Genomic DNA, 60948 nt, shown 5'->3' with positions numbered 1-60948 from the left:
GGTAAGAAAGTAATATGCAAAATTTATTTTGCCTATTTCGAAATAATTATCAAGTTATAAATTATTTAAAGCTTCAGTATTTACTTTAAGATCTGTTCGTTCCGCAAACGAACTGCTACGCTGGCTTTAATTTATGACTTTTTTACCTTTATCAGAAAACGTTAAAATTTGTTTTTTAAAAAAACTAAAACATAAGAATAAATTCAATAAGTAGAAGAAAAATTCTATCATTTGAATTCCAAAAGCTTCTGCATAACACTCTATTTTACAAATATTTTTGAGATAACATTTTAACAGTAGACTTAGAACCATAACGAGAAATCGTTTGAAATTTATATTCAAATATGCATTTTTATTATTGCGGCTTTAATTACCTTAAAAGAAATTCTTCCAACTGCCATTCGTTATCGCAATTTTGGTGAATTTTCTGCTTTTTGGGGAATTTTTTAAATTTTTTTGGTGAGTTTTTTACATTGTTTTTGACCAAACTTATAATTTCAAAACTTACTATTTCATAACCTAAAGGTCTGACTGTATTAGACCGCTTGATTTGCGAGTGACATTTCTGGTACTTTCCTTGTAAGTAAATGTTAGTTTCATATTTTATATATCTATTTTCTTTTCATGTACAATTTGTATTAATTATTATTTACTGTACAAAAATAAGTAAAGAATTAATAAAGCCGTATTGAGAAACACTACGAAATCAAGCTCAGAACTGAAAAGCATATACCGGGACAATTAAAAAGCTTGATTTAAGAACCAGGTAAGTGAAATTTTTAGGAGAATTAATAATTGAGAGAAAATAACAAAAAGTGGTTGAATCAATGTATGTGTATGTTTAATGAAACAGAATTGTTTTTGTCTTCATTTAATTTTAAAATAACTAATCTACATCAATTTTTAGTACGCTTATATGATTTTTATATCAAATTAGGCAATGATAAATAAAATAAAGAAAATAATGAATACGTTTTTAATTAAATAGTTCGGATTCAACTTTTTTTCATTCTGAAAATGTCTCTCACCTTGTTCTGGCTCTTCCGCTAAGTTTTTCAATTAATATAGCTAAAACATTTTCAATTTTTTTTAAATTTAATATTATTTGTTGCCCTTTTCGGTGGCTTTACGTTAATGAAGCAAGTAATATTAGTTTCTTGTAGTTTATTCTATTAGAAAAAAAACAAAATGTATTTAGCATCATTTGGCATGATGCTATTGTTTGCGGTCAACTTAGTGATAGTTTACCACTATAAAGTAATTTTCACCAAAATTTACCACTATAAAGTAATTTTCTCCAATACATATTCCTTTCGAGGAGCTTTAAAACACTTATTTCCAAAGTATTGATATTAAAACCGCTTAGTCTTGGTGCTGTTTTAATAATCACCAAATATATCAATATAATATTTTATACCTATATTAGTATATTTGGTGCTTATTACATAACCCTTCAACATTTGAGTTTTGGGAAAAATACATTTGCCAGCGAACTAAACCGAATTTTTTTATTTAAAAAAAAATAATAATTAAAATTGAATTTTTATTAGAACTTGATAAAGATTTTTGAGAGCGACCATTTCTCTATGTGACCTTTAATTTATTATTAAAATATTTATAAATAGCGGTGGAACAAAGTTCCTTTAATTATAATTTATTAAAATATTAATACGCTATCTTTGAAAGCACTGAAAAAATATTTTCTGAACTTACTGGAAACCCGTTGTAGAATTCTTATCAAAACTGCACCAATCACCAATCAGTATTATCGTGAGCCGCGATGGCTCAGGGGATAGAGCGTTCGCCTTCCAATGAGGCGAATCGGGTTCGAATCCCAGTCGATACGAATTCCGCATCCGGCTTGCACCGACCACAGTGCTGACTTGAAATATCCTCAGTGGTAGAAGGATCATGGGTTAGAGTCCCCTTGCCGTCAGGCAAACCGTGGGAGGTTCTCGTGGTCTTCCTCTCCATGTAACGCAAATGCGGGTTAGCTCCATCAAAAAGTCCTCCACGAAGGCAAATTTCTGCCAATACTCGATCCAAGAGTTCCCTTGTCTTCTCTATCGGGTTCAAAATTACAAGGGTATGGAGTTGAACAATAGTAGTCGTAAATCCATAAAATTGGGTCGGCTGTTCAACGACGGTTATAAAATAAAATAAAATACATATCGTCAGTTGTACACAATAATTAAGCGTCATTCGTGAATGGCGATTTTCTACAGTTTCCCAAAACGAATTTCCCGTTAACTTCTTCATTAATTTTAGTTTTTTGTGCATAAGTTACTATTTTTTTAAAATTTCAATTAATACATATTGCCAACATATATGAATATATAAATATTTTTTTATTCTTTTACCGTTGCTTTTAAATATGTAATTAATTTCTTAGAAACGCATTTAAAAAAGTTAATAAAAAAAAGTGCGTGGTATCAGACAACTTTAAAAATATAAATGTGGTGACGCGTCTGACATAGCGAATTTAAAATAATTTGTAGTTAAATACGTGCAATAAACTATTTTTTTAATCAAATGAAGTAATAAGCTAACAATTATCACTGATGTTATCTTAAAAATTTGTGAAAAATTAAATCGTTGAATTTAAAACAATGTCTAACGCTTTACCAATCAGAATCCATTTTGTTTTCCGCTCATCCCGCTCGAACAGTTCGTCGTGGAATGTTCTAATATCGACAGTGACCTTCCTTTTTTGAAAGCATTTTTAATTATGATAAGATTTTAAAAAACAGAACATTTAATTTTGGTTTAAATTAACTTCTGCTTTTTCATGCTAACGTGTTTTTATGCTTACATGACATTTTTATGTAACATTTTCAAGCTTTTTTATGTAAATGTTTTAGAAGTAAAGAATGCATAATGGAAAAATGTATTTTATTTTACAAGAAAACTTCATTGTTAATTTCTATACACATAAGTAACCTGTGCAATCTACACACTTGCTGAATTTGATTGTACAATTCATGATATGATGGTAAAAACTCTAAAACACTACTTCTACATTTCAGGCCTTTGGTCCTGTTTAGTTCTTTGAACAAGAATCTTTTTAATACAATGTGCGCTAAAAACGATTTTGATTCATTTTACAAGTCATGACTCCATGGATCAATGATATAATGAATTACATACAGTTTTCAGGAGAAAGATATTTTATACTTCAGAAACGAATTTGATTTTCATGCACACTTATTTTTCTGAAGTGTAAAAACAAATATTACTTTCTTAAAAACACTATAAAATTCTCTTACTTATTTATTTTTAAAAAAATTTCAAAGGAAATAAAATTTAAAATTCTTACAACAAATAAAATAATACAAGCAAACATATAATAATTTTAAAATAAGAGATCTTTGAAAATACTAATATTTTATAAGACAGGGATGCCAGAGAAAATAAAATGTTTAAAAATTTTTTTTTGCGAATCACTTGTCAAATCAATAGAAAATTTTTATTGAGGTTAAATTTTTTCAGCATAAAATATGCATGGTTTTATAATTTGAGAGTTATGAAGTCAAAAGATACGCTCACAAAATTTCCCTTATCAACACCCAATAATGAGATGGTAACAGCATTATAGAACAAAGGAATAATGAGTATATCACATAAACTAATCTGACATCCCTGCTGTCAAATTAATATCAATTTTGGAATGTTACAAGAAGACATGTGGAATGGTCTTAATGTTCTGGAATGTGGTAATAAGTTCTTTCAGGAGGGTATTTCACGTCCTCACTGAGGTCCTGGATATGGGACGTAAACTGGGTGTAGTTCACTTGGATCCGCTCTCTGGAGTTGGGATGGATGAATTTGTTGATGATGAGCAGGGAAAATTCGAAGTTGCTGTTGCACGATTTCTACAACTCGGGGTGGACGATTTTGAAGGGGCATCATAGCTTGGCGGTTGGCTTGACGAGCGAGCAATAAATCTCTAAGAAGTTTAATTCTTTGAAGAGGATTTACTACTGGGGTCGGGACCTGCCTGACTAGTTGAGGTGGCAACATTGGTGGCCTTTGAGTGACTTCCACCTCATCACTTGGAACAAGAATAAGAACTTCTTGATCGTCATCCTGTTCTTCTTGATCTGGTCTCAAGAATATGACGCGTTCTTCTTCTGGAGCTTGAAAGAATTGACGCTGTTGAGGCATAGGTTGGACATGTTGAGGTTGAGGTACAAATTGAATGTGTTGTGGCCTGTGGTAGACTGGAATTTGCTGCTGTTGTTGAGCAATTGGCACGTGCATGTTAGGAACTGGCATTGGCATCATAAGAATGACTGGATGCATAGGCGGCATTGGGGGTCTAACAACTCGTTGCATCGAACGAATATTTGCAGCAGCTTGAAGGGGACGTCGAACAATTGGATTTATGAATTGTGGTTGCATTTGAGGATGGGGTTGAGGTGGTGCAGACATTCGGCTCATTTGAGCAGGGAAGGGTATTCTGCGGGTCATTTGAGGGGGTTGAGCGTGAACAGGTAGTCTACGGGGAATTTGTCGCATAGCAGGGCGCTGCATGTTAGGAAGAAGATGTGTTAGTACAGGTACGTGAAGAGCAGATTGAGGTAAAAGAATGTTTGGCATAAATTGTTGTGCAGGTTGGTGAAAGAGAGGAATGTGTTGTGAGGGTTGAGGTATATGAATTATTTGCTGTTGTTGCATTGCGTGGTGAAAAGGAACAATTTGGTTTTGGGTTTGGATTGGAATGAAGTTTTGTGCTGGATGCATAGGTGCAATGGGAACTAAGGGAGGTTGAGATCTAGGATGTTGAGATCGAATATTCTGCATAATTTGTTGAGCTATGGGTAGGAAGAAAGCAACTGGTGTAAGAGGTGGTAAAGGTAGTCGTGGTCTGTTTTGTTGTGAATGTCGTGATACAGGGAAAGGTAAAGGTAGAGGCAATCTTCTAAAGAAAGGAGGTCGTTCGGGGTTCATTTCTTTGGAGTCTGGTATCGGAACGATCATAAGAGATTCTTCATCTTCTTCCTCGCCACTTTCTTCGGGTTCACTTTGGTTTGCATTTTCTTCTTCTTCTTTATCATCTTTGCTGATATCATTTTCATTGTTGTCATCAACTATTGCTCTGCGAATAAGACTAGAAGCTGCTTGTACAAGGTCTGGAATTCCAAAAGGCCTAAAGCTATCGTCTCTCTTCAGGGGGAGCATTGGGAAACCGAACGGTCTCATGCGATCTTCTCTTCTCAAATTGATTTGTACTCCACCTAATGGCGACTGCTCTATTTTTGGTTCAAATTTTGGTCTTGGCTTACTGAAAAGTCCTTGGAAAACTTTAGGTTTCTCCTGTGGAATAGGTTTGGCTTTGGAAGCAGGTCCTTCAGGGGGTGGGAAACCTAGAATTTTTCTAAGTTCTTCGATTTTTGGCCTTTTGAAGAATGGTCTTTGTGGCATAGGTGGTTTTTGAGCTTCTTCCTCAGTGTCCAATTGAGCTTGAAGAATGACCATTGGCTCAGGCTGTTCTGTCTGGTCTTCCTGTTTTTCTTCAGGGGCAGGTGTAGAAGATTCTTCTTCTTTCTTTTCCTCAACCTCGACAGGTTCATCGTCCTCATCATCACTGTCAGCTTCAGCTAGAGTTTCGGCTAGCATTTTGACAGCTGCTTGTGCACTTTCTTCAGCTATTTGGTCATCATCCATTGGGAATGCCATCATGTAACTGGATTCCTGGAGAGTAGTTAAAAATATCGAAAGAATAGTGGATAGTTTTGCATGATTTACCAACATGAATAGTATAAATAAAGACTATCAATTTTACAATAAAATATAATTAAATATACAATGAAATTTTATGAACTTAAATGTGACATGTGTGAGTATTCTTTATTTACGATAAATAAGTTGAAAATTATGTTTTACTTTTTACAGAAAAAAATTATCGTATGCATTTCGAACATAATGGTGTATGAATTGACAATAATTGATTGATAAAAAGTAAAATAATACTGTTCCTTATAAATTTCAATCATCTTTGCAGTAATTTTTTTAAAATAAAATGATTTATTTCAATTTTATTAATTGAATAAAGACTTGATTTAGTATTTCTTTAGTGTAAATATCAAAAAAATCTTTTCCTTGATTTATGCTTGCTTTCTAAAAACAGAGAAGAAACTTACATCGAATCTCTGATAGTTCAATGTTCAGCCTTTTATACAATGGTCTTATGAGGGAAGGACAATAAATGTTAAAAATTCAACAAGGTTTTAACCTTACTTGTTATGGTTTCACGACACAAAGCACGATTTTTATAATTTATGAGTTTTGAAAAAGTGTCAGTTTTGAATATTTTGAACTGTAGGTATGTTTTTGAACAAAAGAAAATAATGTATATATATTTTTTCTGCTTAATGAGCGTTATTTACGTGGTGTGACCCGAATAAAGATTTTGCAATCGTAGCAAAATTTTAACTAGACCAAGAAACAATGAAGTCCATAAATTTAAAAAGATATTATCTGTCGGATGAATAAATTTATGACATGGAATTGCTAGAAAAATGAGTTTAAAACATATATGAAAAAATGTGTGAAATAATTTATTCGCAGCTCAATATCAAACGTTTAGATCAATTTTACTTCTAAAATGCCATTTGATATTATAGAAAAGAGCCGAACATGACGAAGCATTTTTTGGTTTAGAGAAATTCGTACGACCATGTAAATAGTTTTTTTCATTAAATAAGTTGCTCTCTTTTTATTCCACCTGCAAAATTAATCTTAAAGTCAATTATAATTTAAATAGCTATTAGCATTTTATCACAAAGTATTGTACACTGTTTCGGTTGTACTTGTTAACTTTGTATTTGCACTTTCACTGCATTGAATAAGTATGCAGGATGTTCTGAAAGATCACCCTTAATATTCGTTTTTAGAAACCTAGTTGAAAATGAAAACAGAAGTGTCTGCACATTGGAGGTCGTAAACTAATGTTTACCTGAGGAAAAAGCAAAAATGTTATGGGTTCTATGTTAAGAAATCTTTTAAGGCCAGTTCATTGTCCAAAGCAGTTTCATTGTCGAATGGAAATTAGTGTTTCTAATATTTGCACTGCTTTACCCGTAAATCAAAAAGATTTTGATGTGTGGTACCTTCTTTATGAGTAATGGTTCGTAAAATTTTAATACGTATTTGTTAAGCTTTATTATTAGTTTTCATAGCGAAATGTGTTTACTTTTAGTTTTTTTTGTCAAGGTTTCTAAAAATATATATTAAAGGCGGTCATTACGGAACACTTTGCATAGCTTTAAATATCAATCATTATCGAAAACCAATGACAAAATTCGAGAGTTTTCGTTTTGCTGTCGATGCAGAACAGATAAATAAATATATAAATACAATATATTAATAAATTAAAACAATGTAAAGTTGTTCATTTTGTTTTTACTACAACCAAAACAATTGTAATATTTTAATTATCAGATGAGTTGTCTCATCCTATTTAAAAAAATTATGAAAATGTCTATGTAAAGAAATACGTTTCATTTAGTGTATTATATAATTTATAAAAACCCTTCTCGTTATAAAATTATTTTTCGACTTTCTATACAGATATTTTAAAAAAAAAAAATTACATGTCTGTCACGAAAACAAAACATGTTATTCGTGCAAACTGAATAATAGGATGAATCTTAAGAGAAAGCCAAAACTTTATATTCAACTACTAACCGTGCAATTGTTCCTATATCATATGGGGTCATCCATGAAATGAACTCGCATTTTTCTCGCCTTGTTGACATTGAATCATCCTCTTAACACTAAGTCTTTATTAACCGTTTTGTTCATTGTTAAATTCAGTGAGGTGGAATCCTTTTCTTTATAATTTCCATTTTGTATTTCCCTATATAAGTAATTTGGGCGATACTTGATTTTTTTGCCAAGGTCATTTACCTTTGAACTACCTTCTCCCACTATTATAAGGAACAATTAAGGATTATCCTGTTATTTATCATGGTCAATTTTAAGTATGATTCATCCTAGCACTATAACTTGGATCATTTTTAGACCAATATTCGGGAATCATGGCAGAACAAGTGCTAAAATGGCCGCTATCGGCAAATGTTTTTTCAAGATAGGTCCCATGGAAAATTATTCGATTCATCTGATATTTTATAGCCATTACTCAGCCTTTATCGAGCTTACACAGATTTGACCGCTTCCATCTGTCATGTATCGATGTTTGAATCTAAGCTTTTATGAAACTTAAAATTAAGTTGTAAAAAATTCGATTTGCATGAAAATTAATGTATCAAATGACTTTGGTTACGTTAAGACTGTGAACGTAATTCAAGAGAAAGGTAAGTCAGTCAAATTATGAACACAAATTTTGTTGTATCACAGTTTTTGAGTTTATTTACGTCTAATTTGAAAGCAGAATATTTACAAAAGTTTAATGTGATCGAGACATTTATGGCTACGCAAAGATATGTTGATATTACATGAAGTATAAGCATTTAGCGCTTTGAAATACTATTTCGCACACAATTGGTATAAACTCTTACACATTTTTCGCAAAACGGGGAAGTAATATTCAAAAAAAGCATTAGGTTATCCTGATTGTATCAAAGTATTGATGTTAACAATAGAAACAGGTAAGAACTTAATAAATTGAATGGGTTATGTTTATCGAAAGATACGTTTATATCCATCCAAAGATATGTTATTTTTCTGGTGGAGGGCAGGATCTTCTCTTTTTGTGTCGGCCCAGGTAAAGGTTGATTAGATACATGCATTTCTGCACCATCAAGTCGAGTACGTTCACCAATAAAGCATATATACTTACCGAGTTGGTTTCTCCGCCTATGGCTTTCTCTTCTCCAGGGGAAGCAGTTGATAGTTTTCCTGTAAATCATCAAAATTAAACATTGAATTATCATAAATTACAATTACATTGAATTGCAATAAATTAGGATTATGTTTAATAATAATTAATTGGTAATTGATTATATTACGCGGTTATACATACATTAAATGAGTTAGTGGTAAAAGCACTGAGCTGTCATTATTGGAGGACTGGGGTTCGATCCCCGAAGGCGACGTGAAACCCACCCTGCTTCAGATCGATTGGGATCAGTTTGTCTAAGGATTAAAGGTGGCTGTGTGCAATGCTGACCACATTGCCCCTATCATACCGCTAGTCATAAATTTGGGGAACCTTATTGGGGATTACAATGGGCTGTTGAGGAAATGTTCTTACATACATTATATTATTTAAATTAAAATACCATGTTGTATCCTATTAAATAAGGGGTGGCATAACTTAAACTATCGTATGCATTCTGAAAAGATATATCTGCTATAAGCACAATTTATATTTTATTTTGAATTTTCTTTTTATCTTTTCATAAGAAGTTATTGACACGGTTACTACAGAATATCCAAACATGGGGCAAAGATGGCGAAGGAAACAAACCTTTCACTTATGATCTAAATCCGAATCACTAATAACTGGTTAATTCGTTTACTGTTCTCAGTTTGTACTGACCAAATGATATTTAATATTTACAATAGTAGATGGATCATCGGGTTTAGTCTTATTAACATCGACCAAATGACGAGTTTATTTCCTCCCCCCTCTTATTTAATGCAAATGCATTGAGGAAAGTTGCCTCAAGAAGTGAAATCATAATCGTTGATTCGGGATTGCCCTAGTCTTCCGAGTAAGATTAAAAATAACTATTAGATTGTCTCACACTCAGATCTGAGAAGTGAACTGAAGTATAGAAGTACTGAAGAATATGTCTCGTTAAAATTGAGCTAATCAAGAGTTTATTTCTAGATATTTACTCACATTTAATGGAAATGCAGGTTGATATAACTAAAAGTTGGATACATGAAAGAAAATGTAGTACTAATATTTGACTCAGGATTTTCATATCATCTGAGTTGGATTTAAAATCACAATTTGGTTGTAACCTGGAATCTGTTAGCTTTTACGATGATTAAGAGTGTGGTTGGTAATTTGAAACGTATTAATTTATAATTGAACAACAGCTTTATTTAATCCCGATATTCGCTCACTTCGTCAATTTCTTTATTTGGAAATAGTTGACAAGGCTTGGTTAGACTGAAACGTAGTGGAGCGAAACGTTTAGTCATAATTAAATATGCATAATTTAGATATTGTTAAATTAAAAAAAAAATTCTTGAAAGCTGATTAAATCTGAAACTAAATACACTGGTGTAAGAAGTTAAGAGAATTTGCAGACTTGGTCGGTTATCTCTAAAAGTACTAGACCAATTTTAAGAAAATTTGAAATGAACATACATTGATACAGTACAAAATAAATAACCATTCAACAATTGTAATAAACACGCCTGATCTTGCGTAGCACTCGTTGGAGTCGGAAGGTATGAAATTGCCACTGGACAATACAGAACAATTGCCACAGGAAATGATAAAGTGCCCTATTTCAAGTATGAAATGAAACTGCAAGGCCTGTATATCTGTAAGAGGGGACCATAACCCCTATTAACCCATTTTTATTGTTTATTCTGCAACCGCTGTTTCATATCTTCCGACTCCAACGAGTTTTACGCGTGATCATGCTTGTTTATTACAATTGTTGAATTGTTATTTATTTTGTATTGTATCAATGTATGTCCATTTCAAATTTCCTTAAAATTGGTCTAGCTAGTACTTTTAGAGATGACCGACCAAGTCTGCTAATTCTCTTAACTTCTTACATTTGAAAAATATTAAATGAGTATACAATAAAATCTAAAAATCTCTGCTCTAAAAGTACTTAATCAGTTAATAGTCCAAGTCTGGGAATTTCATCTTTGGTCAACAAAGCGACGGGGAAAAAAATTGAGAACTTTCCTTTAACTACTGAAGCAGAGCATCGAATTCCCCAATTTAGCATCAAACTTAAAGATTAGTGATCGAATACAAAAGAAAAGAAAATTAGACCATAAGTACCTCTGTTTAGATCCATACTGTAGATTTCCAGAACAAGGCTTTGCTCTGATTAACAATCACTGGCATGGGAAAACTTAGATAATAGCTTCGTTTTATTTATTGTTAGCGCGTTTTCATGACTACTTATTTAAATATAACTCACTGAAACAAATTCAAAAATGCTTGAACTTGACTAAAGTCGAAAATATCTTATTGTTTATGAAAAGTATTTGATTTAATTCGAGTTAATGAACTCCACATTATGCTTTCGTTTAGTTATTTCCCTCCGATTCTTCATAGACACGAAGTTAGTTGGAAAAAGCAAAATATTTTTGGGCACAATTATTTATAGATGGTGCTTTTTGAAGAAAAAAACAAACAAACTTAAGAAGAATTTAAATGCTATTGATTAAAATAAAACTCGTAAATTTATTTTTAAAAAAAAGTTATGTGTCATTTTATTCAATTTGCTTTAGGATACTGCAGTCATGTTTCTAGTTTTCTTTTTTTCATAGATGTATTAGTTAGCATATATAACTATCAAAAAGTTGTGAATCTAGTTAAATAGGAACCTTGTAAGATGTGATTGAAAAGTATACTTTAAATGTGTTAAATTTAAATTTTGTTTCGGGTTTTTAAATGTGTGTGAAACCAGCTCTTTTTTTTTTTTTAAATGTTAAAAAACGGACATAAAATTTGAATTAGCTTTATTAAATACAAAAAATAAGGAATTCACAGCACTAGTTCAACATTAGCAATGTCCTTTCCTGAATAATGGGGAAAATATGCATTTAAACCATAGATTTTAGATTCCGTCTTAAGACTTTTAATTTCCCCTATTTTGTAAGGCAAAAAATTTTCAACACCTATTTTTAGACAAAAAGATTTTTCCTAAAAATTTTTTTCGTCTATTAAGTTCTTCTGTTTTTAGATATGACGCACTTTTAACCCATTCCCTACCACGAAGGAGTAAATACAACATTTTGTAGTGGCAAACAACAGCCCTTATAAGGGTGAACTATTTGTGCTTAAATAAAATGCATATTTTCTACTATTAGTTTTAAAATATCACAATCGAATGATTTCCAATCGCATCGCTATGAAGATATTTAATACTATATTAAGGCAAACACTCATGTCCTTATTTGGAAAAATAAATGACAAGGATGAAATAATCAAGCTACCGAACAGCATCTTTTTGAAACAAAAAAAAAAAAAAAAGAAAAAAAAAGAAAAATGTGCCTAATCTGTTATTTGTCGGTATAAAAACATTTATAACGAATTCTTACTCCTAATGCGGTTATATTGAAAACTTTTTTTTACAGAAATTTCTAAGAAATTTTTTTTTTTAGGAATTGGTTTTAAAATAAATTTGGTACCTTGCGAATTCAATGATGAATTAAATATTATTTTAAAAATTAAATTGCATATTTAAACAATCATGCTAACCTACAATCAATTATTAGTATTTTATAGTACATTTAGCAATGAAATAAATATATTTCTAAATTAACTCAGATATCTTCCGTAAATTAAAATTTACAAATTAACTCCCCCCCCCTAGAAGTCCTTGCTTACTTTGAATAACTCTGTATCTCTTAATATTTCTTTGAGAATAAAATGAAAAAAAGCCGAGAAAAACACTGAATTTGTTACACGCCATGCTTTTTTTAAAATTACTTAAGACCTCAATTATTATTCAGTTTAATTAAATGTTAAATGTCATCGAATTATCGATAGTTCCTCTTCTAATACGAACTGAAATATTTTTCTCGAAGGATTTTGCTCGATATAAATAATTTATTCATAACTTCCCTTAGCTAATGTACACATCTGAAGTAAACACATGAAAATAATTTTAAATGTAACAAAAATATCACTTTGTTCGAAAATTTATTATCTTTTGTTGAAATGTTAAATGTTGTTATACGAATTTTTAAAATTTTAAGGATGGCCTGTTTTCTTTTCTTTCCGAAATCGGAAACTGTTTTTTATTCACTGCTGACTGTTTTTTTTAAAAATTATTTTTAATTAATTTTTTTTTTATAGAAATCTAGCAATTTCACACTGAAATTATACTCAAAGAATATCCATACTTTTCAGCATTAAAATGCATGTTCCAACAATTGAAATAAATTTTTTTCATTATGAATTTAAATTTCCGATAAGAAAGTTTTGGGCCTTTCCTTATTCCCCTCTACGTCCTTAATTCCCCTCTACTTCCTTGATCCCCTTCTTCTTTATTCCACTCTCTCCTTCTCCCTGATTATGTATGTACAGCAACTATCTACACATTATTACGTAATCACCTCCCATAATAGCTGTTTTAGAGTTATTGTAATTATTATAATCAATGTTAAAAATTTATCTTTCATTTGATATGGTAAGCAAAATCTTTTGATTAACAACTTTTAACACTGTAAAAAATTTCGGATCAAATAACGGTATAAAGTACACTTTGAATGCATTGTTCGCAAAATCCATTCTGCCGTAAAATCCATTACTACCGTAAAATATTATACCGTAATTTTTACAGTAATATTTTCTTAATTAGAGTGATTCAATGATTTTGCAATAATTATTTCTGTAAAAATTACGGTAAATCAGGCTTTTTGCTTCGTAACATGTCCCGGTAAAAATAGCTCTTACCGTAATTTGAACCGAAATTTTTTTACAGTGTATCCTTTCTTGATTCTCATCACGTATATATACAATAATTATATGCATGGTATTACGGAATCATATTCCATAATATATATTTTTAGTGTCATTCTTATTATTTTAATTAATGATAAAAATGTATCATTGATTTGATGCAAAACAATGACTTTTGCATCATTTTCATAATTTCATTCATTTTGACAAATGATGCCTCAACCTAGATGTTAAAATAAAAATAAAAATCAACCTTAAAAATAAAAATAATTACCCGCTAGGAGCAAACAGAACATCCAAGCTAGCTTCATGGTTCTTAAAGTTGAGCTTTCAGTTTCTCATGGAATATCTATAAAGGAGAAAATAAAATATAAAGATTAAAAAAAATAATTGTCGGAAACTGAAGTCTGAATATTTGTGCTGTTTATTGTACAGCATGTACATAATTTGCGCTGTTAATTTTTTGTCGTTACAATTAAAATTATTCAACTTCGTTACAATTAAAATTATTCAACTGTTTATTTTATTACTAAGTAAAATAAAAATCTTAAAATAAGTAATTTAAATGTAGGGATCTCATAAGATTGGCAATATTAGCGTGAAAATAAACTTTAAAAATTTTTTTTTAAAAAAGCCCTAAATAATATAAATACTATTTTGAAGTTCCTGATAATTTGCAATCCCAATAAAGTTCCTAATAATTTGCAATTTACATTTCATAAAAATCGTCGTTAAATGATTATCAATTTTACGAAAATAAGGCTATTTTAAATAAATAGACATGTTATGATTTTATAGACATATTATGATTTTGTAGACATACTATTCCACACTTTACTTTGATAGTTTCCATAGTTCATAGTTCCTTAGTTTTCACTGCAGGAATGTTAGCGCTGGGTTCAGAACATTATAACCATTAAGATATGAAAAAGCCATGCAAGTCCGGGTAGTCCCGTTTTTTATTTAAGGGTTCTGGAAGGGAATAGGTTTCAAAAATTTCTTTAACGTAACCGGACGTCATTCAAAAGGGAGAATTTAAACAATTCGATTAGTTTTAACGGTCGACGTAAATCCAGGAAATTTTCTGGATTTCCTTAATATTTATATTAAATTAAATATTTCTTATTATATTATATTATTATGCATTAAATTATATAAATTATAATATGTTAACATTTCTTATTATATTATTAAATATTTTTAGCAATTATTACCCATCAATTTCAGAAAATAATATTTAAATTGGAATATTAAATTTTTTTTTGCTCTTTCAGAAAAAAAAATTTCTACGTCTTAAAATTAGCAAGCGAAATCTGTTCTAAGCTGTGAATTAATATAAAAAGATACATATGAGACATTCTATATTACATACATATTATATACATGTAGTTTACAGTATGCACAAACTGCATAAATACTTTATATGCTTTACATTATGCACTTGAAAAAAGTTGTTTTTTAATTCTGTTTGAAAATTGCAGACTTTCAATCTGAATAGAAAAATAATGTTTAAAAATACCTGGCATTTTCAAATACAAAAGTAAAAATAAATGCTTAATTTTCAAATTATGTAATTTAAATAAATGATTACGAAATGAATATTTCATAATTAATTTTTAAAAATGTCAAAGGTTTTAAATTTAATAAGTAATATTTCTAAAATGATATTACTAAAATTCTTTTTTTCTTAAATCAAATGCATCATTTGATAGTAAGGATTCGAAAGCTTTGATGCATCATAAAGCTTATCAAGCATTAAAATAGCACATAAAACTTATAATAAAGTAGAAAATTAAACGAATAAGAAAAAGAATATTAAAGAAATAAAAAATATACATAGTTTTTTTTATTGCTTTATACATTATTAAATTCTAGCTCTAAAATCACCTTCCTTCCAATTTTATATTCTCAATTAAGAGTTATTATTGGTAATCTCTGGAATAACATAATATGAGTTTTATTCCATTAATAAATTGAAACTTCTTGAAAGTGTGCTCATAATGTGAAATTTCAATGTCGCTTAGGGTTATGAAAAATAATGAGATAGTGAATAAATTAGAATCGTACGTAAATTGGTATTAAAGACATAATGTTGAAAAACTTATGTATTTAAATTTTATTCTTTAAATTAGAAAATACATTATGATAAGAAGAAATATCGAGATATAAAGATTAAGAGGATATATCGTGATTTTGACATTTCGATATCGCTCAGCGTTAAATAAAAAATAATGTGATAGTGAACAAATAGAAATAGCACATAAAACGGCAATAAAGTCGTTAGGTTAAACAATTAATCTAATTACATTTTAATTATTAGATTTACAACTTTAAGTACTTCCTTCGTAAGACAAAGAAAAAAAGAAACCTTACGCGAAATAAAGGACAAAAATTGAAATCATCATTAATTTGACTCGGTTTAGTAGTTTTAATTCGTATTTTATTTGAATAACTGAAGAACGTTGAAAATTAAATAAACTGTTTGGTGCTGATCCACATCCAATGCTCTAGATAATTACGTCTCTTTCTGCACTGCTTATTTAAAACATTTTCTTTCCCTTTACTATTAGCGTCAAGAAATAGTCCAAGTTTTTATTGTTGAAGCAAATTTATTCATTACCAGAGCAGGAATCATGACGAACATTTTAATTAAGAGTTTCGATTTTTATTAAGATTTATTCTATTTAAAAGCATTCAATGTTACTGAAACTAAGAAATATTATTAAATGTCTCTGTTTTATTAATATCGATTATTTTATCTTTTAATTATTCGTTTCTAATTGATTGTTTGTTGCCTCTAAAAATAGACACGTAAAATAAAAAGGAATAAATAAAAAGGAATTATTTTATGAATAAATAATTTTTAGACACATCTTAATTTTTTAAAAATCTGAAATAAATTGAAAATGCAACACAAAAATACACTAAAAAGGAAAAAGAAGTTTAAATTTCGTCTACCGCTATTTTTTAGCGGAGGACATGCTGTGCAAATGTTATAGTCTTGTAGAATTATCGCGGTAATAGTAAATGATAATTTAACCAAATTTTTTCCTAATGTTGAATTTCCGTTTATAAAGTTTTATTTTAGATAAATAGCCGGTCAGGTTCTGAGCGGTTAGCGTGTCTGACTGCGGAGCCAGTGACTGCGGGCTCGAATCCCGCTCTGGGCATGGATGTTTCTTTCTCTTCTGTTCTGTTTCTGTGTTCTATGTCCTTTCTCCTTTGTGTGTGAATGTGACCCGCCCTATAAACGGGTTTGTGGTTGTGTGACGTGGGCGACGCTGCTCCACCGACGTGGCTTCGCCACAGGTGCCCACTGGGTAACGAGAAGAGGGTAGCAGTTCTGGTACTTTCTGAGAACAATAGACAAGAGTTCCAAGTGCCCGCCATTAAAAAAAAATTAGATAAATTATCATTAAATATAATTATTATTAAATATAATTATTATTAAATATAATTATTATTAAATATAATTTTCATTAAATATAATTTTCATTAAATATAAATTTCATTGAATATAATTATTTTAAATAAACTACCATTATTTTACATAAATTATTGTTATTATATAGTAATAATTTCTTATAAATAATTTTTTCATATAAATTGTTTGATATGAGGATGTGAAATTATTCAACACTTAATTTTTCATAATTATTTTGATATAATTTATTTCTAATTGCGATGCACTTCTATTTTGTTTTATGTTTTGAAATAAAAACAATTCAAAGTAAAAAAAAATATTTAAAATATTTAATTAAATATTAAATACTGTAATAAAGTGGGTCAAAGTTAAAATATAATATTGGTATCCTTTGAACCATAATATGATAAACATTTATTACATTCTTAATAAGGTGTTAAGTTGATCAAATGTACCATGCTTTCCTGCAATTTGAACTGTAAAATCGTGTGTTTAAGTTTAAAAAGTACGATAACATGGTTAAATTTAGCGCCATATTAAGGTTGTAGTATATTAAGGTTGTTAAGGCCCATTTGTAACAATTAGCTCAAATGATTATTATGCATTTTAAAAGCTTTTATAAATCTCAAATAAAAGTGCGATTTATAAATAATTTGGGATAACATTTATTTATCCATTTCAATGATAACGTTATATGAGGTTTTAGGGACGCAAACTGCACTTTTCTTTGGTATAAAAAGGTTTTATTATGATTTTTATTTAAAATGATTTTATAATTTTTTTTATTGTTTAACATTGAATCTGTTTTTAACGTTGGTTTTCGGGAAAGAATTAATGAAAAAATAGCATTTTCACTGAATTTTTTAAATATCCGAAAACAAAAATTTTAGTTTTAAATAATAATATACTATTATATTTTGTTTTAAATAATATACATAATAATAATAATATACGCCTTGTGTTAGCTTTAAAATTAACATTCTTTAACAATGTTCCGTAAGGATCCGTTATTTGTTGCTATTTAATTGGTGGTCATGGATGATCAGTTGTGGAATTGAAAAAATCAAAATATATGTTTCACAATAAAGTTAGAGAAAAGTTTTGCTAGTCAGCTTTTTGATTGATAATGCAACGCTTAAAAATTTAAAAACTTACACAATTTATTTTTCAACAAAACAATATTACCAATAAGTATCTTATGACAAATAGATAAACATCTCACATTTGAATTTTTTGTTGCTTATATTCATTTTTCTAATGCACGGCAGTGCTCATATTTCGAATGTCCCCCGCCTCACAAATCAGTCACAAATTAAATTTAGAATTTATTGAAATCCAGTAATATAGAATTAATTGATAAAAAAAACATTAATAAACAAGAAAGGCAGGAGTTCATTTATGTTATAAGCAAGTATTATAATCAATGCTGATATAAAGATCAAGTAGGTAATGGTAATTAATGACATATATATATAACAGATCTAACTGCAATTCAGTACTTTTGCATTTTCTCTACAGAACTTTTGCATTTCTTGTCTCGATACTGAGGAGTGATGGTGTCACCGAAATCCGCCTTTCGAATTTGTTTATTTGTACAAATCAAAATGGCTAGCTTTCAAACACATTTGCATAATTCGCATTTTGGTTCTTAAAAAATTTAAATTAAAATTTTTGCAACCAAACCAGATATCTTTTTAATTTATTGTATAAATCGGGGTTAAAACTAAAAAAAAAAACAATATAACTAATGTTGTTTTATCTATCGCTGGCACTTCCTCTTCCGCAATGGAATAATTAAATTTGATCTGTTTTAATCTTTTTCGCATTCAAACAGGCGCCAAAATTAGAAATTTCCTCAAAGTAATCTAAATCGGGTCTATCTGTGATCGTAAAAATTTCAAAATAGAAAACACCAGGAAAAATATCAGTTTGTGATTTGTCTTCCGCCTATGAAATGGGGACACAAAAAATTCGAATCGAGAAATGGAATGAATTTGTTGTTTTTTCAAATGTGTTCTTTTTCACCTCGCAAGTGAATTTGAGGTGAAAATGACTCATCAACAAATATCCTTAAGCATAGCCTGAATCGAAAATGTTTGTTTGTTAAAAGGTTTATTTTTATAAACGGGGTTGTTGTTTTTCTATAAGTTCGAAAGCTGTTATTATGTTTTTAATAATTTATTTATTTCCTTTTTTTTACCATCATTGTGATGAACTATTTGTGAAGTAAATGCTGGTTACTTTAAGAGAAGGAAATGCATAAAAACATCATTTAAGTGGAGATATTTTTTTATTTTACTTTACATATTTCAACGAATCTGGCATCATGTTTCAATGGTTTGCTAAGAGCTTCAAAATATTCACTTGAGAAAAAAAATCGTTTTCTAATCTACTTTTTTAAAGCTAGCGGTTAACACAACGATCGCTAACAAATCCTAAATCTTTTGCGTCATTTAAAATATTGCCATGATTTTGTCAACCACTCTTTATGCTAGTCCATAGAAACGGTTACGGATTTCAAACCCTTTCAGAGCGATGCTAGAACATTTAGATTAGCTAAATATGAAAAAACTCATGCACAGTGCGAAAATAAATAAAATGGAAAACCCTTACTAACTTTTGATCTAATGTTTGGATTTTCAATCTTAATGGTTCGAAAGGGGTGACCTTAAATATCCTAATCAGTTAGTGTAGACGATAACTTAAGTTACGAGATCAAAAACGTGCCTTCTCTGAATAAACATACCCTTTTTTCGACGGATTCGAATTTCTGACCCACAAAATATAGGAGCAACCGCAATATGAGAAATATGGTTCCAATAGTTTGATCAGAAGGGTGGTCGAAAGTTTGAAGTCGGTACTTTTTCTGTATTCCGCAATATCTCAAAGAATTTTTAAACGAATAAAAAAAGAAATCAGACAGTTATAAGATTTGTTTATTCAAGTGCAATTTCATGGATTTTTTTTAAATTAGTTATTTATTATAATTTCATTTAATAATAGGTTGAAAAATTTTGGAGCTGTAAAGACTTCAAACTTTTACTACATTTTAACGAGTGTCAATTTATATGTCTAACTGCAAAATTGGAACGAAATTGGTCGAATTGTACGTGAGAAATCGTATTTTAAATATATGACTTTTTCAAAATTCGAAAGTCGTTTTATTCTCCTAGAGTTTATGTATTTAAAGTTTGCAGCCAATATCATGTAATATTAAGGCAGTATAATGTAGCATTTGGATTATTAACTGTTTTTCAGTATTTAATTTTTTTTCTCGTAAGGATTACATTTATTACATTGTTTAAATCAAACATTTTGTTCACTTTTGTTCACATCAATTACTACTTGAAAAATTTTGTTCACTTTACATTGTTATTTATGATTTATATAGGTGCACAGAACTCCAAAATTAGTGAAACTTTTTGATAAAAAATATGCACTTTTTTTTAAAATTAAAGGGATATAATTCTTCATGTAATTTTAACTTATTTACATGATCACGGAAAGTGAAAATGGAATGGCACTTGGAAACAACATAAGAATCTGAACAGTTTTTGATGGCAATCGTGATATTTGAGCGCTATTTTGCTATTTTACTTTAACATATTAATTTTAGAGTAAGGTTTTCAGTTTTTTACAAAAGCTCGTACTAGATTTTAAGCCAAATGAAATGCAACATATTTTGAGAAAAAAAAAATCTATTTATTCATTAATCACCTGAACGTTTTACATTTTTTAATTCTTTTTTCAAAAAAAAAAAGGAGATTTCATGTTTTTTTTTGTCAAAGTCAGCTATAAAAAGGGTTTATGATGATTTTTTTTTTAAAAAAAAGGGAAAAAAAATGGCTTTAAAGGTTTATGTGGAAAACATGACACATGGTGATCAAGATCGGTAAATTTGTGTGACAATGCTGAAATTTCACTCTTAATGCTTGAACTTTATAAAGTGTGTGTATAAGAACGTGCGGGGGCAGAGAAGATCAATTGGCTTTTAGTTATTTTAAAATTCACATATTATATCCACATTGTAAAAAATTCCAGATCAAATTACTGTAAAATCCATTTTTTAGCGGAACAAGTTACGGAACAAAAAAATCTTAGATACCGTAATTTTTACAGCAATAATTATCATAAAATCACTGAATAACTCTAATTAAATAAATATTATCGTAAAAATTACGGTAAAGTGGGTTTTGTTTTATGAATGATTCATCTAAAGTGACGGTTCATTATTCCGTAATTTGATCCGAATGAATTTGAATTTTTTACAGTGCATAATCTTTGTTTTCTAATTTTAACGTATATATTACTGAAAATATATATGCATAATTTTTCTTCACTTAAACATTGAGATAACTCTTATGCATTATCCTTTAATGAAAGCATTTTTTGAGAAACTTGCTGCTCGATTCTAAGATATTGCTGTAATTTAAACACAGTGCAACAATGTAGGAAAGTATAATTGATATTCTGAATAATTCACGATACACTTAAACTTTTATACGCTGGCATATTTACATATGCAGTCAATGAATCCATTTATAGACAATGATAATCTGATTTGTTTAAAAAGAAAATAAAAAATCATGAGTGAATAATTTAGATCAAGAAGATAAAAAAAAAAATCTCTTTTATTTTCTTTAAAGAATCATCAGATGAGGGAAAGTATAAATAGGGGCATTGACGTTAAACGGACGAATGAATAGAACTTTAGTTGTCGTATTTTTCCCTGTCGAAAATAGGATCGAGGGAAAAAAGTTTCTACTTGTTCTAATTTAGGATATAACTGTAACCATCATAGCGTAACTGACATTGTTATTATTATTATTTCTGTGCGATGTTACGATTGACTGCTCTCGAAAAAGAAAACTTTAAACGTATTAAAAGTAACTTCGCAAATGGTTTCTCTATTTTTCTGACTATTCTTTAGATTAGGAGAGTTTAAATAAATGCGACCTACATATGGCTATAATTTAATGAACTCAATTTAAATATTTAAATACTATAATCTTTAAATTATACGAGACTGCATCCTTTTATAGTTTATAGCTTAAATTTACTTTTTCGACTTAGATTAGATAACTGCTTCTTACAAGATCTTGTTACTGTAACTATTTCTTTATCAAACTTATTTAATAATTTTGAAAACTACATTACACATCCATATATGTATATTAATATTTAAACGTGATAATTTTTTTTCAGATGTAAATAAATTATGCTTCCTTTTTACACGACTTCGAATTCTGAATTTTTAAAATATATTGCATATTTTATAACCGTCGTTTAACAGCCGTATAAATTTGGTACAAATTATTTTTACGCATTAATTTCTTTTAAATATTTTCAATGGCGTCACGTATCAAGCCCTGGTTCGGTATTGTAGAGTTTTATTTTCACAGTCAAACTCAACAATAGTTTTCGCAATTTAAAGAAGAAAATGTTATATTTATTTTTCCATCTTAATGACTTCATATATTTGTACAGTTTGTACATAAAACAGCTCGAGGATGTTTAGAACTCTATAATGTTTACTGAGAAAAAAAATAAGGTTAAAACTACTAGAATATGCTGAAATTTACCGTGTTTCTGACTCTATTTGAACACTAAAAAGCTCGATAAATTATACCAGAACACACTGGTAATGAGTTTGATAAAATTAACAATAAAATATAATTTCATAACATGTGATAAAATTAGGTGTTTCTGACTCTATTTGAACACTAAAAAGCTCGATAAATTATACCAGAACACACTGGTAATGAGTTTGATAAAATTAACAATAAAATATAATTTCATAACATGTGATAAAATTAGGTGAATGTGGGGGAATTTGGTAATTTTATTATGATACTTTAGAGCATGGTATAAAAACTATTTATTCGGTTAAATTTACTTTTCAATTATGAATATTTTACTAAATGTGTGACAATATAGACTACAATTTTGAAAAACAAGCAAAATTTCCGATATGAATCAGAAAAACAATAGTTTAAATACCGTATAGTTTGACTTTAATAAACAAAATTACGTTTTTTTTTTAATTTAAAAAAAATGCCATTACTATACAGTACGGTAATTTTACCAGAAGATTTTTTCTCTGTGCGTGACATGCTGGACAGAATCTGAAAACTCTTCACTAAATGTATTGTACTCAGCAAAATATGCAGTTATATATATAAAATATGCGATTTCTTTGAAAAAATAGTACAAAAAGTCCCAGTTAGAGAAAATTTAGCACTAAAGGCATAACATACAATTACTTAAACATCAAAATATCCTGTATACTGAGTCAGTCACAGTTGTACAGATTATATTATAAAATTCTGTTTCTTATGAATTGTTGAAAAGATGTTACTTATTGTTGTTTCAGTTGACAAAATATATTTCTCTTTCACCCGTAATATGCTTGCAGAGCTAAATTTCACCATCAAGCAACTTTTGTTATCAAATTTTTTTAAATCTGAAAATGTTGAACTCGTTTATTCCATTTCCCCCCCATTTCGATCTGTACATTTTATGGGGCTCTAAACACCTCACATTATTTTGGGTGCAGCGCGAATTGAGCAATTATTTTAGCAAATATAAATGCAAAAAATAAAAAAAAAATTATTTTTTGGAATCTCACATATTTTATAGATTTTTTTTACGCATAGTTTATCCTATTACGTCCCTAAATGCTAGAAATTTTTCGAATGAATCAAAACACTATTTAGCAGAAGTTTACTTAAATATTTTTTTCACTTAATTTATTATATTATTTTTTTACTTAAATATTATTTGATTTCAGGGTTTGAAAAATTGAGAATTGACCGTGGAGATATTTAAGTTTTATTTTATCGCGTCCTATAGAATTTAAATATCAAAAAGGTTTAAATTGTATAACTATTAACAAAATGTTAAGTTTTAAATGAATATTATGTTCTTAATATTTTAAATTAAGTGACGAAAATGGGCATTTAATTAATAGTAATGAGTTTCGCTAAGTTTCTAAAAGTTTATTTTGTATAAAAAAAATTTTAAACAAAAATTATGTTTTTAGAGTTATTTTAATTTAATTCTAGCACAATGCTGTTTTATGTCCTAAAATCCTATATTAAAGTTAAAAGCATTTGGTTGTTTTAGTATCATATTAAATCCATTGATTTTATTTCGAGATTCAAATCATGATGAAAAAAGAATTCGAACATTTAAATTATTTAAAAAAAATTTTATTCTTAAAATGCAAGAAGAATACTTCTCAGCCTAACATATAACGCGGTGATGTGGTGAAATTATGTGGTGAAATTTTTTATTCAAATGTTATTCAGGAATGTCATACGACACAAAAATTTACATCGGGGCATTTTTTTCCTAATAAACAGACTGTCAAAGAGGAAATCATGATTTAAAAATTCATTTACGTGTAGTTGCATCTCTTTTATTTAAACTTATTGAACAAGAAAAAATAAGTCTCGTCTCTTATAATGCTCTGCTTAAAATGCATTTTAAATAAGCAAGCTTATATTCAAAGGAAAAATAAATTTTTATTGGTATTTTTTATTTTAAATTTTTAGTTCCCTATGTCTGGTAAATGAACCATAAGGTATCTTGAAAAAGATCTTTTTTTCTCAACCTAATATAATGCATAGTCAAAATTTATTGCCCCTTTAAACCCTTTCTAATAGAATAATAATGGAATGCTTTGTGTGTTCAGAAAATAGATTTCTCTTATTTTTATTTTTTCTAACTAATGTATTAAGTATTGGCTGTAGTATATTATCAAATATTTAGACATTCGTAAATGAAACTATAAGTATTATAAAGCGAGAATTAAATATTCATGGCATTAATCCAAATTAAGAAATGAATGTAAAATTTAGCCTCATGTTAAGTAGTTGTATAAATTACTTGAAATTTTACAGACTAATAATATTATTATTAACTGATAGTTTTAAGCACACTTTTAAGCTACTGATGAATTTTTTTGGTTTAACATTGAAAATAATATATGCTGATAATGGTGTTTTTTTCTCTTTTATCGAAATTTAATAATTATGCATTTAAAATGAGCTACTTTTACAAGACGAATGTTAATTAATGATGTTTTATTATTGTTGCAATAAATTAATGGAAGTTCTAGTTATAAATTTCCATGTGCTTTACTATTTAAGTACGGCTTTTTGAAAATATAAAACTATATTTCAAATTAAGTTAAGATACTTAAACATTTGTCCCAAAGCAAGGCCAGTGAATTCGAGACATTATTAAATTTAAACTTATCAAACGTTATTAAACTTTAAAATTTTACCAATTGTTTTTTCCCCCTGTAATTTACGGAAGTTATATTAATAAACTTCCATGTACTCCAGTATTTAAGCTTAACTTTGAAAACAAAACTATATTTTAAGGCTAGTGAATTCGAGGCGTTATTAAATTTAAACTTATCAAACGTTTTTTAAATTTTACCAATTTCCTATTTTTCCACTTTCTCATATTTTTTATATTTACCACTTTTTTGCAAAATCGAGATGGAATATTCCAACATAACATTCGACAATCGTCAGGATTGCAAACGTTAAAACTCACACCTCTTTTTTTTGCTTTACGAGATTTGTGAAATGAAGATCTTAATATAACAGTTTAACAACTACCCATATTTAAAACTGTAATTTTACCACTTTTTATTTTTATTTTTCCACAAAAAAGTATTAATACTTCTTTTAAAATACGCTAATTTGGTTGAAATAAAAAAAAAAGAAAAAAAAAATTAAAAAAAACCATGAAAATACATATGCTTTTAGTTCTTTGCCTATGAATCGAATATTTTGTTTAAAATAACATTGATTTTAGTCAAATTATCTATATCAAAATATCATGTTACATTCATATCAATATAGTCAGGTGAGAAATCAACGAATTTCACTTTTTATTGCTATTTCACTAAGCTTTTTTTTCTTCCCTTTTTGATAAAGTTTGCGAACTACAAATGCAAACATTAAAGAACTTCCTCAAAAACGGGTTGCGAGTTCCTTCGCTTAGCTCCATTACGAAACAGGGAAGTACCGTTATTGGATGAAAAAGAAAACGAAACCAAACTGAAAACCGGTCAGAGCGCATGTTGATGCAGGAAGAAATTGAAGGAGACTTCTAAATTTTCGCAAAGCTTGAAAAATGTTCCCTCAATTTTTGAACTAATTTTTCTTGGAAATAGTGCTTTTTTAATAAAATAAATTTTATAGTAAATCCCGCAGCTTAATATTATATAATCCATGTTAAAAAGCATTATTGTTTTTTTGTTAGATTATTAACTTTTCATCTGAAAAATGCCATTTGCTAATGGTCTGAAGCAATTTAGATTAAGATAAATATTTTAAAATTCAAATTTTGTAATTTATGTAGTCATTTAACCGTTTTAGACAGTTTCATTACAAAAGGAAAAAATCATGATTATCATAACATCATTGATAATACATGATACAAATAATATTTTTTACGTTATTTAAGCATGAAATATCTCCTTTTGCGAATTTTAAACTAAAAAACAACTTATTAAGGAGTATGTTTTTTTCCCTTTCAAACCTTGCTTGAATTGTTTCAGATTAAATTTCATAATGTACTTAATGAGATAACTTATAATGCATTAATATCAATATATTTTGATAGATATCAGAATACGATTATTTCTTTTACTAAAAGATTTTTCTATGAAGTGTGAATGAACTTTATTCATTAAAGCATTTTTTTTCTAAGGCAGATTGACTTTAAAACATAACACACAACAAGAAAAATAAAAAACTTAAATTTGGAAAAAATTAAGTGTTTTGGATAGCTTTAAAATAACATCAGACTAATTTATAAAATAAATATCTTTTAACTTTTATTAGATAGTTGGAAATCAATATTTTCTTCTATTTTATATTTTGTTACATAAAGCATGCATTTTTAAAGAAATTTAGTTAAAGAGTAACTTCAATATATCTGCCGTAATTACGAATTAGATGAAAATGTATGCAATTTGTGTAAAAAATACAAAATAAATAAACATGCTTATAAGTAAATAAATAAATTTTTTGAAGTTTTATTATTTTATGAAAATTTTTTTTTCTTATGATGACTGAACCATGAATTATGTTGTTAAATAAAATTTAACATAGCCTAATTTAAATTCTAGTATTCAAATTTCTAATTTGAATCTGTATATTAAATCCAATTAAAAAAAGGGCATTTCAATGTTCTTCAAAAGAAATATGAAGATCATTATTTTTTAAAATTACAAAGTTAAAAATTGATGGAATAGATTTTGTAAATCACGATATAGCAAGTTGATAAGTTATATTAGTTGGTTTTAAAAACAGTAAGAGTACTACAACAATTCAAATATTTCACTGATTTTTAAAAAATAAAATATTGAAGCACAGAAGTAAAGTCCAACAGAGTTTTCTCTATAACTTTCAGTTTCACTTTTTGGAAACCACCAGTGTTTTTGTGGGGAAAAGAAAAAAACTTTCGCATACTAACCTATAATAATTCCTTCTGGGCCGGCCTCTGGCTCAGCCTTGTGTTCAAAGATTCGAATTAATAGGAGCAAAAAAGATCCCAAAAGATGGTAGGATTCCAAAATAACAGTAAGTCCAAGGAGATCGAGAAATTCACAGTTCCAAACCAAACTACACAAGAACAGAACTGAAGCGCTAAACTAAAACTATCCCTGCTTTATATCGAAAGGGGGGAATGAAATCATACTGTGGAACCCCTTCCCGCCAACCAAAAATAGGCTTACCTGCTGACGTCATAGGAATAGCAACAGGTCGTTCACTTGAGAGCAGACGATAGTTGTGGAGAATAGGATGGTGGGAGTTGAAAGAGGAAAGGTGTGCGAAGTTAGATCTCACTAGCCTACTTCGAACTGGTCCTCATATTTTGTGTTTGAATGTTGGTTGGCCCCAAGCGCAAACGATTTCTTCTATGTACAGATCGTCCAAGCGAATCTTTCCTGCTTCTTTTCTTCTATACATTTCTGTATATTTACTCCCTTATCTTCTTTTTTCTTATTCTTCTTTTAACTTTTGCATCAAAGTTTCGAGGGAGAGACCTAATTCTTTTTTGTTTGTGTTTTAAAATTTCTTTCGCACTTTAATACTTCTTTTATTCTTCTTCCTTCTATTTTTCATCAGCTGAGTTAAGAGAAAGTGAACAACAGGTATAAATAACAAACAACTTTTTTTTTTTTTATTCAGTTGATGGACAGCTGAACATTGCTTATGAAGGAATATACGAACACGTGAGGTGTTAATCTCAAGAAAAAAATGCATTTTTTAATGGTTATGCTTATTTTATTTTTCAGTCAGCGTAGAAGAAAGTAAATTCTTAAAAAAAAAAAATAATAAAAAAAGAAAGAAAAAGAAAACGTTGAAAATGTAAATGTTTCTAATTCAAGGAAAATCATTTTTTCTAACTCATTAATTAAAAATATGTTATAATTAAATACAACAACATATTGTTTCTTATTCAATCCTCTTTCAATTTTTGTTAAAAACATGTTAAATTAAGCATTGTTCTTTATTCAATCCTCTTTCAATTTTTGTAAAAAAAGTGTTAAATTCAACATTTAAATTATACACAGCTTGCAAAATAATGATGCACAATTTGCAATTAAAAAAGGGTTATCTTATTCCTAATATTTGTATAAGAGTAATTGTTGTTATATCACATATTAAAAATAAAAATTTAAAATTAAAAACTGAAACACGATTTCGAAAATGTGGCATTTATGAAATTCTTTACTCAAAACATTTGGGGGTATTTTTCACGTTTTCCAGTATGTTATGACAAGCCATATTAAAATGAGACAGATCGAAATATTGTTCTAGAAACAAATGATTTCATACAAAGAATTTGAAAGCTAATATCGACAACTATACAGATAATAAATTGAAATAAAGTAGAACAACAACATAAAGGAACAGAACTGATGTACTTAGCAAACATAGACGATTGTTTTGATGCAAAAGCAGGAACCGTCATCTATGTGTAAAAATATTTCTTACTGATTATCTGAACACAGAGATTTTCCAGCATTTTCAGTTTTTGTTTACGGTACTTTTTTGCTGCGTTAAATCGGTAACGTATTAGGTGATTTATTTAATCTTACCAGTTTAAAATACTAGAAAGATACTTATAAGCTTTGCAAACAACTACTAGAAGAAGGGATGAGATACAGATACAGGCAAAAAGGTTATAGTAGAAAAGAACTCCAAAGTTAAAAATGGAAATACCAGTGCGAAGAATACTGTCAATACGATTTAAATAATTTTTTTTGTCTAAAAATAATAAATGAATCACGGGAAACGGAGGAAAAAATAAAAACAAATATGATTATCGTCTGAGAAAAATGAACTTAAAAGTAAAAATGCAGAGCTCAAAAGCAAATACATCTGCAGAAAGAAAAAAAAAGCGAATGAACAGCTCAGAAATTAACTATAATATTAAAAAATAAACAATATAGATTATTTATTCACTTTCAAAAACAAATCAATTAAAAAAAATTGTGGTTATCGATTCTCATATTGATTCACAGGTGCATCAGTTCATTGATTAGAATATTCACTGATTGAAATTGATTTGCTAATTAATTATAATGTCGATATGCAGATTTGCTGGTTTACCAAACGCGCTCTTTTCTGTCCTTAACCTTGTCTTTCTTCAGTAATTCGCTATATCAAGAATCACTCACAAAGAAATTAGTAATCATGGCAACGTGCTATTTACAAAACATTTTTAACCCATTAAGTAACAGCGTCTCTACGTACTTTTTTCCCAAAAAGATTAATGCTGGTGACTCAATTATTTAATTATTAAAATGTAATGAAGAGAAACGAGGCATGTTTACCATAATATATTAATAATATAAATACATATTTTTTTAAATCTGAAATTAGGTGACTGATACATTTTAAAACTGCACTTTAAACTTTACACTGATTCACTTTAAAAAAATCCGGTTCAAATTACAATATAAAGTATCAGGACTTTAGGTACATCATCCATAAAATCCATTTTACAGTAAAACCCATTTTTATCGTAAAATATTAAACCGTAATTTTTACAGTAATATTTATTTAATTAGACGGATTCATTGATTTCACTCTAATTATTATTACTGTAAAAATTAATGCATATCAGATTTCCTTGCTCCTTAACACGTTCCGGTACGAACGAATTTTACGGTAAAAAGTACCGGCACCCTGAGTGCCGGTACTTTTCTCTATGATTTCACCCGGAATTTTTTGCATTGTAAAGAGGTAGTCAACTCTGGAAAATATCAAATTAGTCTAAGCCTAAATGCCCAAACACTTTTTTTGTAAAGGTATTTTTGTATCACTGGAATGTTGCGTTTTCGCAACAGTTGCCAGTAAAAAAAATTTAAATGACTATCGACTTGAAGGGCGATGATTAAATGGCGCGTTCTGCTCAAAACAGGTCTGAAAACCTTATAAAAACTGGTTGGTGCTCAGTATTCATTTCGTGAGGGATTTTGTTTAAAATTTACTGGATGTTTTCAATAATATTACATGATGCAATTAAACTGGATAAAGTGTAAGAAAGTAACCTACAATTCTCCTGCAGCTAGCTCGTGAAATTTGCAAAGATGAGTTTGCAAAGCATATTAATCCGATTCCGCCTCAGTGCAAGGTATAAACCAGGTTATATGTACTTTAAGTTAAAATAGATTTCTAATATTTGATTGCATTAATTAATTCTAAGGATGAAAATAAATACTATAGAGTTTATTTAGATTAAAAGTGTTATTTATATAAGCTATAACTTTTCCAGCATTTAAAACAAGTTGCACTAATTCCTCTATTCAAATTATTTTGAAATGTATATAAATGTAAGTATCAAAAACTGTGTAATATAGAAATATTTTCAACTACACTGGTTATCATAAATTAAGGAAAAATCACAAAAATAGCGATAACTCTTTCAAAAGTAAGCCAAACCGTGCAAAATTTGCATATGTTGTCCACTAAGAGTAGCTGAGTAAAATTGCAATATGCAAATTAGTGGCGCTGCACTCGGCTTACGTCATCTGCCTGGAGCATAAAAGTCCAAGTTTGAGAGAAAGCACACAAATTTTACTGTGATTGCGACATTGAAAATCTGAGATAGCCAATTCGTAATAATGACCTCTAGGCATCATTTGCCTGAAGAACTACGATGGAGAGCCATCGGGAGACTAGAGGCAGGGCAGAGTCAATCAGAAGTGGCCAGATGGCTAAATGTGAGTCCATCTGTGGTTCATAGACTTTGGAGGCAATTTCAAACCACAGATTCGGCATCTAGGAGGTTCAGTCAAGGACGGCCAACTGTTACGACCAGTGCCGATGACCGATATTTGACATTAAGTGCACGCAGGAATAGAACCGCTACTCCGACACATCTTAGATCCTCTCTTGCTGTAGCCACCGGAAGGTTGGTGTCAACGTCAACTGTGCGCAGAAGGCTCCACGAAGGTGGTCTGTATGCGAGACGACCAGCCATTTGCGTGCCGCTCACATCACGCCATAGGAGAGACCGTTTGCAGTGGGCCCGACAACATGTCCACTGGACGTCAGATCAATGGAGGCCTGTTCTCTTTACGGATGAGTCCAGGTTTAGTCTAGAAAGTGACAGTAGACGTTATTTGATATGGAGAGAACCTGGGACCCGTTATCATCCATCAAACATCCGTGAAAGAGATGCATACGGAAGAGGCAGTGTCTGTGTTTGGGGAGGCATATCCTTAGGAGGGCGCACATACCTCCATGTCTTTCCAAGGGGAACCGTGAATGCTCAGGTTTATCGAGACAACATCCTTGATGCTTATGTGCGCCCATATGCCGGGGCAATTGGTGATTGCTTCCTGTTACAGGACGATAATGCAAGACCACACAGAGCTCGCATTGTTGATGATTATCTTCAACAGGAAACAATTACTCGCATGGAGTGGCCAGCTCGATCCCCGGACTTGAATCCTATCGAGCACGTTTGGGATGCTCTAGGGAGGCGTGTATCTGCCATCAATCCGCCCCCTCAGACCCTTGCCACGCTTGCAACTGCTTTACAAGAGCAATGGCTCTCACTTCCTATTGAACTGATAGACCGCATAATTGAAAGCATCACACATCGCTGTTTGTGCTGTATTGCTTCTAGAGGCAATCATATTCCATATTAAAGGTACTTTTTCTATTGCAAACCGATACTTCCAATTTGTTTATTTTATACATGTGCTAATTTCTATACTACTATTAATGTCTGATAATTTCTTTTTATGTTGTTTAATACCTTACTATGTGTTGTATATTGTGGGTAAGTTTCATAAAATTCCATGTGTAATTTCTTGAGTTATCGCGATTTTTGTGAATTTTCCTTAATTTATGATAACCAGTGTATTTACTCTTTTCTTGATCCACTTGCACTGGTAGGACATTTACAGATGCTCGCGGTAAAACAAACCTCATTGCAGAGTTGGCCGTCGATTACAGTAATCGATTACAACTGTAATTGATTACAGATAATTACAGCTCTGTAATCAATTACTTGTAATCACGATTACAAGTAATCAACATTTTTGATTACATCAGAGTAGAGTGAAAATGTAATCGATTACATTTTTCAATTACAGTAATCAATTACTTGTAATCATGATTACAAAGTTTGATTACAGATGTAATCATGATTACATAGTCGATTACAGTAATCAATTACTTGTAATCGTGATTACAAGTAATTACGATTACAAGTAATCACAACGAAAACGATTACGGGTAATTATAATTACAAGTAATCAAAATATATGATTACATGTAATTTGATTACATGTAATTTGATTACATCTAATTGTGATTACTTGTAATCAAACTATACGATTACAAGCTATTACACTTGTATACTATATGCAAATTTATTATGTAAGTATGTATGAGTTTATATATTTTTATGTACATAGAATGTACGCAAGCATGAACGTACAATTTGTGATTCCTATATATACAATGTATGCACAAACGTTGTTTGTATGTACAATATTCATAATTATATTGCATTATACTTAACACTAGATTGCCTAAGGAAGTCATTTTGACTGCTTTTAATTTCAATTAGAAAAACAATGATGTATAAAATGACACAATTTCTTAGAATTTTGTGACTTTTTGTACAACATATAATTTTTTTTATTGTTAATATTTACTAATAGCTTGTTATATAACTGTAAATAATATAAAAAATGTTAAAAATTAATTTTAAACAAATTTATTTAAGCATTCAAAATCCCGTCATTTTGACTGCTTTTGGGCAATATAGATATATACTAATTTTCCGTCCTTCTAGTGTTAATGCAATACGTATACGCTTAGTACATATAACTATGCATTTATGATACATGTACGCATGTATGTTAGTTTGTACGAAAAAGCAATGTTTTGTATCTTTGTATACATAGAAAATATATGTATGAACGTACATGAAAATAATTTTTATACGTTTGCATGATTTTATGTACTTAAGTACATACATTGTATAAATTTACGATAATAGCACGTAAACGTATGTATATAAAATTGTATGAATTTACGTACAATATGTGAGAATGTTATTTAAAGGTACAATATATGCACATAGTTGTGTAAATAAAATGCATACATGTGCATTCACATGTACATCGATATTTGTACATGCAAAGTATGTACTTATGTTCAAAGAACGTATGTACTTGTATAACTACATACTTTGTTAATACTTATTCGCATGTAATGCATGGATGTACAAAAAAATTTATACACACAATGTACGTATGTACATACAACGTATACATGTACATAATTACAAGTAATGTATAAATACATGCGTACATTTAAATATGTGTAATTACAATATACACATACATTGTGCATACATTAAAAAATTTATATAAGTAAAGCTATTAAAGTTTGTTTTAAAATTTATTCTAAGGCACATAAAACTCGACCTCATATTTTTTAGAAAGCAAACTATAATTTTATTTTAAATTTCTAAATATTAATTCCACACATAAAATTTACCGTTTTTTTTGCCATTTAAAAAATGTCTGTGAATCATGCATTATATTATAAAAAAAATAAATCTGCATTGTCAAACATTTCATGAAAATACCTGAAAATAGTTCTTTATTCAAAGAATTTCAAAATGACATAGAACAATTAAAGCTGAAAACTAAATTTAAATATCGTTTGATTTTGTCATTTAACTTGCTTGAGTCATTATAAGTTAACTTACATGCATTTTATTTATTGCATTGTACACATATTTAGACATAAATGTAATGTACATATGTATGTAATGTATGTATGCATGTACAATGTATGTACATACATTCATGCATTGTACATGCATATATAGTACATATGGATATGCATACATGGAACATACGTGCATTGTACATGTGTGGATACATTCATTGGACATATCTATATTGCACCATATGCATAGATAGGGATAGCATGCATGTACACATGTAAAGTTTGTACGAAAGAATTATGCCCAATATATTTATGCACATATGTACTGTATATGTACACACACATGTACATTATATGAACATTATATGTTCATTTCATCATATGTACATCATATGAATATGCATCTGTACGCTATATGTATATACATCTGTACAATATATACATCTGTACAATATATGCATCTCAAATGTGCGTATGTACATACGTTATGCATGTCGAATGTATGTATGAATATATGTAAAATGTAAATTGTCCAATGTATGTACAATCGTACACAAATGTATTATGCATATTTGAATACATACATTGAACATGAGCATATTGTGTATATGTACATCCATACATTGGACATGCATATCATGTACATGTATACATACATATATTGTACATACTATATATATTGTACATACTATATATATACCTATATTGTACATGCATACATATATTATACTGTTCATAAATAAATTGCACATGCATGCATGGGACATACATCGTACAGACAATGTATGTATGTTTGTACAAACAACAAGCACTTGTATATACATGAGTACATGAGCATAGATATACATTTTACATACACAAATATTTGTATAAAATACATATATTCATTGTGTATAAATGTACATGTCCACATTGTTTGCACATATATACGCAATTATTAGCTATACACATACCTACATATATTTTATACCTACAATATAAGTGTATGTACATGTGTGGGAAACTAAAATGTCTGAACATATGCACTAGATAAAATCATATGTACATACATTTTAGTTACATTCATTTGTACGTATACAAATGCGTACAAAATGCAGTACATGTAAATTCGTGCAAAATGTATCATTATAAAATACATTATACTATCTACTGTAAAATATAATCATTTATAAGAATACAATAGTTTTGTAATCGTGTATTTATATTACATGTAATCATAATTACATGTAATCAAATTACATGTAATCATGATTACATGCAATCATATATTTTGATTACTTGCAGTCATAATTACCCGCAATCGTTTTCGTTGTGATTACTTGTAATCGCAATTACTTGGAATCATGATTAAAAGTAATTGATTACTGTAATCGACCATGTAATCATGATTACAGCTGTAATCAAACTTTGTAATCATGATTGCAAGTAATTGATTACTGTAATTAATATTGTAATCATGATTACCGCTGCAATCAAAATTTTTTGAAAATTGTAATCATGATTACAAGTAATTGATTACTGTAATCAAAAAATGTAATCGATTACATTTTTGGCCAACTCTGCCTCGTTGGCTCAGTGGTTAAGGGCACTGAGCTCTCCTTGTGAAGGATCGGGGCTCCATTCTCAGTGGTGGCCAGCCTGCTCAGAGCAGTGATGGCTTAGGGGATAGAGCGCTCGTCTCCCAATGAGGTGAAACGGGTTCGAATCCCAGCGATGGCTGGTCGATTCGAATTCCGCACCGAAAATTTAAAATTGTGTTGGTTTTGAAGAGACAAAGACATTAGCTACAAACAATGAAAAAGAAATTAGTTGCACATATCTACGCCTAAAAAAAGTTAAAAATGAAAATGTAAAAATATTCTGAGCGGTCTGAATCAAAAATTTTACTTGTGTTCACAACCTTTGGTATAAATAACCTATAGACTATAGAGGACGGACAATTATCTGAAACGATAAATGGTAGCCCAAATATAAGAAAAAGTTATTAAAATAATATTATAAATATTATAATCATAATAGTTTAAAAATAAATAATAATAATAAGTAATAATATAATAAATATAATAATATAATGAGTGATAATATAATAATAAAATAATGTAATAAATGTCTATTCTATATAATCAGAAAAAAGCATTTTTATTGTGTTTTTTATCTACTGAAGTAGCATCTGGTTTAAATTTTTTTTTCCACCATCGGTAATTAAGGGTAAAAACAAAGAGAAAAATTTAATTTAACAAATTTAACAAATTTTTTGTACCTAGTTAAAAGATTGCGTCTAACGAATGCAAATATGTTAGTAGATATATATTAAAAATATTGTATTTAATTCACTCCTAGAAACTTTTTAAAAGGATGCATTTCAATTTCCAATTTTTAGAAAATTATTTGAATTCAAGAATGTTGGATGTCTTTGACAACCATAAAATTGCATTGTTCTTGTAAGGAACAATGCAACTTTATCGTTGCCTTGCTAAGAACAACGCATTGTTCCTGTAAAGAAAAGTAGATACAGTGAAAAAATTATTTGCATCTATAAATGTTAAAAATAAAATTGTAAAAATATACTTCGAGGAGTGTTTTACTAGATTATTTCATTTTTTCCGTAAATCTTGTACACATTCAAAAACACAGAGAGGTATAGGCCTTTTTTAATTGAAAACAATAGTTTTGAAAGTTAATTTGAAAGAGAGTAAATTTAACTGAATAAATGGTTTTCATGTCATGTTCTAAAATATTATGATAAAAATTATCAAATTTTATTGCCGATTTATGACACATAGTAAAATTATATTTTATTGTTAATTTTACCAGAATCATTACTAAAGTGTTTCGGTAAAAATTACCGAGCGTTTTTGTGTTCCCTTAGAGTCAGAAATACGTTAAACTTGACCATATTCATGCAGTTTTGACCATATTTTTTTTCAGTGTACTTATGATAAGGATCAGGATAGTTCTGATCATGTAACTTACACAAAACTGTTTCTATAAATTTATTGTTTATGATAATCTGACGTCTCAAACTTTTAATCATAAAATTTATTATAGTGCTCATTTTATTTAAATTGAAAATTACATCTGATAATTATCTTATAACAGTCGTTGAATAGCCGACTCAAATTTTGGGTTTTCGACTACTAATGTTCAACTTCATAGCCTTGTAATTTTGAACCCAATCCAGAAGACAAGGGAACTCCTGGATCGAGTATTGGGAGAAATTTGCCTTTGTGGAGGAATTTTTGATGGAGATAACCCGTATTTGGGTTACATGAAGATGAAAACACCGAAAAGCTTCCATGGTTAGCCTGCTGGCAAGGGGACTCTAACCCATAATCCGTCTACCACTAAGAATATTTTAAGTCAGCACTGTGATCTGTGCGAGCTGGGTGCGGAATTCGTATCGACCAGCCATATCTGGTATTCGAACCAGGTTGAGAATATTTAACGCATGTACCATAAGAACCAATGGAGTTCAAAATCAACTGCTGTAAGCTTATAATCGGTTCAATCTTTTGAGATAGCCCTATTAAATCACTTTAGTTTGAATGCTTGCTGTTGGGTCAGAAATTGTAATGGAATGAAGAATGTATTTGAATGTTGCTATCGGTGAACGAGTACACATTACGATGAAACAATTACTTACCAAATGTTCGTTATTGATCAGAAAATAATAAAAAAAACAGTTTTTTTCTCTGCAATATACTTTTAAAACAAGGATAAAATAATTACTTATCACTGATGGTTAATTTGATAAAAAATATAAAATAGTTGTTTTTTTATTGTTATTTTTTAGAAAAATAAAGAGGAATCATTTCTTTTTGCTCGTTATTCAACGGTAAAGAAATGAGGAAAAAGAGGCTATTGTTTACTCTTATTAGCAAGAAAATATAAATGTATTAGTTGATTTTTTCTTGGCTTGAAAATGAAGATAAAATAGTTCATTTTAAACATTTTTTATTGGTAAAAAGTTTAAATCAGTGGATACACTTGTTGTTTGTAAATTATGGAATTGTTGCTTTTAAAAAATAGTTAGTGAATAGCAAATAAGTATAAAGCTATTGCTTTTAGCACATCTAAGTTAGAAAATAATAATTAAACAGTTGCTTTTCAGGATACATGTCAGAAAATAAAAAAAATGGAAGAACTTGAAATATTAGAACAACAAATACAATAAAATATAAGATATAAAATAAAAAACGTTGCTGTGTCTGCGCATGAAAACATTTATGTGCGAACGCGTTTACTTTATTAGAATATTTAATATTTAATTTTTTTTTTTCATGAAATAATTAGTTGTTGAAATTTCCTTTTTAAAGATTATTGATCCAACGTAAATATTGATCCAACAGTTTTATGGAATTTTTTATCAGAAAAATGTATTAAGTTTGAAAGTTCATAACTTATAATTAAAAAAAAAAAAATTTCGGTTGTTTCCAAATTGATAAATTCTTCATATGACTTCACACTGAGAAAAAAATTATGGTCAAAACTATCAGAGTACTTAAAAGTTCGGAAATTTTTACTGAAACGCTTTGGTAATGAATTCGGTAAAATTAACACTAAAATATGGCATAAAAACAATTTATTGGATTAAATTTACTTTTCAGTTTTGAATTTTTTCCTAAATGTGTGGTAATAAGGAATAAAAGTTTGAAAACCAGAATTTCCGGTAAACCCTTACAATATGAAAGGAAAAATTATCGAATAAATGTTTTAAATACCACGTATTTATGTTTTATTATTTTGTTTTAGTTATTTTGTTTTATTTATTATGCTTTATTTATAATGTTTTATTAACAATTATGGTTCATTTTAACAGAAATGTCATTAACAGAAATGTCATGTCAGACACAGAGTCTGGAAATTTTGCCAGAATTTTTTTTCTCCTTACACGTTTTTTGATATTTTGCTCAAAAGTTATTAAAGAAGAATGGTGAAAATCAATCGAGAATCAAAAGAAGAAAAACGATCGGAGGAAAGATTTTTTTTCCTCCAAGATGTTTGCCATAGAAATTTTACTTAGGCTGGTTCCCGAATTTCTTGGAAAAACGCGGAAATCTTTCTTCGCGGGGAGATATGGATGTAATAAAGTTTAAATAGTTTATACCTGGTTCTTAGAATGCCAATAGAATTTTTAGTTCTTCCTGGATGCAGGTATTTTGCTCCATAAATTTGAAACTCCAGACTTGGCAAAATTGTAAAGTCTAATTTGATTACTTTGAAACTTACACTTAAATAATTTTATCACTTCAGTAGAATAGTTGCTATATTTGCTTCAGTTACTGCTGGGAGCTTTGGGAGGTGTTAATTCAATATTAAATACGGTAATATTTTTTTTTAATTCTAAACCTCATACTTACACAAAGAGAAAATGATCACAAAGAGAAAAAGATTCTTGTAAAACTTACCGTACTGTGAGTTAATAAAATTTCTAATGGGAAAAAAAACAGCATAATTTTGGTTAATAAAATCAAAATATACGGTATTTAAACCATTTAACAATTTTTTCGTTCATATGGTAGGTTGAATAGTTTACCGGAAAATATGGTTTTTAAAGTTATAGTTCTTGTAACCAAACATTTAGTAAAAAGTACTAAGTCGAGGAGCAAATTTAACTGAATTATTTTAATAAATTTAACAGAACTAACTGTCTTTTATGCTGAGCTCTAAGTTATCATGATAAAATTACAAAATTTTACCACATTTACCAAATTTTATCGCACATTATAGAAAGATATTTTATTGTTAATTTTGACAAAATCATTTACCAAAGAACTTCAGTAAGCAGCGGATGGAGCTTAATAGAGTTTAAATAACTTTTATACTATTTTTGTCTTTTTATTGTGTAGGACCTTTTTTAAACTAAGCGGAGCTAGTGTCTAAGATATTTTTTCTGACTTCATAGTTTTGAACGTCGTATTTTTTTCAGGCATAAACTATGTGACTTACACGTATTTCTAGAGATGAAAAATTGAATATTCGGCTAGTGTAGTTTTTGTCGTAAACTTTTATTTGCGACAATTACATAGTGTTTATTGACGTTCTAGTTCCCTAAAATAATGTTCATTTTATTGCTAAATTTCTCCGTAAAATTAAGAAAAAAATTTCACTAAATACGTTTTAAGTAGGCTGGAATCGGGTCATTCCCACAATGAAGCTAATGAAAATCTCACGATGTTCCTAGAACCTGATGCTCCTTGGTTCAAAATATTTTAGATTTATGATACTGCATTTGTTCAAATAAAAACGCCGACTATTGTCTTTCGAAAAATGCGATGGTGGTTGAATCTATTTTGCACCAAATTTTCGTGCATTCCACCAGAAATGAAAATAAGAAATGGTTGTTAAAATGAGTTTTAAAAAAGGGCATTCTGAAGTAATAATGTGTATTTTAGTTTAACAATGAATAAAGATGCGCACTTTCTTCAGTTTCTATTGTTCCTTTTATTTGTATAAAAAGGTAAGTTTCTTCATAATTTTTTATTAGTGTGAGAACTTTCATTTTGTTTTCATTTGAAATTTTTAAATAACAGTAATTAAAAAGATTCCATTATTTATAAAAATGCTTCAAGTACAAAGCAATTACGGACTTAGTATTTTTCTTATGATATTTTTAAAATTATTAACAAGTTTTAATTTCAGATTTTATTCCATTATTTCGTTAATTTAATTTTTCATTTAATGTAAAGCATCTAATTGTTTATAAATCAAGTAATTTCACAAAAATTTTTTGTTTTTTTCCCAAGAAGTTTTTGATGTTAAAAATTATCAAATAATCGGATTTTCACAATGAGAAAAAAATAGGATCAAAACTACCAGAAGATAGAAAAAATTACCATATATCTGGCTCTATAGGAACACAAAAAAGCTTGGTATTTTTTACCGCAGCGCTTTGGTAAAATTAGTAATAAAATAAGGCTTACAAATTTTGGTAAATGTGGTAAAATTTGGTAATTTTATCATGATGACTTAGAGCATGACATAAAAAGCATTTATTCGGTTAAATTCACTTTTCAGTTTCGCATTTTTTACTAAATGTATGGCAGTAATAACTATAATTTTTAAAACCAGAATTTCAGTTAAATCATTATTATATGAACTGAAAAATTGCCAAATGAATGGTTTAAATGCCGTATACCTTTATTTTTTTGATAGAATTGTCATTACCATACAAAACAATAATTTTAATCGAATTTTGTTCACTGCTGTTGAGAAGAAAAAAAAATTAATAAGGATGCACGACGTTTTAGAAATCTGTTTTAAGTAAGTGAAAAAAAAAAGATATGATTGTATAATATTTTTCGAAAAAAAGAAAAAAATCGGGACATGAGAGTATATGAATTTTAACATCTTTTAAATTACTGCAAAATCAAACTACAAGCAAAAAGTAACTCGTAATAAACATCAAACATAATAACAAAATAAGTATCAATGTTTGTTCAAGTCAGTTTAATCCATTTTATAGGACTAAAATCATTGCAGTGCTTTTAGTTTTTGCATCATCGTTACACAATCTAGAGATGGTGTCATACTTTTTACTTTACCTTGGTACCAATTACATCTTATTATTTCAAAAAATAACAATATTTGTACTTTTTAGGAAAAAAATTTGTTAAGAAAAATGATAGATGGTTTTAAAACTTTTCGAGGGCAAACGATTTTATTTCGTTTGTTCTAATTCTGCTGTTTATCATTTATCAATATAAGTGGTCGTAATTATTTAGATATCTCATAAAAAAACTACCTTAATAATTTATTTTCACCTAAATTCAGACGCTACAAATAAACAAAGCAAAATAATGAAATTGGAAAAGTTCAAATTAAAAGACAGATGAGATGGAATGCTTTTGGAACACACAGCAAATGATTGATCTTATATGTCTCATCTGAAATTTACAAAAACCTGCTTTACAATCAGCGCTCTAAGTAGCCCTAAAAGTGTGATTGATTAAATGAAAATGATTGTGTTTTATAAATTTAGAGCTCATTTTAATAGAAATAATATTCTCAAAAATATTTCTTTAATTTTTATAATAATAGGTAATATAAAACCGATAATAATAGGAAAATATAAAACAGTTAATTGACTAAAATTAGGTGATGCAACAGACATTTAGAAACTTTAAAATTATGTAATTAAAAAAGATACTACGAATTAAGAACACATAATACATATGCAGAAATTTTTGTTTTTAATGCATAACAGATTTGAAAACAATTTTTTTTAAATCCTCTAACTCATTTATAAATAAGGGCAGGCGATATTTTAAGGCTAATAAATAAGGGCAGGCGATATTTTAAGTTACGAAATCATACCCGAAAAGTACTTTTTCTGAGCAAACATATCCTTTTTTCGAACGATTCGCATTTGTGACCCCCATTCTGAAATTAAGAGGGGAGTCGCAATCTGGGAAATATGGCCCCAATAGTTTGGTTAGGAGAGTGGCCCAAATTTTGGACTCCTTCATGTTAATATTACATTTTGCGTATTTCGCCATATCTCGAGAACTTTTTCACCGAAGTGAAACTTTTCGCACACAATTATAAAATTTGTTTATCCGAAGATGATTCCATTCAAAAAATAACTTTTATTATTTTTTTTTATTATTTTGCTTAATAATCATTAATTTTCTTTAATTGTAATGAATTAATTTTAAAAATAATAATAATATATATATACACCGAAGAGCCATTACATTATGACCACCCTGCTAATAACATGTAGGACCACGTTTAGCCCTCAAAACTGCTAGTACCCGCCGTGGCATTGATTCCACAAGGTGCTGATAGGTAGTCTGAGGTATCTGGTACCAAGCGCTCACCAACTGGTCCTGCAATTCCCTCACATTGCGAGGGGGTAGCGTGGCAGCACGAATTTGGTTTTCAAAGTAGGACCACAAATGCTCTTTTGGATTAAGGTCAGGTGAATTTGGGGGCCAAGACATGACTTGAAAGTCACTGGAATATTCCTCGAACCAATCCATGACGATTTGACCCTTATGACATGGTGCATTATCCTGCTGGTAAACTGTTGCCATGAATGGGTGAACCTGGTCTGCAACTATGTTCAAGTAGCTTACAGACGTCAGGGATTGTTCTATGAGGATTATGGGTCTTAATGTGACCCAAGAAAACATTGTTCCTGGGCGAGAAGCCATGAAAATCTGGGCGAGCCCATTGTTATAGATGGAGGGTGGTCATAATGTAATGGCTCTTCGGTGTATATATATAATGTATATAAATGAATTAATTAAAAAAATAATATTTATGATTTCCTGTTTGCATGCCTTCCCAAAGCGATTGCCTACATAAAAATATAACTGGTTTTCCCTCGTTAGTCGAAATTTTTAGTTACTCTGACAATTTTTAAGAAAGGCAGGAAGTTTTCCCCAACTTAGCATTTTGGACAGCTTTATGACAGATAATTATCTTATTATTTAAGTCTAGTGCATTTTAATTTATGACTAGAATCTGAAAAATTATAAGAAATGCAAGAAGTTTCATCTAAGCAACATTTTGGATAGCTTTAACAAATAATTATCTTATTACTTGAGTCCAGTGGATTTTGTATTATGACCAGACAGTAAAGAGCTACAAAGTATCCTACAATATTTAAAAAATATTGAAAATTTATCCATTTTATGCAATAGTTAAAGAAAATTGTAAATAAATTAAATTAATTGAGCAATTTTTAAAAATTATTTTTAAATCGTATTATCGCAACTGTCTTTTATCTAGCTAATTTTTCTAAGTAAAAACCACATTTTCAACCATTTAAACTTTTGACCTGAGGAGGGTATATGTCCTTAATAGACTTGTAACTAACTTGTTTCGAACGAAAAATTTTACTTAAACGCTTTTAAAACAATAACCGATAAAAACAAAACCAATTACGAAAACAATCATTGGCTTAGTATGGAGAATCTTAACGTTTTACATCAAGATTATCCACACAGCTGTTAACAATTCTTTTCCTCATCTGTTAACGCTGTTGACTTAAGCAAACACGCTTTTACTAAAATAGAAAGATGCTCGTAAAAGATAAGATCGCCTTTCTTCAAACAACTTCATGCTGATGCGCAAACGAATCACTACAACCTAATAAATTTTCGGAGCAATTTCAACTTTCTGGAATTGCAAATTTCGTGTTTCTATTTTTGCATAAAATGCTCCAATGGTTTGTTGCGTGCACGCCATCTTTTGTTACAGTCTACTGAAATACCATATTTTCTGGAATATACTCCAGACGCGAAAATAAAGTAAACCAGCCACAAACTAATCACAATAGCCGCGGGCAGAGAGTTACGAGACTTCCTCGTGTTTGTAGAGAAATGTGTTTTGGTATGCTCAAAGCCTTTTAAATCTTAAGTTATTTCGATTATGAAGTTGACTTCATCGCATATTAAGCAGCCGTGTTTTGTTTTTATATTTTATGTGCATTTGTCATTACTTACTTAGCTTAGTGACATAAATAGTGGATATATAGGTATCGTCTGTTTCTTTTTCTGGATTATTCGAATTCTTGAAGAAAGTACTGCGTAGCTTTATTATTTACCTACATTTCTAGAGATGCGCTAAAAAGTTATTTAAATCAATCGCAGATTATTGAAATACTTTAGAAAAACACAGAATATGCATCTGATAAACACTTTTTTCTTACACTTTTTTCTTAAGGCGCTTTTAAAAGAGACAAATAACTTATTCGATCTTTAAAAATCTTATCTCGCATTTTGATTATGTATTTATATGATTTTTAAAAGTGTTTAAAAAAATATGGATTACTTAGGCAATGGTGTTTCAAATAAACGTAATAATGCAATTGAAACACTTTTTTTAAGCATCTCTCAAGATGGCAAAAAAACTTGACCTTGAAAAAGTATACTTCCAGCTTTATTGTTTATTAATAAACAGCGTATTTCAAATAAATAAATGAATAAATAAAATAGTGGTTAAAATAATAATAGATTACTAAGGACTTAGAATTTGAATGTATATGATTCTCGCTGCTTAATTGTTTATTGGTAATTTTAAACTGCTTGTTTCAAAAAATGCGTAAAAACATCTTAATTAATCAGTGATTACATAAATATTTAAAAAAAAACTTTAATATGTATAGAGAGTAGCAATTTTTTAAGTAATCTATGAAAACAAGAGCATGTAGTATTGTAAAGGTAATATTACCCAAGTTTTAGTGTTGCAAACCGAAACAATCAGATTGAACAATCAGAATGAACCCTTTTTTTGTCACGACTAATCCGTTAATTAAAGTGATCAATAAATAGATGTACACAGAGTTGCTGTGGGATTCGAACCCGCTATCTCTACGCTCCTATTTTGGATGTTTAGACATACCTGATGCGTAACAGTTAAGTTACTGATTAAGTTTAACCTTAATCAGGCATTTTTACATTTACAAATGCACATTTTTTATAGTTTACAATGTCAGTAGATGTTAACTTATAGCTTACATAGGAAAAAAAACCCAATTAATTGACAAGAAACAAAGTTAACAAGTGTTTACTAAAATAGAAGTTATCAAACTGAACATTTTTACGCCATCTCAAACTGCACTAATATTGTTAAAATTAGCAAATTTTGGATAAAATTATACCAAATTTTACCGCATTTACTGCCAAACATAACGGTAATAAAAACTATATTTTATTGTTAATTTTCCCAAAAACTCATTACAAAAGTGCTTCGTCCCGCAGTGGACTGATCGTTAATACACGGTTCCCAGCAGATCACCGAAGTCAAGCATCACTGGCTACGGTCAGTGTGCGGGTGGGTGACCACTTGGATCAGCCTGCGTAGGGACCGAGGGTGTGCGGTATGGGTCCTCGTTAAACTGTTCTACCGTAAAGTGCTCGACTTCGCCTGCAGGTCGTCGGGCTACCGAAACGGGGGTGCCATCCCCTCTGCAGAGGATCAAAATTGCGATGGCATGTCTTCGGATCATCTTCAGGGATGTTTTCCAGACCGTCGCCAATAGCCCATTGTGCAGCTCTAGTGCGACGTAAATGAACAACAACAGCAACAGCAACAACAAAAGTGCTTCGATAAAAATTACCGCACTTTTTGGTGTTTCCATTGAGGCAGAAATACGGAACACTTTACCACGTTTTGGTAGTTTTGACTATACTTTTTTTTCTCAGTGTTAGTCCTTACTAGTTAGTCCTTACTAAGTTTCTCAGTGTTTCCCCTTACTGAAGGTTTCTCGCTGTAAGCCTAAGAAAATTCACTCTAAATGTACAATTCTTCGCGCAATTTCTAATTAGCTTAAAGATATAAGGCTTGATTGTAATAAGCCTAAAATAATAGTAGTACTGAAAAAATTTCTAATTAGTCTAGCTAATTGCATTCGCAAGGATATTTAGTTTGAGCCGGATTCTTTCATTAGATTGAAACACATATACCTTCGGGTACGGACCGTTTCGCCCGGTTTATTCCCAACGCTAGCGTTTTTGAAGTAAAAGAACATTGCCCGGTATACACTTTCCTAGTATATTACAACAATTTCGTTGTCAAATATAATATGAATGTGTATCACGATTTCGAGATTTGTGGTTCGTTCTATCACGGTTTAGACGTCTGGGGTCTTACGGTCGCAATTTCGACCGGGAATTATTTATACATAAAACCTTAACGATTCACGTGAATAATATGAAGAAAATTTTGGGCAAGCGAACAGAATTCATTTAAAGTTTTGGGTAAAAAAAAAATTTTTTTCAATTTTAACTTACATAATAATTTTCGCATTTTGATTTTTATTTCGGTTTAAGTTTTGCATATTAAAAACTATTGGCTGAAAAAACTATAAATCAAAATTCTTGGTACATTAATTGCAGAGTATCCTGTACGTTATTATTCATGCATCATAATTTTTTTCACCGTAACAAAAGTTTCGTAATATATCATATTTTAGAAGAAAAAAAACCCCTAAATATATGAAATTTTAAGTCAAGCAAATAATGTGAAACAATGTGATTGTTATGACACTTTGAACTGATTGGTAAAATATCTCTCTAATCCTATGATTATTTTTATACTTTATGCTGTTAGTTTTTTTAGTAAATTTGAGTATGTTAGAATTTATAAGCTTATCATGCATCTGCATCAGGCCAAGTTTGCAAAACTCAAAGGCACCGAAACGTTATCTCAAAAGAAGATAAACATTAAGAAATCTGATAAGCTAGGAAAGGAAGTATTAAGATAGTACCAAAGCTTAGGTTAATTCTAACTGCTTTAATTACAGGCAATTTTATGAAAAAAAAGGATATATAATATAAAGTATAGTATTCATTCGAATTTGATTAGAAATAATACATTTCAATGAAGAGCTTAATAAAGAAAATATTTCAAATATCATCCATCATTATCGCATTAAAGCCATTAGAAGGCTTCTGATATCTCATTGCCGTATTTACACATACTTCATATATGCTTTATATGTTTTTCGGTTGAGTTCACCATCTCCTTCGGACATAATAGGATGTCACTCATTAGGAACTATTGCATATTAGTCCAAATCTTTCTGTTTGTTTACAGCTGGAAGTATCATCCATATAAATGATACTTCCAGGTGCATTACTTTATAACGTTTTGAAATATTTCTTTTAGTATCGTGACATGCTTAAGAATTCAGTTTAAGTTAAATTTTGTTAAAGATTAATTTTTATTAGGGCTGTTGTCAAAGCATTACTCCATATTCAGATGATGAAATATTTCATGTTTAAAATATGTACACGTGTATTTTTTTCTGTTCATTATAAACAGTGCAGCTGTAAACTGTTTATATGTAACAAGTAACAATAAGTATATATTATGATCTCATATTGGTACAAAAAAGAGTTTATTGAAAGAAGGTTCTCAGTAATATTTCACTGAACTTAGAACTATCGGTTTTAGAAAACGTAGCAACCGTTGAAAAAACTAATTGTCTTATTAAGTCATGAATGTGAGTTAAAAGTTAGGTTTGGGAAGGAAGGTTTGTTAAAAGGAAAGTTTGTTGACAATTAGATCTTAAGGTTTAAATCCTTAAGACGTTTTTCATCTTATAAAGATTTTCTGAAGAATATTTCATAGCTAAGTAAACTACACAATTACATTATTACTTTAACTAAACTAATTTATTTACAAAATCGATTAATTTATCACAAAATCAGTTAAAATAAAATTTTTCGCAGACACTGGAATATTTCTTTTTTTAAAATATGCATACTTAAATTTTTCTTTATATTTTAAATGGAGAGGTTATAATTTGTTAAAACGTAACAATAAGCAGATATTATGGTCGCCTGTTGGCTCAAACAAAGACCTTTTTGAAAAAAGGTTCTAACCAACGTTTCAGTGAATCATTAAGAAATTTGTGATCATATGAAAATTTTTTTGAACAAACATTCGTGACTAAGTTTTATTATAAAATTACTATATACCATATTAATTAAACTAAATTACTTTCAAATGCAACTAGTTTATCACAAAATTAGCTAAAATATAATTTGTCGCGGACACTGGAATATTTCCTATTTCAAATATGTACACGTACATTTTTCTTTTTAATATAAATGGAGAGACTATAAATTATTAAAATGTAATAATAAGCAGATATTATGGTCTCCTGTTGGCACAAATAAAGAAATTATTGAAAAAAAAGCTTCTAACTATAACAGGGAAAAGTAATTTAAAAGAAATGTGGCAACATGCACTATAAAAAATGTTTGTGTACCTCAACACCAAAAATGGGAGTACTGTAAACAACATTTTTTACAGTGTACTCACGCCGCAGATCAGATAAGAACTAGTCACGTAAAGACACGGTTTCTAGTATAACACCGAAGTCAAGCAGGGCCGCCTCGAAAGAACTCCTCCTGTAACTCCTCCTTTTTTCGAGGCGGCCCTGAGTCAAGCCGCACTGCCTACGGTTCGGAAGCTGGTGGGTGACCACTTTGATCCGCCTGCGTAGGGGCCGAGTGTGTGCGGTATCGGTCCTCGTTAAATTGTTTTACCGTAAAATGCTCGACTTCGCTCGTAGGTCGTCGGGCTACTAAAATGGGGCAGACATCAAAATTGTAATGGCATGTCTTCGAATCATCCTCAAGGAGGGTCCGCCGCCAATAGCCCATTGTGTAGCTCTACTGCAATGTAAAAAAAGTACCTACCTAGCTGTTAAAAACTGTGACTGAATTAATAACTTAACAGAATCGGACAAGTGAAAATTGTACAAGTGTAAATCTTCAGAAAGCAAATTGGAATCGTATTCCCCTAACCTTAGCAAATGTGACTTCGTCAAATATATTTATCACGAAACTCGTCTTTATTGCTTTTTTCTATGTCTAAATAACACATTTAATTATAATCCACTCTCACCTCAGTTGAAAGACCTTTTTCCCCAAGGAAGAGATTTTCCACTATCTATATCACTTCCTCTGTGATTCGTTTATGGATTCAATGAAGCGAAAGTGATTTTGTCCAATCAGTGAATGTGATTTTATAGAGAGGGGAATAAAAAGGGAAATCAGAAAAATATATAAAGAGACTAACCTTTTACCTACTGACCTGAAAGTGGGATTTCGAAAGTTTGTGTCGTTAATAAAGCAATCGGAATTTTCACGAAGCGGAAACTTGTTCGGTAAAATATTAAAAAAGAGGAAAAAGAGAGAGAGAGAGAGAGACATGGGCCTATACGAGTTTTTACTTTGGAGTATCCCACCGAGGAAATGAGTTGAGTTGTGTTTGTCCTACATCTGCTTTTTTAATTGTTTTCATATCATCAAAATTGCATTCGTAAATATTTTAATTGCGAAATACCTGTAAATCATTTCGAAATTAGCTAAAACTTTTTAATAGAGGTGTTCCGTTGAATATTTTTTTTTTTTTTTACTCTAACAAGGAAAAATAATAAAATCCTTCTAAAGATTGAACCGATTGTGTGTGTGCTTAGAAAATAGTTTTCATAATCATTAAAAAATGTTTTGCGCCAGAAAGTTTTATTCCCTTTAAAATACACTGAATAATATGCTTTGCTTTTATTATTGTTTTTTTTTTAAACTTAAGCGAAAGAAAATTCAAAGCAAAAGACTGAACTGAACAGACTGTTCCAGTCCCGGAAATTATTACTCTGGGGTATTCAACTGATCTTAGATACTTTTGTATCTCTGATTTCGAATTTGGAAGTTTCTAAGTTCATAATCATGAAAATCTTATTATTTAAAAGTTCACATTTGCATTTATTTGTTTGACTTCAATTTTTACTTTATTTAAAAAACAATTAACAATAACGTATTACTAAGTGAAAACACCAAACCGTTAAAAATTAACCAGCAATTTAAAAAATGAAATAATTTCAAAAAACTTACATTGACTGCGTGTGCTTTGGAAATAATTATCATAATCATAAAAAAAAATTTTTTAAACAAAGTTGCACTCTTTTCATTGATTTGCTTTACACCCAAATCAAGAGTTTCACAAGTTTTACTTAACTTAAAAAAATTTTTAATAATAAGTTTTACTTATAAGTGAATATAAAAATTAAACCATTAAAAGTTAACTTGTAAGTGATAAAATTAAGCCATTCCAAAAACTTACACTGACTGCGTGTGCTTTGGAAATAATTATCATAATCCTAAAAAAAACTATTAAATAAAATTGCATATTTTGCTTTTATTTGTTTTATTTTAAAAAGTGTTACTATAACTAATTAACCCCTTAATAATAAGTTTTACTTGTTGTTGTTGTAGTTCATTTACGTCGCACTAGAGCTGCACAATGGGCTATTGGCGGCGGTCTGGGAAACATCCCTGAAGATGATCCGAAGACATGCCATCACAATTTTGATCCTCTGGAGAGAGGATGGCACCCCCGCTTCGGTAGCCCGACGACCTGCACGCGAAGTCGAGCACTTTATGGTAGCACAGTTTAACGAGGACCAATACCGCACACCCTCGGTCCCTACGCAGACTGATCCAAGTGGTCACCCACCCGCACACTGACCGCAGCCAGTGATGCTTGACTTCGGTGATCTGCTGGGAACCGTGTCAAGTTACTTGTAATATTATTTTACTTGTTTTAATTGTTTTACTTGTAATTGAGAGTAAATATCAAACCAATAAAAATTAAATTTGCAAGTGTCAAAATTAAACCGATCCAAAAAACTTCTCTGTCTGCGTGTTCTTGGGAATCATTAAAATTACCATAATCATTAAAAAATGATAAATTAAATCATACTTTTTCATTTACTTACTTTACTTCAGAGTTTTACATTAGTTTAGATTAGTTTCACTTATTATTGTGAAAAAAAAAAAAAATAAAACCGTTCAAAATTAACAAGCAAGGAAAAAAAATTAAATTGTATCTAAAAAAAAAGCGACGGCGCGTGTTTTGAAAATAATTATCATAATGATATTAACAAATGTTAATATTTCTTGCATGTATTTATTTGTGACTTAAAAGAAGACAATAATTTCTTATTGTTGAACCATAATATGATAACCAAATGCTTGGAATACTCAAAGGATAACGTAATCTTTAATTTGAGTGATAAAAAAATGCAGTACGTATGTGATAGCTTCTAATAATTTCTTAATAATCTGCTATTTCTCAATCATTCTGTTACTTTATCATCATTGGGAAAGTTAAAATATTTCTTAACCCCAATTTGTCACTTAATCTTATCTTTAATTGTAATTTCTTTTATATAAAATGGTGCGCTGAATTTCATTTGAGAATGCTTCTCAATCGATCGTTCGTTAGTTAACTCTAACTATTGGGACAATAATTTCTGGTGAAAATCTGAGAAAAACTACGACATGTTTACCTTTTTTATATTTCAATAACTGATTTCAGATAATTATACTATTTATATAAAAAATAATAATAAAACTATTAATTTCTAAATCAGAAGTTTTCTTAATTCACGAATACAACTATTAATGTCTAGGACAGAATTGTTTTGAACTAAAAAAAAACATTGCATGTTTGCTTAAATAATTTCTAAAATTGAACTAACCAAACAGACCAATGATTAATCAAATCAGATAAGAGGATTTATAATGATTCACTGACATAATTAATAATTCACTGGTATAATTTATAATTCATAGTTAATAATTCACTGACATAATAATGGAGGAATTTATTGAAATTTACCAAACATAACCAATAATTCTTCATGCGTCATTTCAATACAAATCTACACCGCTGATGAAATATAGATTTTTAATTATAGTCCCATTGTTGCTGGTCTAACTGCATGAAGTTTTCAAAGTTTTTTTTTCCAAAATGTAATTTATTTTGTTTATTTTTATCGTATAATGTAAAAATATGAATAGTACAGAGCACACACACACAAAAAAAACAACAACAAAAAACGAGCACACTGAGTAACTTTTGATTTAATGATCGGATTTTTACGGACTCAATCTTAATGGTTCGAGGGAGTAACCTCATATTAGCTAATTAATTTGGTGCGGACGATATTTTAAGTTATGAAACCGACGCAAAAACGTACTCTCTCTGAATAAACATTACCTTTTCTTCAAGGGATTTGGATTTTTGATTCCCAAAATATAGGTGGAATCTGGGAAATATGGTCTCAATATAGTTTGGTCTGGAGAGCAGTTCAGGGCTTGGACTCCTGAATATTAACTTTACTTTTTGCGTATTTCGCCATATCGCGGAAAATTTTAAAGCGAATCGAAGAATTTTTGCACAAAATTACAATTTTCGCTTATACAAATGTAATTCCATGCAAAAAATAATTTAACATAATTGCTATTATATGTTTTATTATTTCATTTAGTGATAGTCGAAAAATGTTTGAATTGCAAGGAATACAAATGCTTACATCATTTAAAAGTATGCATGAACAGTTTACTCGCTTATTACTTCCAAAACGAAAATTTGTCGCTATGGAGAGCTAGAGTTGGGGAATGAATTAAGATGTCTTTTTGAAGGAGTTGAAAGAAGTTCAAAATGCTTTGAAAAATATGCTTAATTCTCAGTTCCAAAATCACGTAAACCTAATGTTTTTTAAGTTCTAAAATCGTAATATTTAAAGCACGTTTCTGAAACGTTAATAACGTTTTTGTGTACTAGGGCTTGCTTTTAGGGACTTAGTGGAAGAGCAAATGTAGGTCTTAGAGGAAAAAGTTTGGAGATCTAAATAAAATCATGTACATTTTTCAGATAATGAGGAGCCTTTAACGTTTGAAGATAAGGTATTCAATTTAACTTCTTTTTTGTGGTTTTTTTTTCGTTTAGTATATTTTAAATCCGGAAGAAACCTTTTCACCAACTTAATATTCCTTTTCTATTTTGGAATTTTAATATTTCTTTGTTCCTTATATATATTTCTTTTCCTCAGGCTAGAATATTTCGCTATCTAAAACAAATCAGATAGTTTTTCAGTTGTCCTCTAATATTTTAAGATAAGGTTTTTAATTTAATCTCTTTCTTGTGAAAGGCTTTTTAGATATATCTTCAAAGCGGAAGAAAATTTTTCACCAACTTAATATTTCCTCCCTTTTTTTTCATTTGATTTCCTTTATTCCTAATTTATACTTCTCTCAGGCGTAAATAAATTGAACGCTGAATACCTCAGACTGAATTTATACTTTCTTTTGTCCTTTAATTAGAATGATTTGTTTAAATCTTTTTTATTTTCAAAAATTAATGTCAGTCATTCCCTTTTTTTCTGAATTTGATTTCTTTTATTCCTATTTTTTACTTCTTTCGTTCATAAATAACTTGAGAGCTGAAAATCTCAAACAGAATTCATACTTTTTTTGTCCTCTAAATTGTGTGATTTTTCGATCTTTTTTATTTCAAAAAATTAATTTCCGTTCCTCAAAACATTCCTTTTCTTTCCGTCTTTTCTTAATTTGATTTTTTTTTCATTCCTGATCAATACTTCTTTCTGATATAAATGAATTGAATTCTGGATACATCAGGCACAATTTATAGTTTTTACCTCTAAATTGATTTTTTTTAAATTCAAAAAATCAATTTCCTTTCCTCAAAGCATTCATTTTCTTTCCTTTTTTTCTTAATTTGATTTTTTTTCATTCCTGATTAATACTTCTTTCTGATATAAATAAATTGAATTTTGGATACATCAGGCACAATTTATACTTTTGTCCACTGAATTGATTTCTTTTTAATTCAAAAAATCAATTTCCTTTCCTCAAAACATTAAGTAATGACTTCTTTCTCTTATTCCAAACTTACATTTCTAAAATTATTATTTTTAAAGTTGTTTCTTTTTATCCGAAGATCAGTAAGAAAATTTTAAGGTGCACGCTCTTCATGATTGTATTGCTTTCCTTAAATTAAAAACTAACATTTGGTGATTTTCTCTCATAAAACTATGCAGTCTTTTTTCACAATATGTGGGTAGGGAAAGAGTTAATGTACCGTGAAAAAACATAAAAACCAATGAGAGTTAGTAATAAGCTTAAAAAGTGTCTTCGGGAAACTTAAAAAATGTTTGATCAAAAATAAATTACGCACTCAACCGAGCATTATCTGAACACTTTCTACCTAATGTAATTCATTATCTTTATATTTCGTTCCACTTATGGTCGACATAAGAAACTTATAGTATTCGGAGATGCAATTACCTTAAAAATAATTTCAGAAAAGACGTTCAAAATGAAATGAAAAAAAAATAGCTTTAAGCTTCTCTTAACAATTTTTTTAATAGATATTACGCAAATGGACAGCGGTGCCCCTTTTATAATTTTTTTTCTGAATCTCTAATTACAAATAAATATGTATTTTGTTCTTTTTTTTATTATGAATTTTTTTAATTATGAAAACCGGTTTAATAGTAACTAAAAATTTTTTTATATTATCGGTATTAAATTTTTACTAAAATATAAAATTCAAAAAAAGCAGCTCGAAATTTTTTTTTTCGTTCTCATTTAAAAATAATTGATCTTAAAAATTTAAAAAAAAAATAATGATGATTAACTGTTTTTCTTAGATTTAAACAATTGCAAAAAAGTGCAAATTTCAAAAATTGTTGTTTGGAAGTGAGCCGCGCTTGGAAGATTTTAGCATTAACACAGAAGAAAAAAAACACCTGTGTTTCATGTTGTATTTTATAAATCATACATTATCAAAATGCTAAATCTAATATTTTACACTTATTTTGATCGAAATTAATACATAATAATGAAAAAGAAGTATGAAAAATATGTCTAATAGAAATTATGCGTCAAAGTGTTAAGCGGAACTGAATCACTGAATCATTTTTTAACTGATAATTAGGAAATCATTTTTAAATTCTATGTTGTTTGGTGATAAGTATCACAATGGATAAGTATCACAATAATATCACAATGGATGAGTTAAAAATTAAGAGGATTTCAAAATCTATTTTAATTGCTGCCTGAAGATCGATTAATCAATACTAAAGACGTTGAACTAACTGCAATAAATTGCTTCTTACTTATTTTCTTGCTGTAGCTTTTTGGAAACTGGAGCTATTAGTAATGGCAGAAAAAGGGATTTTTACTTAGAAATTAGTGTCTAAGAAAAAAGTAAATTCGTAAGCGTGATAAAATATATTTTTTAAGCAATTCAATTCATTAAACGTAATAAATGTTTTTAATCATTTATAGCTATTACAAAAAAAATGATAAGTTTTAATTATTTGCATTTTTTGAAAATTGTAAGATATTTTTTTTTCTTTTTTTATTAAATATTCTTTAGCGTATTCCTTCATTTAAAACACTCGTACTAGACTTAGACTCTTAATTTAAGCATGATTTTGTAATAGTGTCATAATAATATATGCTTTAAATAAATAAAAAAAAAAGAAAAGGAAATTTAAATATAACGAAGCAGGACGTTTTGGTCCACTAGCCGTTTTGATCTCGTAGTCGTTTTGGTTCACCGTTTCGATCTCGTAGTCGTTTTGGTTCATCATTTCGATCTCGTAGTCGTTTTGGTCCCGCCATTTCAGTCCTGTTGCCGTTTCGCGGATTAGCCAATTCGTTCCGTTAACGTTCCTTCCGTTGCCATTTCTCCTTATTTAGTTATTTAATTTTTTTTCTCCAAAAATGAAAAACATTCAGATGTAATTGCAATGATCTTCATTACTATTTTATTAATTTTTGGCTGCTATTATTTAGCCTCTTTTCTAGCTTTTACATTCCTTGGCCTTAACAATTTCCTTTTTTCAAGGTAGGAATTATTTGAAAACAGTTTCCTGATTACATCACGTGGAGGTTGCTAGCACATCTATTTTAATTTATTTATTTACCAAACATTACAATCATAATACATTATTAAATCACTAACAAAATAACATAAATACAATTTTACATTTTTGGACTTCATATGATTGGTGTGTAGAGATCTTCCCCTATCCTCCTCCACACTTACGCAATTTGATAGAAAGGGAAAAAAATGGAGTTAAGAACAAAACTCTATATCTTCCTTTCCACAATTAGTAGTTTTTAAATACTTAATAGTTATTTAAAATTCCCGATTTTCTGTCACTGGAAATAATAAGTAAATAATTTCATAAATTAAAAAAATATATTTAAGGCCATTGAAACGCAATCATTGCAATGAAAAAGTAAGAAATGGGATGGTATGCCAATATAAAAATAGACGAATCGAAATGCGGGTTACGGAACGCGATTTGCCAAAGAAGTGGCGTTTAACGACTGACTCTCTTGTTTGGCATTTAAAAAAAAGAAAAAAACTTTATGCTAGACTTTTTTTTATTTTTTTTTTTTTAGTTTAGGTAGAAAATTAACAAATTTTACAAGAAATAGAAGCTTGCATTAGAATTGCGATCAACTAAAACCCTAAAACCAAAAAGTAGGTAGGTAAGTACTTTATTTACGTCGTACTAGAGTTGCACAATGGGCCATTGGCGACGGTCTGAGAAGCATCCTTGAGAATGATCCGAAGACATGCCATCGCAATTTTGATCCTCCGCAGAAGAGATGGCTTCCTTGCTTTTTAAGCCAGACGACCTGCGCGAAGTCGAGCACTTTACGGTAGAACAGTTTAACGAGGACCGATACCGTGCGCCTTCGGTCACTACGCAGGCTCATCAAAGTGTTAAACCACCCACTTACTGACCGCAGCCAGTGATGCCTGACTTCGGTTTTCTACTGGGATCCATGTCTTTACGATCAGTAAGAAAAATCGCCATAAAAGAGTGTTAGTCGTTAAATGACGTAGGATCGAAAATAAGCAAACGGAACAGCATCGGGACGGAACCGGTATCGGGACCGAAACAGTACCGGGATCAAAACAATGGTACCGAAACAGTGGGACCGAAATGTCATGAACTGGAAATATACTCTTTTAAGAAATTAAATTATGCCACAGGAAGAAGCTGAAATGCTCAAGCGCTTTAACCTTTAGTAAAAGCATGATTTTGTTCCTCCCTTTCGTGATGAAATTGAAAGTAAATATCTGACTCTTATTTGCATATTGTACTCATTAATATTCCTCCTTCCGAGAGAGCTGTTGAGCTATATACGCAGTCAAAATTAGATAAGTTTTTCCTCGTGAATTCTTTAATAAACAAACGAAATGAGATAAATGTGTTTTCCTCCTTTTTTTTGTTGCAAAATGCCAGCCTTTCTCTGAAAATAAATTAACACTTAAAAGTGAATAAAAGATTTCGTTTTCTCTTTAACATCCTGGTCAATGAACATAGCTGATGACTTTAGAAGGAAATGAGAAATAACATCAAATACTGTTAAACTTTTTAAAACGATTTTTTTTCTTCTTTGAGAAATAGAAATAAAAATGATTTATCAGTTTAATCACTGTTTATATACAACGAAAAAGCGAGGAAAACTCAAGTTAAATCATTTCGCCTTTATCTATATTTAGGAATGAAGTTGAATTAACACAATTGTACAGTGTACACACCCCTGTTTTAATTACAATGATAAGTATGTGTGTCGATAGGGCCCGTTTACAGCCAAGGTTGACAAGGCCTTTAGAATTTCTTGAAGAATTATGCACAAATTATACAAAAAAAATAATGTTTAGCACCAATAATTTTAATAATTTTAATAATTTTAGAAAACATTGAAGTTATTGGTCTTGGATTTTGATTTTAAAGTGTAGGATCTGTTTTGACTTTTGGGTAATGTTAAATTTTTTTGCATATTATGAAATTTTTACATACTGAATGGTTTTATGATAGTAAAAAAATTTTTAGCTCTTGAAACTTTCATGCAAAATGTTATTTAGTCACGATTTTTCATTTATGCCCAAATTCAGATAAACTCTTTGAATGATTGGAGAAAAAAGTAATAATGCTCAGAAAACAGAATTGTTTAATAAATAGACAACTTGGAGGAATTTCTTACGCATTACATATTTTCTTTTTAATCGTCGTTGAACAGCCGACCCAATTTTATGGGTTTACGACTACTAATGTTCAACTCCATAGTCTTGTAATTTTGAACCCAATCCTGAAGACAAGGGAACTACTGGATCGAGTATCGGGAGAAATTTGCCTTCATGGAGGACTTCCTCAAGGAGCTAACCCTCATTTGCGTTATATGGAGAAGAAGACCACGAGAACCTCTCACGGTTAGTCTGACGGCAAAGGGACTCTAAACCATGATCCTTCTACGACTGAGGATATTTCACGTCAGCACTGTGGTCGGTGCAAACTGGAAGCGGAGTTCGTATCGACTGGAATTCGAACCCGGTTCGCCTTATTGGAAGGCGAACGCTCTATCCCCTGAGCCATCACGGCTCTATGCATTACATTATTTATTATCTTTATTATTTAATTGGTATCCTTTTCCTTCAACTAGTAATAGGTTTAACTATAAATACAATTAAGATTATAAAATGGGCTTAAGTTAAACATTTATTTACGTTAAAATAGAGAGTTCTAATAGGGGCATACAAATTATGGTTGGCTTTGGCGACATTTTTTGTCAATCAGACCCTCTGTGTTGATTGGTGGCAAGCGCGATTGGATAGCTGCAAGTGACGCCATCGTTGGTAAATCGTGGAATTTGTCGATTCAAAAACCTATCAGGTTCGAAACAAGCGCGTGAAATCGCTTACAGCTATACAATTAAATCTGATTTGAATCACATGGTTAGACATAATCACTTAACTTCTTCTCGAATTGCAAGTACCCTATTGCAGCTACGGAAGTATGATGGTATAGGTTGAGCCAAATTCGTGTGCTTAGTAGTCTGATTTTGAATTTTTATATAACTTTCAGATTTTCAGGTTTGGTAAAGTTTTTTGTTTTCAATAAATGAGGATATACTACCTAACCATAAACGCATTTTTATTTTATTACGCTATATTTCTGCATATTATGCTATATTCGCGCATTACTCTATATTTCGAGTGCTTCAGATATAGTCCTGCTCAGTGAGCAAATTTATATGTAAATAAGATACCACCTTGTATAATTTTTAATCAAACAATTAGATTTTTACGTATTAAATTTTTTTTAATTTTAAAGGTTAAATAGGTACATTTGAACTATGTAATTTAGCTAGTTGAACTTTTTGGATTTAACTACATAATCAGTCAACAAAAAAAGTGCATTATTCGAATAATCACACCATTTTTTAAAAATTTTTATCAGTAAAATAGAGTGGCCTTGCTACGCCTATATCAGAACCAACGTCCGCGATATTTAATTTAATTTTACAACCCGCGTTAAACAGCCGATCTAATTCTCTGATTACGACTTTCAATGTTCAACTCCGCTGCCTTGTAAATTTGAACCTATCCCTGAAGATAAGGGAACTCCTGGATAAAGTATTGGGAGCCTTCGTTGAGGACTTTTTTATGGAACTGAGCTGCATCTGATTTACATGGAAAGAAAAATCACATACTTCCTACTGCAAGCCTGATAGCAAGGGGCTTCTAACCCATGATTCGTCTAACACTGAGTATATTTTACGTCAGCACTGTGGTCGATGCGATCCGGAAACAGAATTCGTATAAACCAGCCGCTACTGGGATTCGAACATGGATCGCTTCATTAAGAGGCGATTTCGGTCGAATGGATAATTTCATAGACAATAGTAATTTGATATTAAATTACTATATTAGGGACAGATTTGCAAAAATGATTCTAATATGATAGCCTGAGGCCGGGATAGCATGATTGGTAGGGCACTAGACCCATCTCCAAGAGTTCGTGGGTTCGATCCCTACCGGCCGAAAACTCCCCGTGTAGTAAATGGTGATTGATGCGCATTAAATTTGTCAAGTCACAAAGTCCTCCATGTTTCCATAACAAATCTATACCTCTCGCGGTACTGATCCAGGAGTTTCCTTGACTTTTGGATTGGGACAAAAGATACAAGTCTACGGAGTTGAACATTCGTAGTCGTAAATTTAAAATTGGGTCGGCTGTTCAAGGACAGATAAAATAAAATAATATGATAGTCTAGAGATGCGGTGGGTCAGAGGATAGAGCATTTGCTTCTCAATGAGGTGTACCGGGTTCGAATCCCAGAGGTGGTTGGTCGATACGAATTCCGCACCCAGATTGCACCGCCCACAGTGCAAACATAAAATGTCTCCAGCGAGAGACGGGTCATGGGTTCCCTAGCGCTATGGCTAACTATGGGATGTTTGCGTGGGTTTCCTCTCCAAGTAGCGCAAATGCGGGTAGTTCCATTAAAAAGTTAACCACGACGGAAAATTTCTCTCAATACTTGATCCAGGAGTGCATTCAA

The 60948-nt window shown here is 29.8% G+C and overlaps 1 protein-coding gene across 2 annotated transcripts; it reads right to left on the bottom strand.

Annotated features, from left to right (window-relative positions):
• Positions 1 to 2875: 2875 nt before the first annotated feature.
• LOC107442023 (uncharacterized) lies at positions 2876 to 27975 on the bottom strand. 2 transcript variants are annotated; one of them, XM_016055464.4, is made up of 4 exons: positions 27763 to 27975; positions 13851 to 13925; positions 8804 to 8862; positions 2876 to 5694 (listed from the first exon to the last, which is right to left on the bottom strand). In XM_016055464.4, exons 2-4 carry the CDS (start codon positions 13885 to 13887, stop codon positions 3748 to 3750), a joined length of 2043 nt encoding a protein of 680 aa, XP_015910950.3. In that variant the 5' UTR covers positions 13888 to 13925; positions 27763 to 27975; the 3' UTR covers positions 2876 to 3747. The 2 variants fall into 2 exon arrangements, with proteins under 2 accessions (XP_015910950.3, XP_015910949.3); XM_016055463.5 differs by lacking the exon at positions 27763 to 27975 and adding an exon at positions 27501 to 27680.
• Positions 27976 to 60948: the final 32973 nt, after the last annotated feature.

This window comes from Parasteatoda tepidariorum, chromosome 7 (genome assembly GCF_982258835.1).
Source record: "Parasteatoda tepidariorum strain Cologne lab strain chromosome 7, Ptep-v5.0, whole genome shotgun sequence".
NCBI lineage: Eukaryota > Metazoa > Arthropoda > Arachnida > Araneae > Theridiidae > Parasteatoda > Parasteatoda tepidariorum.
This window is presented reverse-complemented; position numbering and strand designations above follow the sequence as displayed.

What these genes read in the sequence shown, in the direction of transcription:
- LOC107442023 (XM_016055464.4), bottom strand. Translation starts at nt 13,887, where the DNA reads ATGAAGCTAGCTTGGATGTTCTGTTTGCTCCTAGCGG. An exon ending in GTTCTGTTTGCTCCTAGCGG is followed by an intron (nt 8,863 to 13,850) that starts GTAATTATTTTT and finishes GATGATTTACAG; the next exon opens with GAAAACTATCAACTGCTTCC. An exon ending in TAGGCGGAGAAACCAACTCG is followed by an intron (nt 5,695 to 8,803) that starts GTAAGTATATAT and finishes ACTACTCTCCAG; the next exon opens with GAATCCAGTTACATGATGGC.